This window comes from Diplotaxodon limnothrissa, linkage group LG17 (genome assembly GCF_057381915.1).
Source record: "Diplotaxodon limnothrissa isolate DT_005_m linkage group LG17, D_limnothrissa_male_GT1.1, whole genome shotgun sequence".
In the NCBI taxonomy this organism is placed as follows: Eukaryota; Metazoa; Chordata; class Actinopteri; order Cichliformes; family Cichlidae; genus Diplotaxodon; species Diplotaxodon limnothrissa.
This window is the reverse complement of record NC_140612.1, coordinates 34281069-34342016: the sequence shown is the minus strand read 5'-3', so window position 1 is coordinate 34342016 and position 60948 is coordinate 34281069. Positions and strand designations below refer to the sequence as shown.

General features: G+C 40.9%; 4 protein-coding genes across 4 annotated transcripts; 2 read left to right on the top strand and 2 right to left on the bottom strand.

Annotated features, from left to right (window-relative positions):
• Positions 1–10421: 10421 nt before the first annotated feature.
• Positions 10422–12840, bottom strand: LOC146615322 (dnaJ homolog subfamily B member 9-like). Its single transcript, XM_085375963.1, has 3 exons — positions 12775–12840; positions 12244–12485; positions 10422–11955 (listed from the first exon to the last, which is right to left on the bottom strand). Exons 2-3 carry the CDS (start codon positions 12458–12460, stop codon positions 11486–11488), a joined length of 687 nt encoding a protein of 228 aa, XP_085232089.1. The 5' UTR covers positions 12461–12485; positions 12775–12840; the 3' UTR covers positions 10422–11485.
• Positions 12841–13488: 648 nt separating this feature from the next.
• On the top strand, positions 13489–15267 carry LOC146615321 (THAP domain-containing protein 5-like). The gene is given in 4 exon segments (XM_085376488.1): positions 13489–13634; positions 13840–14026; positions 14375–15071; positions 15074–15267. Coding segments are annotated over 4 exon segments (1005 nt in total). The 5' UTR covers positions 13489–13548; the 3' UTR covers positions 15109–15267.
• A 4805-nt stretch (positions 15268–20072) lies between these two features.
• On the top strand, positions 20073–29382 carry pnpla8 (patatin-like phospholipase domain containing 8). Its single transcript, XM_085375813.1, has 10 exons — positions 20073–20162; positions 21448–22467; positions 23496–23645; positions 23743–23894; positions 24076–24170; positions 24284–24455; positions 24635–24692; positions 24863–25057; positions 28151–28346; positions 28483–29382. The coding sequence occupies exons 2-10, from the start codon at positions 21586–21588 to the stop codon at positions 28755–28757; spliced, it is 2175 nt and encodes a 724-aa protein (XP_085231939.1). The 5' UTR covers positions 20073–20162; positions 21448–21585; the 3' UTR covers positions 28758–29382.
• Positions 20521–20988, bottom strand: akap14 (A-kinase anchoring protein 14). The gene has a single exon (XM_085375551.1). It carries the CDS (start codon positions 20986–20988, stop codon positions 20521–20523), a length of 468 nt encoding a protein of 155 aa, XP_085231677.1.
• Positions 29383–60948: the final 31566 nt, after the last annotated feature.

The following is a 60948-nucleotide window of genomic DNA, read 5'->3' as shown; positions in this document are numbered from 1 at the left end:
TTCACCTACCGCCTACTGGTGTTGGCCAGAAGCGCCGATGGCACGATATGGCAGCCTCGCTTCTGTCAGTCTGCTCCAGGGCAGCTGTGGCTACAACTGTAGCTGCCTCCAGCAGTGTGTGAGAGTGAATGAATAGTGGAAGGATATATATAAATGCAATCCATTATTATCCTGATAATATGTATGTTTTTATCAGTTGCGTTAAAAATGTAGACACAATCTATGTATATATATTTTCACAATTTTTTGTTTTCAAACTGATTTTGATTATGACTTCTCTTTTACACCAAACTTCCTTCAAGGAGATAAAAGTTAGGCCCAAGGTTTTCTTTCCAAAGCACCAGATCGAAATCTACTCGATTACCTTTTGAATGTGGTGGAACAAGACAAATCGCACAGACAAATCTGCAGCAATTGTGCGATGATATCATGTCAATATGGACCAAAATTTCTGAGGAATGTTTTCAGGACATTGCTGAAATTGATGCCATAAAGAATACCAGAAAAATATGTGTGTGTCCTCAGCGGCCACACCGAAGATGTGAGCAAGTGGGTGAAAATTTTATCTGACAGACAACTCACCCAAGCAAAGCAAAAGGGTTGAACTTTGCTGTGACACCAAGACAAATCCCGCTAGTGGAACTGATCACAGTCACAGAAACAGCAATTCAAAATAACAACATTGCAGATGTGGAAGCAGAGCAACTACAGATGAAGGTTTCGGCCTGTCCCAGCAATGCAAAGGTTGCGGTGATGATACAGCAATGCAGGAGGAGGAGAAGAAAGCATTCACATCGCTTAATAATGAGAGCAGCAATACCATCCGTCCAGCAGACAAGGGTAAGTGCACAGTTTTGCTAAACCAGAAAGATTATTGTGAGAAAATTTTGTCACTGCTCAGTGACCCTTTGCATTAGTACCCACTTGAATTGACTCACCACGGACGGACGGTGAGGCAAGAATATACCTGCTGCTCAGTCTGTGGCTTTTCGTCAGACGCTGGGAGCACGGAGTTTGGTGGGGTTTTTCTCCCGTTGCCGGATTTCAAAAAAGGTGGTTTTGATTTCCATGAACAAGCCGAGTTGGCAAAACTACAGATATTCTGTGCTTATGTAGAAGTACAGATACTACTGTTAAAAACTACTCCAGTAAAAGTTGAAGTACTGAGTCAAATTCTTTACTTAAGTAAAAATAGAACTGTACAAGCTCTGAAATGCACTCAAAGTAAGAAAGTAAAAAGTAGCTCTTTGGAGGATGTTTCTATTTGTGTGCAAAGCTATATGAACCTTGTGTTATATTATTGTGTTATATTAACATAATGATAAAATAATATTAATAGATGGGAATACAAACGTTCAGTCTAACTTTTTTAAAATTCTAATTATACTCAGCTTGAATCTGAAGGGAAAAAAAGGAAAATATATCTATTTTCTGTTGCCTACATTGTAGAGGATGACTTTGCCTCAAAACAGGAAAATGTGTACAGTAAAGTGGGATTCAGCAGGTGGGGGAACCCTAAAATTGGTTGTAATCGCTGAGTGTGGAGGGGGAAAAAAATCATAACTGACAATAATTTCTATTGAGAACTTCAGGAGACTTTCAGACTAGTGTACAGGCTGTGATCAGCTGACCTGCTGCTCTTTGTGGATTTACACAACGTAATTAAACCAGATGTCAGCAGATATTTCATGAGTTGTCCTGCTGATTCCATCCTCCACTGACAGCAAGCATTGTTTCTGCTGCCTTTTTTCTAGATGGTATAAATTTGGTATGAAGGTGCAATTCAGTCAATGAATCTAAGCATCATCAGCTGAGGTTCATATGAATGTCTGCTACACTTGATGCAACCTTACTCTGACCATGAACGACAGTCACTGGGCACCAGTCACACATTGTTCTTTACTTTAGAACCATCACAGTACAGCGAATTAACCTGTTTATCCTGCACTAACCTGTTTATTTTCATGCAGCTTTTAAATAGCAGTTAGTCTACCTCGATTTGTTTTACAGCACATTTCACAATATGAAAAAAACATAATGTTGAATGTACAGACCGAATATCTGATTTAAAAACATGAGGAATTACATGTAAGCTTTACATTTACAGTTTATCAAAAATAATCTTTGAACACAGGACGCGGAGGAGAAGAGACAGCAACGTGTGTTAATTAAAAAGCTTCAGCGGAAGATTGCTGCAGGGTTTATTCAGCAAACCAAGGTTAGGAAAGCCTTTCAAAATATATGCTCCCAAGACCAAAAATCTGTCAGAACTCACTTACTATAAACTAGTGGGAAACACACACAAAAGAAAAATTTTCTTTTTCTGACTGAGTTGGGTTTACAGCAGTAGGATAGTGAAGCAGTAACTTTTTGTTGACTAAAGGCCTGTTCTGTCAAGGTGAAGACGTTGTAAATATAAGTGCGTTTATTGAGATGTTGGTGCATGTTATCTTCAGAAGGCAAAAGATAACATGTGATTCAGCACTCTGTTCTCAGAACAAAATGCTGAATCATGCAGTGAATATTACTTCAGCAACACACTGAAAACTACAGCTGCAGATTCAATGATATGTTAAACGTGACATGTCAAAATGGAAATATGTCTAAATGCAGATGTTCTCACAAAGATCACAACGTTAATGATAAAAACTTTAAAAACTTTTCTCTGCTCATTAGAGTTAATATAGATATACAGTCCTCCTCTTTGTCAGGAACAGTTTGTTCTTATGCATAAGAACAAACTGTTCCTAAACAGGGTCAAGCACCCATGGCTGAATTCCAAAAGAATAACTATGTTATGTAACCGGAAGGTCACCGGTTCGATCCCTGGGCTCTTTGTTCTGGTCGTTGTGTCCTTGGGCAAGACACTTCACCTACCGCCTACTGGTGTTGGCCAGAAGCGCCGATGGCACGATATGGCAGCCTCGCTTCTGTCAGTCTGCTCCAGGGCAGCTGTGGCTACAACTGTAGCTGCCTCCAGCAGTGTGTGAGAGTGAATGAATAGTGGAAGGATATATATAAATGCAATCCATTATTATCCTGATAATATGTATGTTTTTATCAGTTGCGTTAAAAATGTAGACACAATCTATGTATATATATTTTCACAATTTTTTGTTTTCAAACTGATTTTGATTATGACTTCTCTTTTACACCAAACTTCCTTCAAGGAGATAAAAGTTAGGCCCAAGGTTTTCTTTCCAAAGCACCAGATCGAAATCTACTCGATTACCTTTTGAATGTGGTGGAACAAGACAAATCGCACAGACAAATCTGCAGCAATTGTGCGATGATATCATGTCAATATGGACCAAAATTTCTGAGGAATGTTTTCAGGACATTGCTGAAATTGATGCCATAAAGAATACCAGAAAAATATGTGTGTGTCCTCAGCGGCCACACCGAAGATGTGAGCAAGTGGGTGAAAATTTTATCTGACAGACAACTCACCCAAGCAAAGCAAAAGGGTTGAACTTTGCTGTGACACCAAGACAAATCCCGCTAGTGGAACTGATCACAGTCACAGAAACAGCAATTCAAAATAACAACATTGCAGATGTGGAAGCAGAGCAACTACAGATGAAGGTTTCGGCCTGTCCCAGCAATGCAAAGGTTGCGGTGATGATACAGCAATGCAGGAGGAGGAGAAGAAAGCATTCACATCGCTTAATAATGAGAGCAGCAATACCATCCGTCCAGCAGACAAGGGTAAGTGCACAGTTTTGCTAAACCAGAAAGATTATTGTGAGAAAATTTTGTCACTGCTCAGTGACCCTTTGCATTAGTACCCACTTGAATTGACTCACCACGGACGGACGGTGAGGCAAGAATATACCTGCTGCTCAGTCTGTGGCTTTTCGTCAGACGCTGGGAGCACGGAGTTTGGTGGGGTTTTTCTCCCGTTGCCGGATTTCAAAAAAGGTGGTTTTGATTTCCATGAACAAGCCGAGTTGGCAAAACTACAGATATTCTGTGCTTATGTAGAAGTACAGATACTACTGTTAAAAACTACTCCAGTAAAAGTTGAAGTACTGAGTCAAATTCTTTACTTAAGTAAAAATAGAACTGTACAAGCTCTGAAATGCACTCAAAGTAAGAAAGTAAAAAGTAGCTCTTTGGAGGATGTTTCTATTTGTGTGCAAAGCTATATGAACCTTGTGTTATATTATTGTGTTATATTAACATAATGATAAAATAATATTAATAGATGGGAATACAAACGTTCAGTCTAACTTTTTTAAAATTCTAATTATACTCAGCTTGAATCTGAAGGGAAAAAAAGGAAAATATATCTATTTTCTGTTGCCTACATTGTAGAGGATGACTTTGCCTCAAAACAGGAAAATGTGTACAGTAAAGTGGGATTCAGCAGGTGGGGGAACCCTAAAATTGGTTGTAATCGCTGAGTGTGGAGGGGGAAAAAAATCATAACTGACAATAATTTCTATTGAGAACTTCAGGAGACTTTCAGACTAGTGTACAGGCTGTGATCAGCTGACCTGCTGCTCTTTGTGGATTTACACAACGTAATTAAACCAGATGTCAGCAGATATTTCATGAGTTGTCCTGCTGATTCCATCCTCCACTGACAGCAAGCATTGTTTCTGCTGCCTTTTTTCTAGATGGTATAAATTTGGTATGAAGGTGCAATTCAGTCAATGAATCTAAGCATCATCAGCTGAGGTTCATATGAATGTCTGCTACACTTGATGCAACCTTACTCTGACCATGAACGACAGTCACTGGGCACCAGTCACACATTGTTCTTTACTTTAGAACCATCACAGTACAGCGAATTAACCTGTTTATCCTGCACTAACCTGTTTATTTTCATGCAGCTTTTAAATAGCAGTTAGTCTACCTCGATTTGTTTTACAGCACATTTCACAATATGAAAAAAACATAATGTTGAATGTACAGACCGAATATCTGATTTAAAAACATGAGGAATTACATGTAAGCTTTACATTTACAGTTTATCAAAAATAATCTTTGAACACAGGACGCGGAGGAGAAGAGACAGCAACGTGTGTTAATTAAAAAGCTTCAGCGGAAGATTGCTGCAGGGTTTATTCAGCAAACCAAGGTTAGGAAAGCCTTTCAAAATATATGCTCCCAAGACCAAAAATCTGTCAGAACTCACTTACTATAAACTAGTGGGAAACACACACAAAAGAAAAATTTTCTTTTTCTGACTGAGTTGGGTTTACAGCAGTAGGATAGTGAAGCAGTAACTTTTTGTTGACTAAAGGCCTGTTCTGTCAAGGTGAAGACGTTGTAAATATAAGTGCGTTTATTGAGATGTTGGTGCATGTTATCTTCAGAAGGCAAAAGATAACATGTGATTCAGCACTCTGTTCTCAGAACAAAATGCTGAATCATGCAGTGAATATTACTTCAGCAACACACTGAAAACTACAGCTGCAGATTCAATGATATGTTAAACGTGACATGTCAAAATGGAAATATGTCTAAATGCAGATGTTCTCACAAAGATCACAACGTTAATGATAAAAACTTTAAAAACTTTTCTCTGCTCATTAGAGTTAATATAGATATACAGTCCTCCTCTTTGTCAGGAACAGTTTGTTCTTATGCATAAGAACAAACTGTTCCTAAACAGGGTCAAGCACCCATGGCTGAATTCCAAAAGAATAACTATGTTATGTAACCGGAAGGTCACCGGTTCGATCCCTGGGCTCTTTGTTCTGGTCGTTGTGTCCTTGGGCAAGACACTTCACCTACCGCCTACTGGTGTTGGCCAGAAGCGCCGATGGCACGATATGGCAGCCTCGCTTCTGTCAGTCTGCTCCAGGGCAGCTGTGGCTACAACTGTAGCTGCCTCCAGCAGTGTGTGAGAGTGAATGAATAGTGGAAGGATATATATAAATGCAATCCATTATTATCCTGATAATATGTATGTTTTTATCAGTTGCGTTAAAAATGTAGACACAATCTATGTATATATATTTTCACAATTTTTTGTTTTCAAACTGATTTTGATTATGACTTCTCTTTTACACCAAACTTCCTTCAAGGAGATAAAAGTTAGGCCCAAGGTTTTCTTTCCAAAGCACCAGATCGAAATCTACTCGATTACCTTTTGAATGTGGTGGAACAAGACAAATCGCACAGACAAATCTGCAGCAATTGTGCGATGATATCATGTCAATATGGACCAAAATTTCTGAGGAATGTTTTCAGGACATTGCTGAAATTGATGCCATAAAGAATACCAGAAAAATATGTGTGTGTCCTCAGCGGCCACACCGAAGATGTGAGCAAGTGGGTGAAAATTTTATCTGACAGACAACTCACCCAAGCAAAGCAAAAGGGTTGAACTTTGCTGTGACACCAAGACAAATCCCGCTAGTGGAACTGATCACAGTCACAGAAACAGCAATTCAAAATAACAACATTGCAGATGTGGAAGCAGAGCAACTACAGATGAAGGTTTCGGCCTGTCCCAGCAATGCAAAGGTTGCGGTGATGATACAGCAATGCAGGAGGAGGAGAAGAAAGCATTCACATCGCTTAATAATGAGAGCAGCAATACCATCCGTCCAGCAGACAAGGGTAAGTGCACAGTTTTGCTAAACCAGAAAGATTATTGTGAGAAAATTTTGTCACTGCTCAGTGACCCTTTGCATTAGTACCCACTTGAATTGACTCACCACGGACGGACGGTGAGGCAAGAATATACCTGCTGCTCAGTCTGTGGCTTTTCGTCAGACGCTGGGAGCACGGAGTTTGGTGGGGTTTTTCTCCCGTTGCCGGATTTCAAAAAAGGTGGTTTTGATTTCCATGAACAAGCCGAGTTGGCAAAACTACAGATATTCTGTGCTTATGTAGAAGTACAGATACTACTGTTAAAAACTACTCCAGTAAAAGTTGAAGTACTGAGTCAAATTCTTTACTTAAGTAAAAATAGAACTGTACAAGCTCTGAAATGCACTCAAAGTAAGAAAGTAAAAAGTAGCTCTTTGGAGGATGTTTCTATTTGTGTGCAAAGCTATATGAACCTTGTGTTATATTATTGTGTTATATTAACATAATGATAAAATAATATTAATAGATGGGAATACAAACGTTCAGTCTAACTTTTTTAAAATTCTAATTATACTCAGCTTGAATCTGAAGGGAAAAAAAGGAAAATATATCTATTTTCTGTTGCCTACATTGTAGAGGATGACTTTGCCTCAAAACAGGAAAATGTGTACAGTAAAGTGGGATTCAGCAGGTGGGGGAACCCTAAAATTGGTTGTAATCGCTGAGTGTGGAGGGGGAAAAAAATCATAACTGACAATAATTTCTATTGAGAACTTCAGGAGACTTTCAGACTAGTGTACAGGCTGTGATCAGCTGACCTGCTGCTCTTTGTGGATTTACACAACGTAATTAAACCAGATGTCAGCAGATATTTCATGAGTTGTCCTGCTGATTCCATCCTCCACTGACAGCAAGCATTGTTTCTGCTGCCTTTTTTCTAGATGGTATAAATTTGGTATGAAGGTGCAATTCAGTCAATGAATCTAAGCATCATCAGCTGAGGTTCATATGAATGTCTGCTACACTTGATGCAACCTTACTCTGACCATGAACGACAGTCACTGGGCACCAGTCACACATTGTTCTTTACTTTAGAACCATCACAGTACAGCGAATTAACCTGTTTATCCTGCACTAACCTGTTTATTTTCATGCAGCTTTTAAATAGCAGTTAGTCTACCTCGATTTGTTTTACAGCACATTTCACAATATGAAAAAAACATAATGTTGAATGTACAGACCGAATATCTGATTTAAAAACATGAGGAATTACATGTAAGCTTTACATTTACAGTTTATCAAATACCATTAAACAGTCCTTACATTTAAATCCAATCTCTCTTCTTTCTCTCATGTCTTTCTTATCTTTCTCCATCTCTGAGTAAAGTTAGCCCTCTTTCTTTTCTCTCCTGTGAAATACAGCAACTGGACCTTTAGCTAGCAACACACTGTGTGACAAACTGCCCACAAACAGTTTGTGTTTGCTGATGTTTGTTAGGCTGATAGATACCTTGCATTTGAAACTACCTGCCACTTTTTTTAAGCCACTCCCTTTATGTTTGCTCCTCTTCAGTAAGGCTAGCTAGATCCTGAAGTACCGCAACTTATAGACACCTGCAGTCATTCTGGTGTTGTGTCAAGCAAGCAAGCAAGCAAGCAAGCAAGCAAGCAAGCAAGAAAGCAAGAAAGAAAGAAAGAAAGAAAGAAAGAAAGAAAGAAAGAAAGAAGATTAATACACGAACAGGACTGCCTTTCATGTTACAGTTTAGTCTCAAATCGCTTTGATGCCTGAAAGCTGGCAATGACAAAACTTCCCTCAAATGCATTAAAGCTAAAGTAATGAGTCTGTTTTGAAAATGTAAGGAGAAGAAAGCACAGATATTTGTTAAAACATGTAGGGAGTAAAAGTGGTCGGGAAAAACAACTACCTTTACCGGAAATTTGTACCTAAGTATAGTAAGGAAGTATTTGTAGGAGTCAAGGAGGCCACTTACATCGAAAGGGAAATACCATCTCTGAAATAGATATTAAACGCTTGAGTATTTTGCATAAAAAAATAATATGTATTTAATGTGAGATGGCTTCATGCCCAACTAGCAGAGCCTGCCCTACAATTTAACCAAACCAGTTACCTCATTTGTATCACAGTGTTATATGTGTGTTGTCATAAAAGACAAGATAACAAATGCTTTATTAGAGCTTTATAAAGAAATCTGCAGTGTCATGCTAGCTCTGTGACACTGCAGATTTGCAAGACCATGGTGTGCTGGATCTCTAACCTTATTCAAATTTATGAAAAATATGATGGCCATCAGGATTACTTGTTAACCAGTGTTTATTACTTATTAGCCAACCTTATCACCACAGAGCTCTCTGCTAATACACATGCTCACTTCATTTTTTTTTTTTCAAATGGAGACGTTAAGGGGATTGCTATGCCACAGTCTTTTTTCTTCTACTTTCTCTCTTGTTGTTTTTAATATTTTATTTTATTATCTTGTGGTTGGATCTCATGAGCATTCGGTTTTAATGCTTTAACCCTCCTGCTATGTTTGTTTCTCAGGTACAGCAATTAAGTTAAGCTTTTGCTTTGTACTTGAGGAAAACCCACTAAATGACATAGAGAAATTGTAGGAAAATGGTTTGCCATTTCATGAAATGAAATAATTATGTTATTTATTGCTGTGCTGGATAAACAGTGGGTAAAAATATGTAATTAAGCCAACTTTAGATTTCAAGATTGAAAGATAAAACAGGGAGGGGATTTAAGGAGAGGAGATGCAGTTAGAGTCATAAGTATTTTGACAACAGCAGATTTTTTTGAAAATATAGTCTCTCAGTGGATTATGAGAGAAATTCAAACTTTGACTTTATTTAAAAGTGTTTAATAAAAGTATTGTATTGAGTGTATAGGTGTTACAGATACCCCTCTGTGAATCGCTGCCTTATCGTGGTGGAGGGGTTTGTGTGTCCCAGAGATCCCAGGAGCTATGCTGTCAGAGAGATTTTGCACCCTGGTAGGGTCTCCCATGGAAAATTAGAACTGGGTGAGGGAGCAGACAAAGAGTGTTTCAAAAGACCCCTATGAGTATACGATCAAAGGAACGGTTCACCCTTCTTGTAATGCATTATAGCCCGAATTTTAATAAAAAGCATTACCTAGGTTTCTAACCCACCATGTTGTTATTTTTGTCAAGGTTGCCTCTGTCACCTGATAAGCCAATGAATGTTGCAGATTGCGCTCAAAACACTTTTCCTGCTTTAAGAAAGTATGACCTCTACTGGAAGTAGGCAAGAATTGCTTATCAGGTAAAATGCTGGCAAAACTGAAAGTGGGTTACTTGTGTATTTTGGTAACTGGGTGACCCAAATAAGTAAAATTGGGGGGTGGGTTATGATCCATGCATTTGAACCCTTAAAAAGAGCGTGAAAAACTGTCTTTCAGTCAAATCAACTATTAAGTTTCACATAAGAATCATCCAATGTGCAGTTGTGTTGTGTTATGTAAATATCCTTGAGTGGATCTCTCACTTACTGTACAAAACTGATACAGTCTGTTTATCTGAGACTGTATAACACGTATGCATGTAAAACAGTGTGCAGAAGCCAGTGCAGCAACTTGCACTTTGTGGCTTCACACATCAAGCAGCTTCTCCTTTTAGTTGCATCTCATCTCATGAGACCACATGACACGGAACTTATTCTACATTTGCATTGGTGTGTGCTTCACATGCAAATATAATTCATATTTTATAATCAGAATACAATCATAAACAATAAAGCACATTAATAACAAAGACCAATTACACAAGTGCATTACTGCCTCCCTCCTTTCCCAATTCAGTTAAACACAAGCACAAACTTTCCTCTAATATATATTTTTTTATTCATTCTCCAAACATTTTGCAACCAATTGATATTCAAGACACTCACGCACGCATTCAAAGTGCAGACATTAGACAATGACATTTACACAGCACGGTCTATAAAAGATAGGCAACATGAAGAGCAAAGGTGCTAAATATTGCACGTTATGATCAGTTTAGGGAATCTTAACTTGTCAGACCACTCAGTTTGACTGGCAGATGAGCCTGGGTGGTTTTTGTGATAGCTGGTCCAAATGAAAAAACAAAACAACAAACAAACAAAAAACAAACAAACAAACAGCCAAGCAATCACGCATGCAAACACCTCCGCCGACTTTGCCTGTGGCCAAGTCTGCCAGTTTTTGTCATAGGACTGATGTTAATTTCCAACCCTGACTGAGTAAAAGGTAGATGCCACTCTGTTGGAAGAGGAAAAAAAACAACAACAACCAAAAAAAAACCTAAACGAGGTAACAGTTGATAATGGCCAAACTGTACACATTCCAGGTGAATGTAGTGCATCCACAAATGCAGTTAGAAGAATTGATTGTTAATGTATCCTTTCACCAAAATAAAGAAAAAAAAAAGGGGGTTGTCAGGAAACCAAATGTGCAAAACCTGCAAGTCTTGGTTTTGGATGAGAAAAAGGTTTCTATTGATGAGATAAAATAAAATATGGCCTATATAGCTGCAGAGTTATGGTTTCCCATTTTCACAAATGTGAATTCTAACGCATCTAATTGCTTCACTGCTCAAGAGAAAAGTACTCTTTTTAAACTAAGCATAGGCCATGCCTGAGAATCAGATTGTAAACATAACGAACCTGGAAAGCGAGGTGATAGGGAGGTATCTGACTGATCTTAAGACTTATTACTATGCTATAATAATAATAATATGAATGAGTTATTGCTTGGAAGCAGCCATTTTTCAGGCTAGCTTAGATATTTGTTCATACAGGAAATTACATGCAATTACAAAAAGCCACACAAAGCCACTCTGTTTCACCAAGTGATAAATTAGCTTTCAATTTCAAAAACCACAAAGAACCCCCCCCCACTATCCAGCCTGTCTTAAGAGCAGTCAGTGAAGGTGGTCACCATGTTCCCCCTACGCTGCGTCACTGTCCTGCAGTGTTGCTTCCCTGAGCCCTGAAATCTGTTCTCAGTCCTGGAGCTGTGCGTGTGAAAGGAAAACATCTTCTCCAAGTCCTCAAACATATCATCAAATAGTCCTCCGCCAAAGCTGCCCTGCTGAAACTGCCTCCTGTGCCCATTCATGGCCTCTCGATGAGCCTGGAAGTGGCTGTCAAAGTGTCTCTTGTGGTGGGAATTAGAGTGGGAGTGAAAGTGGTGTTGGTGGTGTTGTTGTTGTTGATGTTGACCAAAAGAGTCAAAGTCTTTGAAAATGTCATCAAAGTTGAATGACTTGAAGTGCTGGTTAAAGTCGTAGTCTCCTCCTCTCTGGCCCTCCCCTGATGAAGCACTATGTCCAAACTGGTCATACTCTTGCCTCTTCTTATCATCCGATAAGGTTTCATATGCTGGAGGACACAAATATATATATAAGATTAAATTCATTAGGAAATAAGTTACAAAAAGCACAGAATGGGGCGTGTAACCCTTTAGCCGTTACCATAGTGTGCAATTACGTCAACAAAAACAAGGAAAGGTGCGACTGCTGGGGCAGATCCTCCCCTTTAAGTCCACTCTAACATCAGAATCCTTAAAAAAAAAACTTTTAAGTAGCAACTATTTTGCTTTTAGGTCTCTAGATCAACTGTATGAGGACTCTTTCCCAACAATACAGACTGACATAATGTGTAACTTACCCTCTGCTATTTCTCTGAACTTGGCTTCAGCGTCTGGCCCCTTGTTTCGGTCAGGATGGTACTTCAGGGCCAGCTTGTGGAAGGCCTTCTTGATCTGCCGCTCGGTAGCATCTCTCGGCACCCCTAGTATGTCGTAGTAGTCCCTTTTGGCCAGAATGAACTCTGAGATGAGCAGAATATGCACTGCTAGCAGCAACGTCGACTGCGCTGTGGCCATACTGGTGGTTTAGACACCTTTCCGTCTGTGAGAACAGCATTTAGACAACTGTGTTAAAAACGTTTCACACAATTCTGAAACACTTCTGAAGCCTTAAAAGGATAAAATTGTTACCGTTTTGTCAAATGATACAAGCAGTTATTAACTTTCGAGCGAGTCTGAAGGCAGAAGGCGTCGCAAACAAGAAAAATGACAACTTTTACTGGAAAAGAGGAGTAACTAGTTTGACCTTTTAAAAGCTTGTAAATTATACCCTATAAAGAGCCACCGGCGGCAGCTAAGTTAAAGTAGCTAAGTTAAAACTGAGAGCTTACCTGTATACAAGGTAACAAACAGCCTGGGGATACTGGTGTTAATCGCCGGAGGTTCCAGCTCAGCTGATGTGAAACGAAAGCTAACAGTTGTTGTCTAGCTGCATTCCTGAGCCGTAACACCACGACTCGCAACGCCATTGGTGGGTTTCCGAACACAGTGATTCAGACCGTTGTGATTGGTGGAAAATATGCGCACGTGGAAGATTTAAGGCCAGGGCGGAACGTAGGTATAGGTAACGCAAGAAAATAATCTGCTTATCTTTTCCGCCTTTGCTTTTCTATTCAATTTTGACGTAATCGATTTAGCAGAATTAGAATACTTAAATAATCCGAGGGTTGGGGAAAACGGAAGCATTGAAAGTCAATAGTAAATTTAAATGAAAGATTTCAAAGATTAAAACGTCGATTGTACTTTATAGACAAATGCCGTAAGACCTATACAGGTTTTGCCATCGGTACATTTTTTATTTAGCGCGTGCGTTATTATTTTGTAGGTTTTTATTTAATACAAATAATGAAAATAATAATTTTATTTAAAAAAGTTATATCCTCATAGGGAATCTTAATTTCGATGCAAATATGTCTAATAAGTGATGACGTGAAAGAGCCAGTAAAAAAGAAAATAAATGCTGTACACGTCACTTCCGTTACGAGGGCCACAAACCGGATATAATCATCTACGAGCTGGTGTGTGGGTTTTTTTTTTTCCTTTTTTTCTAATTGTATCCTCGAACGGGTCTCGCCGATGTGTTTTCATGTAGTCTGTCTACAGATATGCCACGCTACTGCGCTGTGAGAGTTTGCAGAAACCGTGGGGGGACTGCATCAAGACAAGACAGCAAGAGAATCAGCTTCTACCCGTATGTTTTTGTTGTTTTAGTTAATCTGTAACGTGTTGCTTGGCTTAATTGGTGAAAGATGTCACTTGCAGGAGGTGCAAAAAGGATGTCATCTAAGTATATCATAGTGCTTGCTTGTAATGACACGAGGGTAGTGTTGGGCTGATCCAAATCACACTCCAGTGCTTAGAGTTAAAGCTCTCTATTATCGGTCTATCTCTCAAAGGTTTCCTTTGCAAGACAAGTCCAGGCTTCAGAAATGGGTGAGCAACATGAAGAGGGAGCAGTGGACCCCTAGTCGACATCAGTATCTGTGCAGTGAGCACTTTACAGCGGACTGCTTCGATATTCGATGGGGAATCCGGTACCTGAAGAATACAGCCATCCCCACCATTTTTCCTTCTAGTGAAGATGTATGTATCTAGAAAACATCAAGCTCAGAATACAATTTTAGCTTCTTAATAACTTCTTAAACTTTGAGTATAAAGCGTAGTCTTGTGGAGTTAAGCCTGTATTTATATATATATTTGTATATATTAGTACTATGTTATAACAGTGACTGCAAGGAAAAGAGGTAGTGAAGGCAGGTGAGTTTAAATACCTGGGGTCAACCAATCAAAACAAGAGACAGGGTACAAGAGTGGTGACGAAGAGAGTGCAGGCAAGGATTTAAGCAGTTTCTTACCACGCGTTTGTTGCGCCAAAACTTGTTGATTTTCTGTTAATTCCCATTAATGAAGACCTTTTATCTTTTATTCCAGGACGATGAGAAGAAAACGACAAACCTGAAAAGAAGCCTCAAGGCTAAAACCAACATTTCACTCGGTGATCCTGAGCTTGCAACATTCGACTCTCCTGCCAGTAAAAAAAGGCCACTCATTTTGAGCAAAACAGGCAGAAAGTCCCAGTCAGCAGTGATAAACAATATGTCTGGGGAACGCACAGAGATGGTATTTGAACCTGCAGTGTTGGACTCTCATTTAGAACGTTCTGAGATACAGACTGGTGCTTGTGAGAAACCACTTGATGGTGAAACGGCAGCACAGTCTCCAAGCAGGGAACTCTGTTCTGAAGAGCAGGCCGAGTCCACTGTGACTGTATTGTGCTGTGAGCCAGGTTCATTCTCTGATGCAGGGGCAAACATGGATGGAGATGCATTCCAGGCAGTGCTGGGTCAGGCTTTTAGCTTTGTCCCCATGGAACTGGTCAAGGACAAAACCACAGGCTGTTTTTTAGCAGAGAGTGGACTCACTGATGAAGAGAAGGTTTCTGTTTTTGAGCATTCGTACTGCAGACCGGATACTGACAAAGATGAGCTCTGGAGGAAGATCTTGAGTTTGCACGCAAAGATCTTAGAACTGGATCGCAGGGAGGAGAGCACGGTGGCTAAGATCCGTGCCCTGGAGAACGAGGTAGCCCTCCTGAAGAGGGATGGTGCTGTTTTTAAAGAGAAGCAGAAAGTTTAAAAGAGTGTATATCATCTGTGCTGGTCTGAATTTTTACAAGATGGAACGAGATGTTAATATATTCTTACAGTTAATTTGCTTTTGTAGAAATGTTGCAAATGCTTTCATACAAACCTTACACAAAGCACACCAGAAGACGCTGCGCTTCAGTCATATGTCTGCTGGATTCCTTAATGCTGACCTGAATTTATGCGTACACACATAATAAAGTCAGACCAGCCTCAGACCATGCATATCCTCAAAGGATGAAGCCATGGCTGTTTTAGACAATTTAAACACAATTTCTAACAAAATAATATAGCAAATACCTAAAAAAAAAGAAATGACAATAATAACAATGTAATATATATTCATGTATTCATTTACAGTTTTAAAAATGTATAAAACTATAACACAGAAATAAGTGTAATGCATTCTAATGAAGAAAACACAAAATGTGTTTTACATAACACAAAAATGGGGATACCTTATCACACCTGTGATCATATCCCAGCTTTAAGTGGTTAAAATGGGGGACAGATAACAATAATAATAATAATAATAATAGTAAATAAGCATGGCATTGATGTGCTTTCATCATTGGTCCATTTATTGCGTCTTTAACATCAAACCTTTGTACTTCTGTCTGAACAGAAGCTTATATGATGTGGGTTTTTTCTCCTCTTTTTTAACCATTACGACTGCTGTGCAAACACAGAATTCATGTTCAGTAAGCTCACAGCTTTCTCCACCATACACATCACCGTCTCTCCACGCATTCCTATATAGAGAAATGTGGGGTGGAACAATGTGGCACATGCCTGTTGGGTTATTATCAGTATAGTGATGAGGAAAACTGGCTGGTGTCCATGTTTGATTGAATGAATGAAAGAAGGCCATTGTGCCTCATTTTATCCAGCTCAGTGTTCTACAAAACGGTTCCCTGCTTCTGTTATTACACACGTGTATCAGATCATCTTTAAGGTTCCACCTGCTGGAGCTGGATTACAGCTTCTCAGTGCTTTGTTACAGTGCATAATTATTATTATTATTATTATTATTACGGGATGCAGTGCAGAAGTTTTAGGAACCTTAGATGTGGTATCTGAACGGACGCAAATTCTGCAACATGACTGCAATCCAGAGACATAAAGAACAAGAGCCCTGCAGCAGATGCGTCTGAGGTGCTGCAAAAGAGCTGGGGCAACTTCTCTGAGATGCTTGGAACGGCCTTTCTGCTGAGAAGCTTGAAAAACTGTGAAAGTTTTCCTGTTCTTGCTGTTTCAAAGTTGGCCACGCCAAAAATGCATTACTGCACTTTATATAAGTTTACTAAATAAAAACTATTATTTGCGAGAATGTTTAGTGCCTAAGACTTGTGCACAGTAATTTTCTACTCTATCTTGTGATCAGTTTTAACTTCCTAACTTATTAATGGTTATTTGACTGCTGCCCTGTGCAGCGTTGTTGCATTTCACTGTGTGGTCTGTCGGCAGCTTCCTTTGTTATACTCAGTTTGTTTGCTGCACGATGTCACTGTTATCACTTATGCATTTCATATGTTTTCTTTTAACAAGATTTAAGTGGTTTACATTTAATGTACTGGTGTGCTGCTTAAGTGCTACATGTTATACAATTAGTCATTTAATTGTGTTTTGTTTTAAGACTGAATTAATATAAATAGAACTGGACAAACTGTGATACCTTGATGTGCTGCTGGTAAATTCTCTCCATTTTAACTCTGTTGTATCAGTGCATTCATTCATATTTTTTTTTTTCTTCAAACATTTAGTCTGCAAAAAGAGTATTGAGTGAACATTGATGCAGGTGTATTGTGATGATGGCAAACTAAGCATATGATTCAGTTTTCATGCAGGGGCATTTTTTGTGCAGTGTAGATTCAAGTGACAAGGGTCAGGTGACCACAAGTCTAGATTTTCTGGGTTTGAAATTGAGCTGAAGACTACTGACAATGTGTTCATTTGTTTTTCTCCTCATGTTTTGAAAATGATGGTGATCCAGCTTAAGTATATCTCTTTGTGCTTCAGCTCCACCTGCTGGAGAAAGAAAATCATCATCACTGTCTTTACACGATGCTTTACACAATAGCTGGCACCTATTTAAGCACAAATTGCTGTTGTTGCCTTTATGCCTCTCAAACTGGAATTGAAATAATGCTGCTGTGCATTTTCAGTATTGGGATACTGCTATATATCTCAGAGATATCTCAGCTTTCTTCTTCTTTGGTGGATCACAGTAAAAAGTGTTTTAAGTCATTCTTACAGCCTGCTTTAGCCTAAACTAGTAAAAGTCTGAAGAGGTACTTCAAGCCAGGTGTTTTACTTTCATCCAGCCATCCATCAATCCATTATTTTAATACCTATCCAGATTCAGGTACCACGGGCAGCAGTCTAAGCAAAGACATTACCACCCAGGCATTCCCAGGTCAGTCTAGAGACACTGACGCATTCCCAAGTCAGTTTAGAGACATTTAGGCGTTTCCAAGTCAGTTTAGAGACACCCAGGCGTTTCCAGTCCAGTCTATAGACAGCTAGGTGTTACCAAGCCAGAAATTCCTCACCTAGGAGTCGTCCAGGAGGCATTCTAGTCAGATGCCTGAATCACCTAAGCTGTCTCCTTTCTATATGGAGGAGTGGCGGCTCTACTCTGAGCCCGTCCCAGGTGACCAAGCTCCTCATGCTGTCTTTAAGTGAGACTCCAGACACCCTTTGGAGGAAGCACATTTCCAACACTCGTGGGCTTTCTCTTTTTTTGAAAAACGAAAAACACTCAAAAAGAAACAAAGGCAGACAGAGAGAGTTGTCTATAACTCTACAAAAGCTGTGCAAAAACAACAGTTACACATCTTTTGAGATATTATATATGTTATCAATATTCTTTTTTTAAACATCAGGATTATCCACAGCATCATGACAAGTGAACTCTGTCCACGCTGTTCTTTTGAGATTAAAATGATAAAAGATTATAAAAGATATATCTAAAACTTATATCTAAGTTTATTTGAACACTGACTTTTTAAGTGTCAGCGAACCTGTGTGTGAAGTTCTTAAAACTTCTGTTTTAAGATGAAAATAATCATTTAAAAATGTCAGAGTCTCTTTAAAATGTGCAGGTCGATTGTTTTGTGTTTGACCTTGTAATATCTGCTATGACTAGGGAGATTTTAAAGGTTGTGCCCATATCCTTCGCAGACCTTGGAAACTCAGCGTACAGATAAGCGTCTCTCATAGGTCCAGACTTTTTGCATTTGTGATTTAGATGAGCAACAACTAGACAAATAGGATAAGCTATTGCTTTTTGGCTGTCCTGCTACTCAAACGGCATCTTGTAAATTTGTTGTTGCTTAAAACAACCGTTTACTGTATGCCAAAATGACCTTCAAGCTACTGAAAAAAAGTACTAAATACCACGTATCTTTGTCTTAAAAAGGTTAGGTTTTGATGCAGTGACTTGTACTAAGAGCTACTGAAGTAGTCATGCATATGGCTTGGTGGTAGTTTCCCTGGTATAATCAAAAAACAGCTGACATATAGACTGAGGATAATAGAAAAGTGAGATTGAATAAGAATAGCAGTAGATTATTGCCCCAAAATTAATGAATATAGATGCCTTATTGTCAAATAGACCCCCCAAAAAATCCTGCGAACAGAGTTTTTTTCCTGCTTATGTTTTAACAGAAGGGGTTCTTCAGTCTAAAAGTTATAAGTCTAAAAGTGTTTACTGTGAAACCATTCATATTGGAATGAGCAATAGTGCCATGTCGTGACCAGATCAGTAACATTACCTCAATTTGGAAAGATAATTTAAACCAAGCATTAATAAGAGCATGAGATAACACAACCTTAATGACTTAACAGAGATTCATCACATTGACTGAACCAAACATATTAAGTGAAAAAAAAATTAACTGTAGAAAAAGAATTAATTGTTAAAGAACACAAAAAACCGTTTATTTGAAATTTCTTGTGAGACATTTAAAGAGACATCACTTATATCTCAGTCAAAGGGCAGGGGGGCTGTCAAGAAGCCATTCTTAATGAAGGGAAACAGAGACATAAGGCTGATGTATGCCAAATTACACAAGAAGCTTCATATGGGGTTGCCACAGCAGATGGATCCATAGATTTTTATACCAGGTGTCTTTAATGATGCAGTCCACCCTGACATTGTGCTCAGTCTTGTACCAAAGTGTTATATGTCATGTGTTAAATATATTTGTTAACTACTAGGCTATTGATCCACTATCCTACACATAAAAACCCAACAAATGTGACATTTTTGGTTCAAATCTTTGTCTGTATGTACAGAAGAGATGGTGGAGGCTATGTCATAGTTTAGAGACACACGGGTGTTCCATTAGTTTTACCAAAATGAATGAAATAATGGACACAGAAAAGTAAAGATCATCAAAAGATTTTGATCCACCGTGCAATACCACCTGGAAAGTATCTGACTTTTTTCAACAAGACAATGATCCCAAACCTGTTTCCCTGTGCTCTCTTTTTCTTTCCTCTTTTCTTTCTTCTTTTCTCTTTCCCCCACTTCCCAATTGTGCATGACAGACCCTACCTGAGCCTGATTCTGTCAGGAAGACGTCTCTTCTTGTTAAAATGGAGTTCTTCCCTCCACATTCGCAAAGTGCTTGATTATTGGATTTTTTTCTCTAATACTGCAGGGCCTTTACCTTACAATATAAAGAGATGACTCTTGTTGTGTTTTGCCACCATAGCACAGTAAAGAGGGTTTTGTTGAAAAGGAACTTCCCCCTTACTCTTTGTTGTCATTTTAGAAATGAAAACCTGTGGCTCTCAAAGGATTTCAAGATTTTAACTGATGTTGTAACGCTCCTCTTATCTCCTTATTCCTAATGTGTTTTTACTGACCTCTAGTGGCACACCTAAACCACTGCAGGGGAAACGGTCCGCTGAACTATGCCCACATGCGTAACTTCCTCTCCTCTTCCTGTTTATTTTTTTCTAAGGTACCATCCTCATACTAATGAAACACTCCAGGAGCTCTGGGTTCCAGAAGGTGAGGAGACGATCTGCTCATGTTGCTATCACCAATAGTGTTAGAAAGGTAGGTGTTTTATGTTCACTAGTATTGCTGTCAGGTACCAGCGAGGTCACATGTTTACGTTTAGACGTCTGTTTAGTAAGCTAGCTTTCAGAAATCATGGGTCAGGTGCTTATTCCTTCACATAAGCGTGTTATATAAAATAAGAAGCTTTCTAGTCACTAATACGTTTGAATTGGTTCTGCTAACGCCTAGCGCCAAAACAAACTGTACAAAGCGGACCCAGAGAACAGATAATGGTCGTTATTTAGCCTTTTTTGTGTTTCGAAGTATGTGTGGTGGGGTGCTAATGAAGTTTAAAAGCACCCTCACAGTGCAGAGCTAACACCCAGGAACTTAAGGAGCGATATTTTTATCTGCTGGGTTTAAAGGTCTACCATTCGTTGGAGCAAAGTCTTGTTCTCTATAACGTCCACCAGCCACTTCTCTCTAAACCTGGTCCTCCCCGGTGTGTGCACCAGTTTGTTTGACTCCACTATGAAGCTGACTTCCACTGGTAGAGTTTGAGGTTTAACCTTCGATACATCCACGACGAAGTAGACGCTAGCTGTCCCCCGAATTGGCTTCCTCGGTGTTGGGGTGCTGAATCGGGCCCGGTAGTGGTGGAAGGTCCGGTGCTCCTCCTCGGTTGAGCAGACAAAGTCCACACTGTACAGCCAGCAAGAGGGGAGCTCCCACGTTTTAATGTAAGCCCCAATCTGCTTTTCCCCGACATTCACTGTGAAGTCCTTGCAGGCAGCCCATGGGATATCATCCATCTCAGCCTTCTCAGTGCGGTGGTGTCGGTCCAGCAGGGTTTTTACAAGCTGAGCTGACTCTGTTGTTAGGTTCATTGTTGTCCCCCTTTTTAACAGTATCTTGATGAAAGTTGCGGTCATTTGTATTGTTTGTTGGACTGTTTCTATAGTTACCGGTCAGACGGCGGCCTCTGTTGGCCAAATTTACAATGGCAAGCAAGTTAACCAATATCGCCCTGAGCTTCTGTTTGGGATGTTTTTGTTTGTTTTCTGATTTCACCTAGCTGTTCGGAATTAGTTTGAACTGATAAATAAAAGAAAAGCACTATATCTGAACTGAGAACATTTTTTTAAAGTATTTCCTCATATCCATCCTATAAGGTATATTTTAGCATAAAACAAAGTCACTGATTTACAGTGTTTAAAACACTTTATTAAGTGCAAAAAAGCCCAAATTTAAGGTTTCCATATGAGGACACTGGGTTTCCGGCTGATATACAAGTGTTCCTCTTTATATAATTTCCTTTTTATCTCTGTTTTTATCTTTACAGGTAGTGTGTTGCAAGCAGCGAACAATAAACTCATGGCAGAAAGCCTCCCAGAATGCTGCTGAATTTGCCAGAAGTTATCGCCTCATCTGTTTGCTTGAGGAAAGTATTTCTCTCCTGCCATCCCCAGTGAAACAGGAGACGTATGTCACGGATTAGGATCACACTTGACAGTGTTACCAAGGCAGTAGGTGGCACAGACTTCATCTCCAAGTTCTCCCGGCTCAAGGCGGGGGGCGGCGGTGGCACAGCTGAGAGCACCCACGCAGAAAAGTCTCGGGTAAAAGCCGAGACAGTAGCCTCAAAGGCTTCACTACCTGAAACTACAATGAAAGTAGAAGATGAAGGTGAGGAGACAGATAAGGAGCAGCAGCAGATTACAGAGAAGCCCTTTGTTTCCACAAAGAAGTCCATGTCCACTTTGGATTCAGCAGCAAGTGTTTCTGCCCCATCCTCTAATGTGGCAAAACAAACTATGCAGCTGCTCCAGCCAGCAGCTCTGTCTACCAACATGGATGAGACCTACAAAACGCTGGCCAACCACATTGACGCTTATTTCGGACCCAGCACAGAAGGAGAGAGCAGGCAGCAGCAGCACATAGAAGGGGGCGATCATGTTGCTGGACCAGTTCCTCAGTTTTCCTCTCAGAAGAAGGGGGACCACATTCCTGTTTTGTCCCCAGTAGGAAAAAGTGTTGAGGCGCCAGCTAAAATTCCTGCCTCTTCCTCTTCGCCTAGTCCTCCAGTAGAGGCTCCTTCTGCCGAAAGCAAAGCTGTGGCGACGGCCTCCCCTAGAAAAGGCTTCACTCATTATCTGTCCTACCCTCGGCCCAGTGTTCAGGCTTTTGTCGGCAGCTACATCGCACCACTGGTCCCCAAATTTAGAAGCGATTCCAAAAAAATGGCAGACACGTCTTCAGATGTTGCCGTGGATGATGCCACTCCAGAGAAGGAAGAAGTAAAGACGGAGAGTGAGGAAGAGAAAGCCGACAAAGCAAAGCAAGAGCTGCTAACTCAAAGGGAAAAGGTGAGGTGTTAAATGTGATGCTAATGACCGATCCATGCTTCAGAGCTTTGATTCGCATTCACAAGCAAAACAGAACAGGAGAGGAGAAGCAGTACAATGAAAAATTTAAATAAAAGCTAATGCCAAAAACATAGATGAAATGTATTTACACTTTCTTCAGTAAATTAAAATAAGATGGAATTATTCTGGAGAGACGAGATCCTGTCAGAACTAAATAAGTCACGTAGAAAAATTAAGTTTGGAAGTGATCCAATCAGAAGGAATCTTCTTACTTTCCTTTGTGCACATTTGATTTGTCCATCGTAATTTTTTTTTGAGAACAGGACAAAACATCAACACTTGTGAGGAAGAGAAGAGCAGGTATATGGTCACATTTCTAATTTTATGTCAAGGGAAATTAAAATGCTTTATGAACTGTGTATGAACTAAAATTAGACTAAATCTAAAAGAATCCCAATGACTAAGCTATGACCTTTTAGACTATGACTAAAAGATTATGACTAAAACTAAATCTATATTAACACTAGTTCTAAGAAATGAAGATTACACCATGTGGGAAATATGCATCGGTGTGTACTGCTCCCTTTACTGTCTAATGAAGCTGGCAGTTAAGGACACGTGAGGCAACTGTTTCTCAAACTAGAGATCTCTCATAGTCACGTGACTGGATCTTCCTCTTCTCCTCCTCCTGTTCTCCTTTCATACCGGTTACAATTAGATCACCTCGTTGTGTGAAGGGAGTAGAATGAACTCATCCTTTCCTGCATGTAACAACCTTTTATTTCAAACCCACAAAGGCTGCCCCTCCACATGTCGAACTACCCATAATTATTGCTTCAGCTCCCAGATATATAAAAATGTATGACGTAGCGCAGCGTGTCTTTGGGCATGGAAGGGATGGTTGATAATCCCCCAAAAATGTTATAAATGATGAGCTCTACTATTTGTCATTGTCATTTAACACATATCCAAACAGTTTCCACATTATTTTTGACCTTTGCTTTATTTTGTCTGCGTTTGTCACCTAGATAATAGCCAGGGTGAGCGTAGACAACAGGACCAGAGCTCTGGTGAAAGGGCTGCAGGCCGTCACCGACGTCAAACTCCTCACTGCTCGAGTGGAGGAGCTTAGCAGCCATCTCCTGGAATTCCCAGAGACTCGAGTTGTGGCCATCAAGGTTAGTGCTGTTTGTAATTTCAACTTGTTCTTGTAACATGTGGGTTACATGGTCATTAAAGTCATTCATTTTCTGTGTTTACTATTGTGACTGATAGGAGAAAGTGCTGCCCTGCCTTCTACGACTGCGCCAGGCCAGAGATCTTCCTCTTCAGGCTGCTGTGAGAGAAGCGTTGGCCCTGACTGGCTACACTGAACCAGTCAAAGGCAGAGGAATTAGAGTCCTGTCCATAGATGGAGGGGGAACAAGGTGCGGCTTTTGGAAAAAAAGACAGACACCCAGATTATATTAAACTAGTACAGAGTACAAATCTACTGCACATGAATGTAAATGAAACAAACTTTTTAAACACGGTGATCAGCAGACATCAGTCTGTCTAAAGTAAAAGTGTTGCGGACACAGACTGAAATATATTGTTAAACTGTTCCAGGGGATTGCTGGCCCTGCAGACTCTCCATAAGTTGCAGGACCTCACAGGGAAACCAGTCCACCAGCTCTTTGATTACATCTGCGGGGTCAGCACAGGTATGGTGTTGCCACCTCTCTCTTGTCGGTCTGTTATAAGCTTAATCCATCATTTATCTAATCGATTAAAGGATTTTAGGTGTCAGCTGTCCTCACTTGTTCCTTTCCATTAGGTGCCATTCTGGCTTTCATGCTGGGGATTTTCCAGGTCCCCCTGGAAGAGTGCGAGAAGATGTACCGGGAGCTGGGCTCGGATGTGTTCAAACAGAATGTGATCGTTGGAACAATGAAGATGGGCTGGAGTCATGCTTTCTATGACAGTGAAATGTGGGAGAACATCCTCAAGTTAGTCTGCAACACTCTTTCATTGCTTATTTTTAAAAAAAAAAAAAGGTCTGTTTTTTCTTTCTTTTTCTTCTTTCTTTGTACACTTTTTGCATTCTTTCTTTCCTCTCTTCAGTCCTCAGCTTCAAAGACACCAGGATAGTCTAGAGTATTTGTATGTAATTTTGTGTTTTCTTTAGAGAACGGATGGGTGATGGACGTATGATCGAGAGTGCCAGGGATCCCCACTGCCCAAAAGTAAGTGTTTGAGTGCACACCCATGGGATTTTGTTTAACATCTTAATATTTCTAATGTGCCTGTTTAGTTTCATTTTCTTTTCTCATTGTTTATACCGCAGAGGACTTAGGACTTGAAGGGTTTCATGAAACTGATTTCAAAATTAAAAAGTTCTTTTCATGCCCACTAGGTGTCAGCAGTGAGCACTATTGTGAATAGAGGTCTTCCTCTGAAGGCATATGTGTTCAGGAACTATCGACTCATGCCAGGAGTGAGATCTCACTACCTTGGAGACTGCAAACACAAGATGTGGCAGGCTATCAGGGCCTCGTCTGCCGCTCCGGGCTACTTTCAGGAATTTGTTCTGGGAAAAGACCTTCATCAGGTACAACATGAATGTGAGACAACTGGGAGATGTTTGACTGTTCAGTTTATTCAGTTTATTTATTTTTAACTTAAATTTAAGTCTGAACTGAACTCATCTGTCCATCCACTCATGCTGCTAACTGCTTATCCACTTCACTAACTAAATCGCAATATATTAATTTAGTTATTGTGTCTTGGTTTCAGTTGACCTTCACATTTTCAAAACCATAAAAATAATTATCTGTCACAAATTAAGCCTAGAATTAAGCCAGTGTTATGGAAGTAACAGGGATTGAGATCGGCATGTGAAAGTGCACGTCTCTAAGAGGTTTGCTTTCCAGGAAATCTACCAATGCGCTTCTGCCACGATGCTGCTTTTTTAAGGGACCAGTGCCAAGGACACAGGCACTGCGTGCAACAGCAGTGGCAGTTTTATTTATATAGAGCATTTTATTACACATAAACTAAGCTGCAGTGCATCGTGTGTGTTTGTGCATCAAGGATATATGTGCAGATTTGTTCCACTATTTCAAACTCACAACCTTGGAACAGCCCCATAATTGGCTCTTCCTCTTTTCTGGCTGTCAAGAGCCTGAAGGACAGAGGGGAAAGTCAACAGAATGGGGTGGCGGTACAGAGAGAGAGAGAGTCCTCAGACCTGGTCTGTGACCTTAAACATCAATGGTATCCTCCTTTTTACACCCCGAGAGGCCTTCCTCGAGGGAAATTGCAAAAGTTTCTGATTCCCTATGAAAGAGAATATTTTAAAGGAACCGTGTCTGTGTGGAGCCTATTCCAGTTGTCACAGAGCGAAAGGAAGGGTAACACCCGGGACAACCCGACAAGCATGTGGGAGGCGAACCCATACGAGCAAAGTGAGAACATGCAGACTCTACAGAGATCATCAGTCAGCCCGTAATATTGCCCAATATGTCATTTAGGTTCTAGTTTGGATTCTTGTCAGATGTATTGTTTTTTTTTCTCATTTTAAAAACTGATTGCTTTTAATGTATTAGGTGGGGCTTAGACGGTGGCCCTGAGAGTTCAAATGTGCTGCAATTTAAGAAAACACACTGGTATTTTGCTGTACTCTAATAAATCTGGAAGTTGCCCAGAAAGACTAATATTAAAGTGTTATTTTGAAGTGGTATTATTAGGGCAGGATATCTTTAGATGATCTTACAGGCAGCAATTCTCCTCAAGGCTTAGCTTCATTTTGATAACCTACTTAAGCAAAATTAGCCTTGTCCCTTCTTCTCTCCCCTGCCATTTTCTAATACAGTAGTCCTTGTAGACCCCCCCTTTTGTGTTTCCTTTTTTTTTTTTTGCCAATAACAGGTCATAATCTACACCTCTGGTCTACATAAGCCTTGATACTTGTAGACGTTATTGGTTTAGAACCAAAGGCCTGCTCATTCTTTGCCCGGAGAGCTTCTTTTGTGGCACTATCCCAGGAAAAGTGCTCTAATCTTTAGTTAACAAAAGCTAAGCTGTCTGCTGCTTTCTCTCCATTTATTAACAAGGCAAATATGACATGGCTGTAATCTCCCTTTCTATCCAACACAATTACAGTTACATTTCTGTTTGCATGTATAACGTGTGTGTGTGTGTGTGTGTGTGTGTGTGTGTGTGTGTGTGTGTGTGTGTGTGTGTGTGTGTGTGTGTGTGTGTGTGTGTTTGCACATTTCTCTCCTCACTTACACCTCTGCAAAAAGTATCTGTTTCCCATGCACTGGGCTGACAGCAGGGATGGAAAGACAGAGACTGAGAGAGTTATGTGCGTTGTTCTCCAAATTCCTCTTGGAGCCAAATAGTGTTTCATCAACATTTTGAGCTACCCTCGCCACCCACTGATCTCACTCCTACTCTAGTTTTCAGCACTTGCAGCGGTATTTCTCAGGAGAGTTCTGCCACTGCAAGGGATTAAAAAAAACACACGAACACATTCAAGTCCATTGTTTTCATCATACAGCATTACTAAGGAGTTTCTTGCAGTCACTGAGATCAGAGGGGTTCTGAATGTCATTTAGTGTCAGAGTCAAGAGGAATCTGTGTGGTTTGTCTCAGCAGTGCAGCTTATAGTATACGAATATATATGAATTGCTTACACCTTTGTCTTAACAGTCACACAATCAGGCTTAAAATGACACTTTTAATGTTTTATTGTACCATAAGAACGCCTTGAGAGCAGAGCAGACCCATTAAGATCAACATTTACTGTGGTCTAATGTAATGTGGGATAAGTGAAGAGCAGAAGAAAAGATTTTTGTTACCAGGAGCTTTCTGCTTTTGTTTGTTGTCCTGGTGCTACTGACCCGTTACAGCCTACGGTCACTGAAGAGTGAAACAGGGAACTCTCATCAGATGACACTTTGAGTCTGATATAAATGTGCATCCTAAAATGATTTCTAAGTCTTTTATGCTGGTTCTGTATCCTTACAAACTAAACTACTGCATTAGTTTCATTGCTTTTCTGTTGCCCCACCACCTGTAGAAGAGTGGAAATAACCTTTTCCCACTTCTCTGTGGGGCAAGATGGAGTGCCACACTCTCACACTATTTAATCTCAGCCAAAAGAACTTCAGTGCTTGGATTAAATTCAGAACTGAACTTGGTGAAAGGCTGACAAAGAGCAGAAGCAGCAAAACGGTTCAGACAGCCATTGAGCTGGATTATTCTTTTTTCTTTTCTTTTTTTTTTCTCTGTTCATGATTCTGTCAAGAATCTGTTAACACTATTTAGTAAAAATGCACACCAAATGGGTAGTGCAAAAGCAATGGGATAATACAAGAAAGTTGTAAGATTAAAATCCTGAAACGCACTGTGATTTACCAGTGAAGCTACATTTGTACTGTAGGTAGTTTCTGTCCAAATGATCCAAATGCAACTTATTTTTGAGGGCAGATAAAACCACTGTTTTCCGGGCTTGTTTACTTCGTTTTCCAGCACAGCACATCTCTCGCCCAAAGCTGTGTAGCTCCAGGACAGCCTGTCCACTTCACCTCATTTGTCCTCAACATGCTGTCACAACAGATATATTTAAGCTAAAGGACACATACCAAAAAATCTTTCTCTGCACAATAAAAACATGGCAGCCTTTCTTCCTCTCTAGGATGGAGGACTCCTAATCAACAACCCCACAGCTCTGGCCATTCATGAGTGTAAGTGTCTGTGGCCAAACACACCCCTGCAGTGCGTGCTGTCTCTGGGCACCGGGCGATACGAGACAGCGGGCAAGAATAGCACAACCTACACAAGCCTCAAGACCAAACTGGCTCACGTCATCAGCAGTGCCACAGATACAGAGGGTAGGACCACACAAAATGTTGTTTATCAGTGTTTGACATCCCACAAGCAGTTATTTCTAAACGAAAGGTTAGAGGTGGTGTGATGAAAACCAGTATTGGACAAAACAAAAAACATGTCCCTCCATCCTTATTTCAGAAGTACACACCATGCTGGATGCTCTCCTGCCCCCGGACACCTACTTCCGTTTCAACGCCTACATGAGCGAGGACATCCAGTTGAATGAGAACCGTGTAGAGAAGCTGAACTTCCTCAAGAGCGAGGGCGAGCGCTACCTCGAGCGCAACGAGGCCAAGCTGAGGAAGGCGGCTAGCATCCTGGGCCAGGAGAAGAGCGCCATGCAGCGACTGGCCGAGTGGGCCAAGCTCAAGGCCGACATGTACGAAGGTTTCCCCTTCGTCTCCAAGCTCTAGCCTGGTAGCAGTGTGACCCTAGGGGTTTGTTTTTTAAGGTACAAAGACACAGAGAGGGAGGCAAATAGACCCCCAATGGAATCAATGTTGTGGAAAAGATGCATACTAGGAGACAGTTTGAAGTTAAATTACAAATGTTTACACTGTTTTACCGCAGCTACCTAACACTAAAAGAAAAGATCCTTTGGTCATATTGATGTTTAATAATTAACAAGTGTAATACAATTTGCTGTTGGTGGGGAAGGATGTGTCTATAGTGGAGACGGAATGTTCTATTAGAACTGAGCAGGTTTTGACATTACAGCGGAAACCTTTACATGACTGAGGGAGGAGGAAAATGTAAGAAAATGCTGGTTTACTGGTTTTTGGGACGCACAAAGATGGGCATGTGATACCTGTTATACACAACAGTTTACCTATGGTTATTGGGTAAAGGAAGTGAGCTTTGTTTTCTTTTTCAGTAACTTGAATACATAAAGATGTAATTAATACATGATTGCACCGTGAGAACATGAGCGTGACTACCTATCTGTAACACTGTACACAAGTTAACACCTCACGCACTTTTTAAAGGGTAATTCTTAGCCTCTCTGTTGAGAATGATGTAAATACATTTTGTGGTAATTATGACATAAGTAATTATGAAGTGTTAGAATTTAACAATTTAAAAAAGTGTGCACATACCGCTACTTTGAAGACTGATACTAAAGTAAAAGAAAATGTTGTAATCTGGTAAAAAGCATGTCTATCCCGCTTTAAGCAGCTAGTTGTGGCCCCATGGTTAATATAAAGCTTTTACCTTGAACCTCAATCAAGCCTGATTTCTGTTTCTGCACAATTTATAAACTAAATAGACTTGACATTGTGAGAATCCTTCCTGCCCCGACCCCTTCCTTCATTACTTAGTGGAATGCCAAAAATGAACAAAATGTAATGATATAATAAAATTATACTGTCAAACCACTCTTCCTTCTTCCTTCTTGCACAAAGTGTTCTTCACTCACTCAGTCTTTGTGTGTTTACACACTACTTTGAATTTAATCCTTAGTTATTATTAAACCTGACCCTGGTTCTGCCAGAAGTTTCTTGTTGTTTAGAGGGGAGTTTTTCCTTCCCACTGTTGCCACTGTGGGCTCATCTGATAGTTTTGATTTTCTGTATTATTTTAGCATCTTTACCTGTCACTCATTTATAACATTTGGGGTGTTAGGAAACAAACCAACAGACAAAGGAACACCCAGTGTATTGAGGATTGCGTTGAAATCCTATACCATCCAAGAATGGAAAATCATTTTGTTTTCAAAACTGCAGAAATGTCTCTCCTTAGTTCCTAAACACCTAAAGAGCAAATAGAAGTGATTTTGTTTCTCTTTGTGTTTGTGTGTGCGTGTGTGATGTATATCTGCTTTCAGTTTCTGCTGCCTCAGTGTCATTTAAAATAAGGACACACACAAATCACAACGCGCCACACAAAAGACATGTCAATGAAGAATGCCAAGTGTCGTCTTATGATGAATTGCTTTTCTTTTTCCAGTTGCGCGCATTAGGTTTTTGCTTTGTTGTTTTGATCTCATTGATTGTCACTTGAAATTCCACGGGATCATTCCTCCCAGTCATGCTGCCGTTACCCCATCAACATAAACGGCATGCCACTAAAAGCTGCACCTGCAAACACTCAAAAGCTACAGATATCAGAGTAGTGCAAGTATTTCCCTGCATTGATGTCTCACTCCTGCATTCAGTGTGTGTCAACATCACAGTTTGACATGCGGATTGATGGACCTTTTATTTTTTTTCTCTCTTCAGTACCAGCTTGAGATTGACCGTGGCCTCAGCCAAACGTCAGATCCTGATTTACGATCGTGCTGCCTACTCTCGTCCTTGCTCTAGAGTGATTTTTTTCATTAAGTGAACACTGATAACGGGGTGAGAGATCCTGCAGGGGTGTGTACAGCTACCAGTGTGGCTGAAAGTGTCTGTGATAAACATGGCTCAAAATACTCTTCGAGTCAGGAATTCCCTGACTGTTTCAAAGTAAAAGTTCCACCCTTTTCGATATATTAACATGATTGATAGAGCGCTGACTTTTTGTTTTTATGTTATTTGTCCAAAATTTGATAGATGGCAGAGAATTCACTCTTCACTACTGTGGAATACACTCACAGCCCACTTTGTTTGGCATACCGGTTCAACAGCTTGCTAACACAAATAACTAACAGCCAATCACATGGCAGGATCTCAGTACAGTTAGGTTGCATGCTAAAATGTTTGAACTGAGCATTTACCCCTTAGTACCAACTGGCATTATTTAAACACCACAGCCTACCTGTGTATTTTCTAACCGTGTCCACCCCTTAATGACTACAGTGTAATCAATCTTCTGATGGCTGCTTCCAGGAGGATAACACACCTTGTGACAAATCTCAAATCATCTCAAACCGGTTTCTTCAACAGGAAAATGAGTTTACTGTACTCAAATGAACTCCACAGTCACCTGGTCTGAATCCAGTAGAGCACCTTTGTACAGCAGCACTGTGTGCAGGAAATCTGCAGCAACTGTGTGATGCTGTCATGTCAATATGCACCACAATCTCAGAGGAATATTTCCAGCCCCAGTTTGTATAATTAAGGCGCTTTTGAAGGCAAATAAGGGTCCAATGAGTTCCTGGTAAACTGGCCAGTGAGTTTGTATAAGAAGTAAAACTTTCATGCTGAAGGTGCTGCAATTTATATCTCAAGGTTTAAGACAGAGAGTGGGTCAGGGTTGGCTGCATTTCTACGTTTTCTGTTTATGTAGCAAATTAAAAATGTTGAAATAATTGCTGTTGCTCTTTGCTGTTCTTACATATGTTTATTTACAGATAGATAGATGGGGAGATAGAGATGGAGATATAGAGACTTGGGTGTCTTTGACAAGGGTGGTCAAGAGAGACAAATGAGGTGAATGTGACATTAACACTCACACGCAATTTTCATTCTGTTCTCTTCGGTGTTAAAGGCCAAAATGCCAGGGTAGAGTGAAGTCCGCCAAGCACTGTTTACATGAAGCGTCTATATAAATAGTTCATACCACCGCACTATAGCAAGAGCTGTCTGTCTCTACGCCTCCTGTTCCTGGTGTTCCCTAGCAACTGCTTTGGTTCCCATTGACAATCTTCTCAACGTATGTGTGCCCACGTTTGCTTAAAATTGCCTCAGATTTTGGCAAAAATGTGTTAGTTCAAGTTCAAGTTCAAGTTCAACTTTATTGTCACTTCAACCATATACAGTTTAAAAATACACAGTGAGGCGAAACAACATTCCTCCAGGAACCAAGGTGCTACAAGACAAGTTAGTGCAAAAAAAATAATAATATATAATATATCTAGTAATAATATTGTGCAAAAGAGCATTTACAGGTTGGTGTGTGCGATGGTTTGGTGGTGTAGGTCAGTGTGTTTGCGCTTGTGTTGGTTAGTCAGTCCAGTCTCAATGTTTTGAGGTATTTGAGTTAAGCTGAGTGATAATGTTAGTGTATGTGTGTGTGTGCGTGTTTATCAGTCAGTCCCTTTTTGCTGAGGAGACGGATGGCTTGTGGAAAAAAGCTGTTGCACAGTCTGGATGTGCGTGCCCGAATGCTTCGGTACCTTTTTCCAGATGGCAGGAGTGTAAAGAGTGTGTGAGAGGGGTGTGTCCGATCAGCCACAATGCTGGTGGCTTTGCGAATGCAGCGTGTGGTGTAGATGTCCTCAATAGAGGGTAGAGAGACCCCGATGATCTTCTCTGCTGTTCCCACTATCCGCTGTAGGGTCTTGCGGTCTGATATGGCACAGCTCCCAAACCAGACAGTGATGCAGCCGCTCAGGATGCTCTCAATAGTTCCTCTATAGAAGGTGGTCAGGATCGGTGGTGGAAGCCGGGCCTTTCTCAGTCTTCTCAGAAAGAAGAGACGCTGTTGGGCTTTCTTGTGCAGGGAGTTGGTGTTGAGGGACCAGCCGAGGTCCTTCTCCAGGTGTACGCCCAGGAATTTGGTGCTGTCAACGATCTCCACAGAGGAGCCGTTGATGCTCAGCGGTGAGTGGTCGCCTCGTGTCCTCCTAAAGTCAACAACCATCTCTTTTGTCTTGTCAACATTCAGAGACAGGTTGTTGTCCTTACACCAGTCCGTTAGTCTCTGCACTTCCTCTCTGTACGCTGACTCGTCGTTCTTGCTAATGAGACCCACCACGGTCGTGTCATCAGCGAATTTAATGATGTGATTTGAACTGTGTGTTGCTACACAGTTACACAGCAGACCTGCTTTATTTCACTGCTATAGAAAGTCATTTGGAACTTAATAAATGTGTCTCTTTGTTTTTTGCTCAGTGTTTGAAGCATGTGCCAAGTTTCTCCTCTTGTTTTCAAGTTCACGCTCTTGGCTTATGTGATTATCAGATCAACGTCTGCCAGGATCTGCCATCTTCTTATACAAACAAAAGTGTAGCATGTGACCAGATGTTGTTACAAGGTGACTGACTTCTCTTTTATCGTGGCTCTACTCTGTATTGAGATTCACAGCCGCCACCCCCTAAATGCGAGATTGCAATCTCTCAGTCTAAAGTAGTTCCAATTGTGTGAGTGCACCCACGGGAAAAGGGGTTACAGGTTTCGAATTCCCTCATATGAATATGAATAAGGAAGAAAGGAGAAAAAAAATGGCCCAGCACTCACTCAGTTTTTTTAAGTGTATTTCCTTCTCACGATTCCCTGGGTTGACGCAGTCCGAGTACTCTGAACAAGTTCATATTCATGCTATCCCAAATTACATATGAACTGAACTGAAAAATCCAATATGAAATATTATTTAAATCTTTGTCAGTATATATGGGAGAGGTAAGGAAAGAAGTACAATAGTGAGTATATGCAGCTATTTGTAAAGCACTGTGGAGGCTCTATCATGGTTTGGGGCTGCATTTCAGCCAGTAGTGCTTGGGATCTTGCTAATACAGGCCCAGTATTGCAGATACCAATACCAGCACTGATATGTTTAACTTATGCAGGGCTGAGCAGTCTGAAAAATACTTATGAGATGAATAATCACCAATTTTCACATTCTGAACACATTTTAATGGCCACTATATCACTGTGATATTTTTTTTACTTTCCACTATAATGAGTTAACACAACAAAACAAACAAACATGTATTTCAAAACTGGGTTTTTCAGAGTATCATATAAATGTGCCTGGAATGTAAAGAAGCCTGTCTCCAAACCACTTTAGATCAATTTCTGTTATTAAAGGTATATTTTTTCATTTCCAAAGAAATAATTTATGCAACACAATTCAGTGGGCTACATACTGAACCTAAAGGAAAGAAACAAAGTATCGATCCAATACCAATACCAGCATTAGTATCGATACTATCAATATTTGCCCACCTCTAGCTCATACTGATGAGTGAGAAGAAGACTCTAGCTGCTTCTCTTCAGTGTAAACATTAACAGTGTGGAAATATATATCTGGTGAATGTTAAACATACACTGTCTTGCCATAATATATCCTGTCCTGTATAAACTGTTTTTAAATCATACAGTGGCACAGAGAAGCTCTGGTGTAGACCCCACTCCAAGTCCGACATATTTTGGCCTTAAAAGATGCTTGGTGATAGGAATACGATGGCTTTCCAGGACACAGAGAAAGCCTCTGATGCATGAAAATATGTTAAAGTACTGCTGCAGGAGTGTTTTTCCACTTAGTGGTGTGTCTGCCAGTAATGTCGCACTCTTAAAAAAATTAAATAAATAAATAATCTTGTCTCGCCATGTCTTTCACTGAGCGAAAACTGAGTTTGCACAGTGCCATTGCTCTCTGCAGGTCTCTGTCAGCCAGTTAATATGGAGACACACCTGCGCACACACACACACAAACATCCTACTTGCCCTGTGGAAATGTCAGACATCAGTGCCTGTGCCCACCGTTTCAACGTCTGCACGTCTTTAAAAGGATAATATCAGTCACACCCATGAGCTGGTGCACAACATTCTCTCTGAGGTTTGAACGTACATGTACAGACACAGCAGCATATTTTTCATCTCACATTAAGTTGTGTTTGATTTGGTGGTGGCCTTCCCTCAGGCCTTGTCACCATTACTGCACGTTACAGCACTCTGCACAGTGGTGAAGGCTAATGTCCCTCGGCCCAGATGAGTGTTACTTCATGCACATATCGTGGACAAACTGTACGTATATCCTTTTTCCCCCTAAACAGTGTTGATGATCTGAGCCTGCCCTGTGGGAAGCTACATATGATTAAGCCACAGCTGCAAACTCCAAGCTCACTGTTTTTCTTTTTGCTGACATATAATGGTGAAAATACACTTCTCAGAATAATTAAAGGAACACTCTAAAAACATCAGATCTTTATGGGAGAAAAACCTCATGCTGGATATTATACTGATATGGACTGGATAATGTGTTGGGAACAAAAAGGATGCTACAACATTTGATAGAAATTAAAATGATCAACGTATAGAGGGCTTAATTAAAAGAGACTCCAACCATCAAATTGCAAAGTTGCATTGCAGCAACTCAAAATGGTATTCAGTAGTTTGTTTGGCAATAGATGGTGTCCCAAGGAATCCCCGATCCCAGATATGAACCAGGGCATCACTGAGTTTCTGGTCAGATTGAGGTGCATACTATTGCCACGGCTTCTCCAGACTCTTTCATGTCTGGACATGCTAATTCTGGTATTCTATGGCAAAACACACGGTGCTGGGTAGTGAGCACAGCGTCCTAGAGTAGCGGTCCCCGAGTTGAGGCTCAGGTGTGAAATGTATAGTTTTCAGGGTTTTTATCTTTTTTAAAAAAAAATAGTTTTTATTGTTAAATGGGTTTCCCTGGGTCTTTTCCCATTTGTTATGAATAAATCTTCTTTTTTGGTACTGGTACAGCTTTTATTTTGTTGTATTTATCCGCGACACCTTAAAGGCCTTGAAAATATCGTTGGACATAAACCGGTCTGTGGCGCAAAAAGGTTGGGGGCTGCTGTCCTAGAGGACGTCGGGCCCCCAAGCCACCCTCAGGAAGTCTGTTTTTGATTCTGACACTGACTCTAGACCAGGGGTGGACAACTCCAGGCCTCAAGGGCCGGTGTCCTGCAGGTTTTAGATCTCACCCTGGGTCAACCCACCTGAATCAAATGATTAGTTCATTACCAGGCCTCTGGAGAACTTCAAGATATGCTGAGGAGGTAATTTAGCCATTTAAATCAGCTGTGTTTGATCAAGGATATATCTAAAACCTGCAGGACACCGGCCCTTGAGGCCTGGAGTTGCCCACCCCTACTCTAGACAAATGCAAAGCTGGTGAAAAAAATAAAAGTGGCATCCACCTGTAGCCTAAAGCTATTTCTGTTATAGGAGTTGTGTCATTGTTGCTCCTTTTTCAGTAACAGCAAAGCAACTGAAACTGATTAGCACCCCCCTGCTACTTAACTGTTCACTTCATTATACCATAAGTTTAACTGCTTACTCTGATTGAAAAGTGTTCCTTTTTTTTAGTAGTGTATGTAGTGATGGTGAGTGAGAGAGAGATAGTGAGTCTGTAGATTACTGGTGTTGATGGCTGCAGTCTATAGAAGACATACTTCCTGTGTCCCTGACATGACACGACCTGAGTTATGTGGGATAGGTGAGGAGTGTTCACGCATACAGCTGTCATGTGAGAAGAAGGATCTGCAGTTTAAAATATGTAGTGGGATGGCGGGCCAGTAATGAAAATGTAATGTGCAGTGGAGTGTTTGACACCAGCAAGGCCTTGTTCATATCTGTATAGGCCATCTGTCCAGTCCAGGCACGTGACATTGGGAAACATCTATTAGCAGCACACTGTGTTAATTTTATACTGAATGGAGACTTTTGAAGGTGCCAGTGAAAAACACTGGCAGCAAAGCCAACGTAAGTGCCAATGACTAAACTGCTCAATGTCTCAACATCTAAATCTTGCAAATGTAAGGTCTTTAAAAACAAGAGCCAAAACTATAAAGCAAACAAAGCTTAATGATGATTTACTAAAGTAATGGTTTCAACGTTTTAGAAATAAAGCCTTTACATCCCGGCAGGACTGTTTGTTTCACGCACCTTCGCCCGCAGGCCCCTCTGCTGCGCTCATTAAAGAGGGGTCGCTGTAGTTGGGTGTTTTTTTGTTGTTGTTGTTTTTGTTGTTGTTTTTGTTTTTTTTAATCTGCGTCACATTGGTAACGACTGAAAACATTAAAGCAAAGGAGTCTCACTCTGGTTTAAAAGAAAATAGTCTTCTTTTTGTGAGGTTTTAGATTACTACTAGTTTATATTAGACTAAAATCAATAGATTAATAATATTAATTAAGTACCTGACAGAGTATTTACCTGCCTTAGAAATATAATCATATAGGGAGTCTGTGTTATCTTATTTGACAGAAATCTTAGCTTTTACTGTTGTTTCTCCATTACGATGAAAACATGCTGATGAGCTTCTTTTCCTGCTGGGGTAAATGGCATAAAAGTTTTCATGGCATGTAGGCCTTGTTTATACAATGTTTAAAGCACAAAGTCAAATGTTGGGCTAAAGCTTGGTCCCTTTTTTGTGAGAGGAGTGCGTCATCCTCTCTGAGCGTAGACGATCTCTGTCGCTGCTGGTTTTGACAGCGGTAGGGGAGCTGCTGGGGAGAGCGGAGGACCCGTGTGGACCACAGCTTGCTGTAGCAGCGGCTGAGAGGGGGGGGGGGCGGACACGCACCAGCCGGACACAGACTCTGAAACACACACACCTACCCACAGCACACACGCGCGCCTCTCTCAGCCTTTTCAGCAGCATCAACACACATTTCACTGACGGGGTGGAGGAAACAACAGTCGGGTTGTAGAAAACGGTGAGTGTTTCTCATCTCTTTTGGTTCTTTAAAGATGGAGTGGGGGTGTGTGAAGGAGGGGGGTGTCTTTATTCTTTCATCCCCCCCACGACATAAGGGTTAGGGTAATGGTGCAGCGAGTGTGTCAAGTCTTGTCATCTGCCGCGATGTCCCTGTGATGCTGGCTGGTCCAGGATGCCCAGGTTTGCGGTAACACAGCAATATGGACGCCCGGTATTATTTTGGATGCCGCCGAGTATGAGGCAGACGTTGCAGTGCGTGCACTAGCCGCACTGCATCTTGAGGAGCAGTAGCATCAAAGCCACAGGAGGGGAGGGAAAGCGGTTTGTCGGTGGGCCCTGGCGTTGAATGAAGCTGCTGGTGCAGCAGGGTCGGTGCTGCCGGCCGGTGCGGGCAGGCCCGTGAAAGCGCTGAGCGGATTACTTGATGTCTGCTGGTGATGCTGCCAGCTGTAGCTCAGCTCCCCCCTCCATCCTCCCGGTGTCATTTCAAGTGTTTTGACTTAAAGGGAAGCTTAAGCCGCCCTTGATTTCATATCAGAGATTTTGAGATGTAGGGTAAGAGCTCGACTGATTATAGTCGATAAAACGAAACCATTATACATGAGTTTGGAGGACAAAGGCACAGAGACGAGGACAGCCTTTAATATTTTTCAAGATTTGCTTGAAATATACATCAGCAGTCATATTAAACCCAATCTTATTATTATTACTACATCAGCTAAAAAAACGTTGTTCACCTTGCCATATAATTGTAATAGTAGCATTTAGCAGTCCTTTGTCATTAATGATTAGTGAATATTACTGAGCAAATGTTGGCCATGTTCTAATGAACTTGTGAGTTGGAAGTTTGTTAAAGTGTAGACAGTTTAAGACAAAATGCTGTAAAATGTAGAAATCTATGATTCTCAGTGAGTGCACCTGAATACTGCAAAATGTGCATTTAGAAATAAAGAATACTGCAGTCACCGAAGGATTAGACAGCACTCCAACATCAGTAGGAATGTGAGCGTTTCTGCCATTCATCTAGACGTATTACAATGGTTATGTGAGTGCTTTGTGTGTTTGCACTTTGTTAGAATGGTGTGATGCAGTGTTAAGGGTTAATTAGCGATGGGCCATGATGGTGTAGATGCTGTAGTGATCATCTGCATGGAAGGAAATGTGCAATACAGCAGGGAGTTGTGACAAAGCTGATGTCCTGCCGCAGTCCAAGAAAGACAAGAAACTGAGTTTAGGGCACACTGGGGACGACGTGTGATTTTACTGTGGGGATTATGGTGGGCATACTAAAAAAATAGTATAATGCATCCAAACAGCTGTCAGTATTATACATTAAAGCGTAGAATCAATACAGAACATTTCTGCTGTTGTATAGATGTAGGCAGGATGAAAAGTAAATAATTGTTTAAATTCTACTAGTTCTGACTGTAATTTAACAGACAAGTTGCTTACAGTGTGGGATTGCAGATGTGAATGTGCTGGAAACTGTTCTGAAGCTACAGTGTGGTCTGTGTCTGTGGATGAGATGAAGGTGGAGCTGAATAAACAGAACGTATTTGCTATAACAGCACAAGTGTGGGAGAAAAGTTGATATAGCATAGTATCGCAGTATTTTGCATGACGGTGTATCGATACAGGAACACCAAATAGCAGTATTTTTTAAAATAAATTTGATTTCTCTGTGAATATTATGAACAAGAGGGCTCATCTCATGCACCGCTATCCTGGGATAATGTTAGTTGAGCAAATTTACTTTAAATCTGCTCAGCCGAAAAACCGTCCCACTGCTGCCTCCTAATTCAGAGCAAGCTAATAGTTCAGTCACAAGTACCAGTTTTGGTTGTAATTGCACAGGTTGCTTGATAGGAGGCAACATTTCTGCAAACAGATGCAGTTTGACATAATTGTAACAGTTAAATGTGAATATCTGTCTATGTAGATATGATAGACAGAAATGTAGATAAGAAATATATGTAGATAGAAAATATGGGATTTTTTGACAATTTATCACAGTTAATTGTTGTATTATCAGGAAGAAATTGCATGAAATTGCTAACGTGATCCCATTCGATTGCAGACTGATATCTGATTGATATCAGATATCACCAAATGTTGATATTTTATTAAATAAAATATCATATCATATCATGAATGAACTATTGTGATAGTGTTCTGTTGTGGGATTTCCACCGCTACATAATATAGACTCAAATGTAAATGCAATGTAATGTAAATGACTGCAACCCTGATTTGCTTATTCATTGTGATTTCAAGGAACTGAGCCCAGTGTCCCCGTTATGCAGTGAAAAACAAACAAACAAGCACTGCTCTTTGCGTAGTGTTTAATTAAATGCATACATGCTTGTTCTATATGCTGCAGAAAGTCACCAGTGACTTCCACGCCTGGCTGCAAAACAGTCCATGAGTGGGTAGAATCTTTTTGGAGGCAATAAGAATGGCACTGTGTGTCACTGCAGAATTTAAAGTGTGAGTTTTGTGGGGGTTTTTCCTTGGGGTACTAACATTTACAGCGTGATTCAATATGACTTGATGCCGTGCGCCCACTCTGACCCAGGGGCACCACCAAGGGGGGGCCAAGGGGGGCACTGGCCACACCCAAAATTTGCTAGCGCCCCCTGGCATGACTATCCAAAGATGGTAATAATTTTAGTAAACATGAGCACAAGCGAGAGGAAGACAGCCTACAATGAGTTGAAACATTAACTTGTTATTTATTACTACATATGCAGTTTTTGTCATTCGTATTGTGTCACTTTGTACATCCCTCACGATCTTCTGTTTTTGGTGTGCCACCCCAATATTTTTGTAGCCTCCATATGGTCACCCCTATGAAAAAATTCTGAAAAAATTGACTCTGCATAGGAAAGTACTTTAGAGCACAGAAAATATTTGCAGGTTTAATAATTGTTGCAGTGAACAGGAAGCCTATAATTGTGCTGTGCGAGGCGGCACCAGAATGCTAATATCAACCTGCTAACCTACATTTCGAAAGCTCCAGTCAGCATTTAACTCTCTGTTCTTTTATAATCTCCAGGAAAACACAGCGAGAGCTAAGACTGCAAGAAAACATATCTAACTTTAACTGCCTTTAAGGTTTTAATTTCTTCTAAAACGTACGTGACGAAGCTCTCTGCAGTTATACGATCTCCTGCCAAAGCCAGCCCATGTTAGGCCACTGAAAAAAATACACAGGTGAGAATTAATAGAGAAAAAAAAAAAGATTGTACACAGTTGTAACTGACAGGTACCGAATTATATTAAAGCTTTTCACTGAAAACATTTTGACAAGTCACAGCAAGGAAAAGCACAGGTTTGAAAAATGAAATGAAAAGTCTGAACTACATCAAGACACTTGAATATAACAGTACCGCTATTACATATCACCTCAGCTTTTATATGACGAGTCAACAATTCCTTCAGGTCCTTTTCTCTTTATTTAAAAATGTTACCTAAAATAATCTTCTCTTTTAAAAGTAGCGAACACCGGGTTTGTTTAAATGTTCTTGCAGCTGTAAATAGTGTTATAATAGTACCGGTAGTACTATAATTGTTATCCCATGGCATGGCAGGTGTTGCATGTTGGCACTGTGGGCATGACTGCTGTTGGTGAGCTTTTCCCCCATGAGACATCAGACGACATACCTCCAGTCTCCTGTGAAAACTCCCCGGCCTGTCAGAGCAGTGCCAGCACTGAGCCATTACTCATGGCAGATGCACTGTCACCATCACTCTCCTGCTCTCCCATTTATCCACAGCCCATTAGACGAGAAGTCAGGCGATGGAGCTCGAAGTTTTGGTTTCGGTGTATTCTCATTCTAACCGCTGTCGACTTAAATGATCGAACGATCTATAAACCAGAGACAGGTATGATGTTGTTTTCAGACTGATTGGGGATCAGGGTTCAGGTCAGCTTCCTTATATAACACCAAGGATTTAAATTAGTTTCATTCTCTGAAAAGGTTTTCTTTTCCATAGTATAGCTGTGATTAGAGCTTGAGGTTATTACAGTGGAAAATAACCTCAAGGAAGAATTACAAGCATAATTAGGTCAACTTTTAAAACCAGAAAAATTAATGAAGAAAGAATATATGCGCATGAAGCGAATGGCCACTTTGTTAGATACACCTGTTCAACTGCTCATTAACTAAATTATCCAAACAGGAAATCACACAGCGGCAGCTTAGTATATTTAGGTATGTAGACATGATAAATGTGACCTGTTGAAGTTCAAATTGGGATTCAGAATGGGGAAGAAAGGTCACTTAATTGACTTTGACAGTAGCATAGGTGTTGGTGGCAGACTGGCTGTTCTGAGTATTGCAGAAACTGCTTATTTACTGCGATTTCCCCCACACAGTCAACTCTATGGTTTACAAAGAATGGTCAGAAAAAGAGAAAAAAATGCATGAATGCACCTCATGTTAAACCTTGAAGCAGGTGGGCTATAGCAGCAGAAGACCACAACTAGTACCACTCAAGTCAGCTAAGAAGCTGAATCTGAGGCCATGGTTTGCACAGCCTCACACACACAGCCTACCCGAGTGTTGTTGCTGACCATGTTCATTCTATCTGAAGCCTTCAACCATCTTCTGATGGCGACTTCCAGCAGGATAGCACACCATGTCACAAAGCTCAAATCATCGCAAAATGGTGCCCTGAAAATGAAATCAACTCACTGCACTCAAATGGCCTCGACACTCACCAGATATGAATCCAATAGAGCACCTTTGGAGAGATGGAGGAGATGCATACTGTGGATGTGCAGCCAACAAATCTGCTGCGCCTGTGGGATGTTGTCATGTCAGTATGGACCAAAATGTGCGAGGAATGTTTCTAGCACCTTGTTGAATTTGTGCAATTAAGAATTAATATTGAAGGCAAACGAGAGCCAACCTGTAAAGCAAAGTGCAACTAATAGTAATGATGAATTAATATAGTACATTTAATTTAATTTTTTTTTTACTTTGCCATTTTTTAGGTTAATGTGATTTAATTAGTGACAAAATAATATGTTAGCATTATTAATACATTTGCAATTTTTTTCATAAACTTAATAGAATCCCATTGAAAACAATTACATTTACCGTGTCCTAATTTCAAATGTCTTTGAATTCCTGTTCTTGTTCTAACAGATCAAATTATTCCATGTAAAAATAAAGAAACACATTGTAAAAATTACATTTTATAATCATAAACTTTGAAAAATAAACTTCTCTGTTGATTAGTTGTTAAATTCAACTGGAAAAACATACAAGTATCCTACTTTAACTATTATGAGGCTCCCATAGGAGAGCTTGTACATTATTACCTCCAGTATATATTTGATATGTCATTTTTCTTTCAGAATTGGTGTTTAATATATTGAAATTGGAAACAACAAGGAAACATTGCTTCTTTTGTTAAATTCGTCTACAGAGATTGTTTTTTTTCTTGCCAGTACTATATAAGAACAATAAAGTATTCAGGTGCACATACTAATGAAGTCACAACAGGAGCATCTTGGGGTTTTGTCTTCATACCAGATTTACTCATTCGTGCTGTGGAAGCTGCAGCCGAATGAACACAATTAGCATCATAGTACATTATAGATCCTTCGGTACTCTGTGGGTTAATAGCACCCTGCGGCGATGGTGGGGTGGGGGAACATAAACATCACCCCTCATCTTTGCTGTACCGCTTGGCTCATGGCTGAATGTGTCTGGGTGGCTGTTTTCATTAACGAATTGGAACACATGAAAATTAGCATCAGTGGTTGAAGATTGATGAATTAGAGAATGGGGACAAGTTAAAGCCAGGGCGGGAGGGTGACACGTAGCTTCTGCTGGAAGGTCTCTGATAGAGCAGATGCTAGTGTTCTCCTCTCCTTTTTTTATACAAGATAGATGGTTTTGTAATTGAGTGTGTGTGTGTGTGTGTGTGTTTTCCATTTTTGGAATATGATGTTGTTTCGGGAAGATGGAAGAGACCCAGTTTTGCTCAGTGAGGGGCTTTGAGGACTACAGCAAATAAGCTGTATTGTGTCAAGCAGATCTGATTTTCTGCAAGACTAAATTCAAGTATTTGATGTCTTTGCTAACATAAACACCAAGCTAGAGCTTAAATTAAAAACTGAATCTCCAGCTAAGGCAGGGCGATATCTCGATTCGCCTTGATATCTTCGATTGTGTCTTGTTTTGTGATCAACTCAATAAGTTGCATTGTTCCAACTGTCGTAGGGTAGACAGTGAGCTAGAACCAGATTTTCATTTAAAGAAGTCAGTCCTTCAAGCTAGACATATGAAAATGGTGTCTATTTGCAGCTACCAGTAGGCACCCCCCTCCTAAACCTACTTGACCCCTTTGAAAATGAGATGTTATATCTCAAGAGGCTTAATGCATTTTTAACTGCTCAGCAGACTGCATTCAGTGATAAACATTCAGGTTATGAAGGAGACATCTCATGGTTTTCTTAAAGAACTTCTAAATCTCCAGTGTTGAATGCCATGGATAAGCTGCTCATGCAGGTTTGAAGCATGTTATTTATGTTGTACAAAAATTGTATTTTAAACCAAACTGTGATATTTTTCCAACTTTAATCAAGTGGTTTTAATTCAGAAAAAAACGACGATCTAACAGCGAGTTAGATCAAAATACAAAATACTAAAGTCCAAAAGACAAGTCTTGAACTTATGTGCAGCTTTGAGAGTTGGTTAATTTACTCCTTTTCCACATATGCAGTCTAATTTTATGAACTTTGTTGCCATAGAAAAACAATGGCTAACTTTTGATTACCTGAGAGAATGAAACCAGGTCTTATTATGCAGAGACAGCCACCTACTGGCACTATGAGACTGATAATACTAGATAACGTCTATTCACTGGGCTGACAACATCCAAACCAAGTGGCAGGGACTGTGTACTGAGTTACACACAGAAAACAATATTGTCCTAACTGATTTATGGGCAGGCTGATATTATTGGCTAATATTAAATATTTGCCAATTTGTTGGTGTTTTTTAATGTAAATAATTTAATGTAAAGAAGAGCAAGGAGAAACACCATTCAACCATGTTATAAGGGTGGATGTTGCATACTTTGTCCACAAGACAATACATGTTTGGAATGTCACAAAGACAACAACCAGTAAATCCAAGCAGAGTCAGGCAAAGCATATATCTCTATCTCTATATATATCAGATTTTTTACATCACCAATTATCAGTATTGGTATCGTTCATAAAAAACCTAAATTGATATCGCTCTGCAAAAAAAACCACAGCTACAGTGCAGAGAGCTTAGAAATCCTTTTGTGGAATTTGAAAAAAAAAAGTTAAAAATATTTATTAATTGAATTATGAAAGGAAATGAAAGGTAAGGAAAGAGAAATGGGAAGGCACAATGCTGGAGAATAGAGTGAAGGAACACAACAAGACTAAGATTAATAAAAGGATGCATGGCATAGCAATCTTGAACTCCTGGCTCACATGTATACACACATATTGAATCCTGCATGTGTCCACTAATATAGTAACACAACAATCAAGGCTAAATGATAATCAATAATGACTGTAACTATCTGCCCCTCAATATTATTCCAGGCCCTTTTGAATAGAAAGCAATCAGTAAGTGTGACCCTGCTTGTAGACTGCAGGTGAGTTGCTTGTGGGGATCAGGTGGGCAACAGATGGTAGAGTGGGTGAGAGCAGATGAGTTGCCAGACTGGTGGTAGATGTCACTTGCTGAGTGTAAAAAAAAAAAAAAAAGTCCAACATGTTTTTCTGAAGGGCTGATTTGATTTCATATACTGAGACATATGCACAGTTTGTTTAGATATGATTATCTTCACAACATAGCAGATGTCTCCAGATCTCTTAAAACCACATAGATTTCCACTTCTGACAAACTGCAAATTCTTCCAGTTCCTCTTATCCCTGAAGTTTTTAAAATATACTGTTAAGGAAACAAAGGAAGCATGCTCAAATCCCGGTGGTGTGATCTTAATTCATTGTATAGGCAGCTTAAAAATAAAATTACCCCCAGGCAGCCGAATCTTTGTCACAGCTCTAAAATGATTAGTAAGGATTTAAGTCAAAGAAGCCATTAAAGAACCTCTTTTATCGCACCAGACATCCAATTGGTTCAAGGCACCAGCATCACATGACAATTGTGAACCAACCAGCCTAAACAATGACTATTAAGGCTGTATTTATAGGGTATAATTGAATCTGGCAGCTTTTCACTACATATGCAGCTGCAAATAACTGCATCATCACTTTATATACAGTGGGGCAAAAAGTATTTAGTCAGCCACCGATTGTGCAAGTTCCCCCACTTAAAATGATGACAGAGGTCAGTAATTTGCACCAGAGGTACACTTCAACTGTGAGAGACAGAATTTGAAAAAAAAATCCATGAATCCACATGGTAGGATTTGTAAAGAATTTATTCGTAAATCAGGGTGGAAAATAAGTATTTGGTCACCTCAAACAAGGAAAATCTCTGGCTCTCACAGACCTGTAACGTCTTCTGTAAGAAGCTTTTCTGTCCCCCACTCGTTACCTGTATGAATGGCACCTGTTTGAACTCATCATCTGTATAAAAGACACCTGTCCACAGCCTCAAACAGTCAGACTCCAAACTCCGCCATGGCCAAGACCAAAGAGCTTTCGAAGGACACCAGGAAAAGTATTGTAGACCTGCACCAGACTGGGAAGAGTGAATCTACAATAGGCAAGCAGCTTGGTGTGAAAAAATCAACTGTGGGAGCAATCATCAGAAAATGGAAGACATACAAGACCACTGATAATCTTCCTCGATCTGGGGCTCCACGCAAGATCTCATCCCGTGGGGTCAAAATGATCATGAGAACGGTGAGCAAAGATCCCAGAACCACACGGGGGGACCTGGTGAATGACCTGCAGAGAGCTGGGACCAAAGTAACAAAGGTCACCATCAGTAACACACTACAACGGCAGGGAATCAAATCCCGCAGTGCCAGACGTGTTCCGCTGCTGAAGCCAGTGCATGTCCAGGCCCGTCTGAAGTTTGCCAGAGAGCACATGGATGATACAGCAGAGGATTGGGAGAATGTCATGTGGTCAGATGAAACCAAAGTAGAACTTTTTGGTATAAACTCAACTCGTCGTGTTTGGAGGAAGAAGAATACTGAGTTGCATCCCAAGAACACCATACCTACTGTGAAGCATGGGGGTGGAAACATCATGCTATGGGGCTGTTTTTCTGCCAAGGGGACAGGACGACTGATCCGTGTTAAGGACAGAATGAATGGGGCCGTGTATCGTGAGATTTTAAGCCAAAACCTCCTTCCATCAGTGAGAACTTTGAAGATGAAATGAGGCTGGGTCTTCCAACATGACAATGATCCAAAACACACCGCCCGGGCAACAAAGGAGTGGCTCCGTAAGAAGCATTTGAAAGTCCTGGAGTGGCCTAGCCAGTCTCCAGACCTCAACCCCATAGAAAATCTGTGGCGGGAGTTGAAAGTCCGTGTTGCTCGGCGACAGCCCCAAAACATCACTGCTCTCGAGAAGATCTGCATGGAGGAATGGGCCAAAATACCAGCTACTGTGTGTGCAAACCTGGTAAAGACCTATAGTAAATGTTTGACCTCTGTTATTGCCAACAAAGGTTATGTTACAAAGTATTGAGTTGTATTTTTGTTATTGACCAAATACTTATTTTCCACCCTGATTTACGAATAAATCCTTTACAAATCCTACCATGTGGATTCATGGATTTTTTTTTTCACATTCTGTCTCTCACAGTTGAAGTGTACCTCTGGTGCAAATTACTGACCTCTGTCATCATTTTAGGTGGGGGAACTTGCACAATCGGTGGCTGACTAAATACTTTTTTGCCCCACTGTAGGAGTGGAGGAATTTTATCCTAAAGTTTTCATACTTGATTTGCAGAGTGTGTAATTATGCATTGCTTTTTAAGCCCGTTCACTGACCTGAATCAGACAGTGCTCTTACCACACCTACACCAGCCCGAGTAGCCTACACCTGCATGGAAGACTGGAGTCGTTTCCTCAGGAGAAAGTGAGCCCGGTCCCAGTTGCTCGTGGGGGTTACTCTGAAATGAGCGTCTGCTAATCGTCAGTATAGGAGTGGTAGAAGTGCTTCGGTTCAATGGAGCCCGCATATGTCCTCAACCTTGCTTGTCTGACCTCGGAGAAAGTCTCTTCTGAGCACTCCCTCAGTAAGAGTCCTCGGCTTGCACTCAAAGAATGGCTTTGTGGAGAAAAATAAACTGTGCAGTGAGCAGATGAGCAGGATCGAGAAGACAAGCGGTTCTCAGGGTGGAAAAGCTATCCATCAGCAGACTGATAAACCTATTAAAGACCCTCAAGTTTGTCGGCCTTGATGATAAGAGATAAAAAGAAAGGCATCTGTCATGTTAATATATATATATATATATATATATATATATATATATATATATATATATATATATATATATATATATATATATATATATCTTTTAATACTTGTTTATTCAAACTTTAATTTTGTTTGAACCGGATGAGTTATATGCTCAGATGCTTAAATTGCACTATGGAGAGACTGGAAATCCCCATGCTGTTTGAACCAACACAGATCTTCCATTGTCACCACAATAACACATATAAGGTACCAAGTTGCATTTAATCTGCTAATGCAAAATTACATACTCTATTACAATTGCTAGAAAAATTACAACAAATATACAATTTTACCTAAAAATATGCTTTTATGATAATGCTTTTTTGTGCACCAATCCATTTAAATGTACTTCCAGCATATTTTTTTTGTTAGCTGACTTGATGAAAACCAGGCTGCAGAGTCTGACTTGCCGGAAAAGAAGAAGTCTTGTCCCTTTTTTCTTACTCAGCATTATTTTTATGCATTTGTGTGACTGCATTTATACGTCAGTAGCATTTCCCATCAGCGAGAAGGCTGCAGACTGTGACTCTAGCTGCTCTGACCTCTCTGTCTCCTTCACCTTCATAGCTGCTGAGCTGGTGTGTTTTGGGACTGCCAGTTACTCTGTACTGTCCTTTCAGTGCCAGGTTGTGTTACTCACCTTGGCTGACAAATGCATCATTGGCTATTGTCATAGCACTTTATCTTATTGGAGCTTCACAGACAGAAGAGAAGAACACTTTAATAGAATATGTCTCTAATGTATTGATTTTATATTTTGCTTTATTCTGCCTTAGTTGCTTCTGATAATGCTCATCTGTTCAGCAAGAAGCAATTTTGTGAATCTCAGTGGCTGATACTGATCAAAGGATTAAACAGATTACAATCAGGCAGTTTCCTACTAAGTGAGCTACTAGATCTTCTGCAGTCTTTTGATCTTTTGTATCTCTCTTCTGTGGGAAAGAGATAACCATGAGGCCTCTGCTGCAGATATAGTCTGCAGATACTCACAGGAAGATTGAGATCAGACAAGCTACCTCCACGTAAGCAAACTGTATGATATGCTAACTATATATACTATAGTATATATCTATAAGCAAACTTCCTGTCCTATAACAAAATAATAGTGTTGGTGGTACTGGAAAGAGCTACAAAAATTAAATGAAAATGAGCTGCTGTACATCCACCTTTACCTGACATATTATACCAAATAAAAGAAGGTGCAACAGATTTATATCAATATAAATTAAATTTGTATATTAAACATGTTAGTGACTTGCACCATATTCCAGTATAATTTTTACTTCATCAGATAACAGGACATCAATCCTTTACTCTTTTCCAATCACTCCCATAATTTTCCTTGAAACTGCTTTGATCGTTTGCTAATACCGAGGCTGCTGGCTTGTGGCTGGCTGTGAACCCTGGGTAGCTTTAGCCTTAGCCACTTTGTGTCTCTTAACTTCTTTAAAATTTTGCTTTTCAGCTGGGTGAAGGTGATTAGGTTTGCTGTTACAAACTCTGTGTCTTCTCTCACAGTGAGGAGCTTCCATGGTAACGACATTTCTCTGTGACTGTGCACTCTGCTAGTTGTATCATTGTACAAGCCTTACGACATCATCACCAGTCTGGGCTAAGAACACTGGAAATCATCCGATTGCGTTCTCTGCTCGGTCTGTCAGTGCATCTCTATGTACCAGAATTTTTTAAGTTGAAAAAATAATAATTTTAATTTAAGTTATGTAAAGCTTTTTTCCTACAGCTGATATACGTCATATATTGTTACATATCTTCCTTTGGTAATTCTCTCAACAGAAGAAAAGTAACGTTATGAATTATGGGATTTGAATGCATCCACATTATTTAAACTATAACTACTTCCATGACTAGAGGGACTGCATACATCTCTGCACTTCTCAGTTTGCCGAGCATTCTTTTCCCCCTTGTGTCCTTCCAAGCGTTTTCCCACCGTATGCACACTGCTGGTATTGACCCACAACCCACTCCATCTCTCCTCCACTTTCAGCTGTGATCTGTGACTCACAAAGCCTATTTAACCTTTATTCACTGGCTGCAGGCTGTTTTTTTTTTTTTACTTGTTTGTTTCTTTGCTTCTAGTTTTTATGGAAATGTTGTAGAATGTGGCTTTTGGCAAAGTCCAAGTGTGTGTGCTGTATATCATGTGGGGCATTTAACCATAAAGACCTTCTTCCCCTTTAAGCTATTAAATGACAGCATAAAAGACCCCAGGTTGTGATAAATGCAAAGGCACAGGAAACCACTGTTGCTTTGTTATATATTATTTCAAGCCAGGCATCCGTTACAGCTATGTGATATACCAGCTGCAAGATAGTCAATCCACAAAAGGACCCTCAATAAGTGGAAGACCAGCTACATTTCTAAAGCCGGTATCATGTACTTTTCCCATGGTAAGCTCGTCTGGGTTCACATTCATATAGGCAGGTAACACAAGCTATCAGGTGACAAGGGAGTGTCCTGTCAGGGTTGGATCACATTAACCGTCACTTTTTCGGTCAACAATGATAGCAGCCACTAGTGCCATATCAGTGGTGTTATTATGGCCTTAATACCATACTCATGGATTTTGTTATATTCCCTTATCCATTTGCCAGTGTTTATAATTTCTTTCAAAGCTGGTTATTTGAAAGAAGGCATGACTAAAAGAGTGTGTACCTTACATTAAGATGTAGCTCATTATGATTAAAAGACAGGATACAACACTCTTTGTGACATCACGCTCCTACCATTGTGGATCCTGTGTTTCATAAATATTGCAGCATTGCCTGTGCTCCTCCATCTTTACCTTTGTCTTTGCCTCTGGGCATAAAAAGTGAGAGAAATGTCTTTTACATAGTGTATCTTCTCTAAGATGGCGCTGGAGTGACGGCAGCCTTTCCAAGTAGCTCTGCAACACCGCACCTTTTTTGTTAACTTTAACTTTTTTAGACTAGGCTTTTCAAACTTTTTTTCACCTTCCTCTACTTATACCTCTTAGATATAGCGATACAAGATGGATAATGCACTTTTTAAAACTTCTGGAACCAGTTCCTTCATCTATTCGAGAGCGGAGCTGCTGGCACTAAAAACAAAGGGACAGACCGGCATGCGACACAACATCCCGGCCGAGCTAAAGAGGAGCTACAGAGGCTGCAAAGCTGGAGCGAGGAGAGCGGATCACCGGAGGCGATTCAAACCATCAATCCCGACAGTGATCATGGGCAACGTGAACTCGTTACAGAATAAGATTGATGAACTGTGCGCTCTGAACAACCACAGACTATACCGTGAGTGCAGCTTGTTTATCTTCACGGAGACGTGGCTAACCGAGCTAACGCCGCAGGCTAACGTAGACCTATGCGGTTTCACATCCGTGAGAGCCGATAGGGACACGCAGGCCAGCGGAAAAAGCAGAGGTGGGGGACTCATTGTCTACGTTAACAACAGATACTGTAACCCTGGACACGTCTCCGTTAAAGTTTCGGTATGCCGTCCGGACCTGGAGCTGCTAGCTGTTAGCTTGCGGCCATATTATCTACCTCGGGAGTTCAGTCATGTGATCTGTGTGTGTGTTTACATCCCTCCGAGGGCCGACACAACAGCTGCCTGTGAGAAAATACACACAGTCACAGCAAGACTTCAGACACAAAACCCCGAGGCTTTCATTATTATATCTGGAGACTTTAACCATGCCACACTGGACTCTACTCTGGCTGCTTTTCACCAGTTTGTGAATTGTCCCACAAGGAGCAACAGGACAATTGACCTACTGTATGCTAATGTGAGAGATGCATACAGAGCCACCCCCCTCCCCCCACTAGGGAAGTCAGACCACAACCTGGTTTACCTACAGCCACAATACACACCCCTCGTCCAAAGGCAGCCGGTCACAACGCGCTCCATCCGGAGATGGACCCCAGAAAAGGAGGATGCTCTGAGGGACTGTTATGACAACACAGACTGGGATGTGCTCCTGAGCCCACATGGTGAGGACATAGAGGGGGCGACACACTGTCTTACAGACTACCTCAACTTTTGTGTGGACACGGTCGCCCCTGCTAAGACGGTACGGTGTTATCCTAATAACAAACCGTGGGTAACACAGGAAGTCAAAGCTGTCCTCAACATGAAGAAGAAGGCTTTCAGGAGCAAAGTGAAGGAGGAGATGAAGGCAGCACAGCGGGAGGTGAAACGCTGCCTGAGGGAAGCAAAGGACACCTACAGGAGGAAGGTGGAGCAGAAGTTGGAGAGGAACAACATGAGGGAGGTCTGGAATGGTGTGAAAACCATCACAGGCCACAACACCAAGAAAAGCACAGTGGGGGGGACTGTGGAGAAGGCAAACGAACTTAACAACTTCTTCAACAGGTTTGACCAGCCCACAACCCCCCCCACCCTCACCTTCACTACAGAGTCCAATCCCCACTCTCCTACCTCCCTCGCTTCCCCCCCTTCCTGACACCATGACACCCCCCTCCTCCAATCCCTCTCTCAGCAGCAAGACATCTCCCCCCCTCCCCTCCTCCCAAACATCTCCCAGTGTCACAGTGGATCAGGTCAGGAGACAACTGAGGAAGCTTCGCCCCAGAAAGGCAGCAGGCCCAGACAAGGTGTGTCCTAGGATGCTAAAGGCGTGTGCTGCTGAACTTGGGGAGCCGCTACAACGAGTCTTCAACCTCAGTCTGCGACTGGGGAGAGTGCCCGCCCTATGGAAGACATCCTGCATCGTCCCAGTCCCCAAAAAGAACCGGCCCAATGAGCTGAATGACTTCCGACCGGTGGCACTGACGTCACATCTTATGAAGACTCTAGAGCGGCTCTTCCTCAACCTCCTCCGACCACAGGTACAACATGCCCAGGACCCACTACAGTTTGCATACAAGGCGGGTGTCGGAGTGGAGGATGCCATCCTGTACCTCCTACACAGAGCCCACTCACACCTGGATGGGGGAAAAGGCACGGTCAGGATCCTGTTTCTTGACTTTTCCAGTGCCTTTAATACCATCCGGCCCTGTATGCTTCAAGAAAAACTGAACAGGATGGAGGTGGACCCCTGCCTGGTGGCTTGGATCTCCGACTACCTCACCAACAGACCACAGTACGTCAGGCTGAAGGACATCACGTCTGACACAGTGGTCAGCAGCACAGGAGCACCACAGGGAACTGTGCTGTCCCCTCTTCTCTTCACCCTGTACACCTCTGACTTCTGCTACAACTCTGAATTATGCCACATTCAGAAGTTTGCAGACGACACAGCCATCATGGGGTGTATCTGGGATGATCAGGAAGAGGAGTACAGAAGTCTGGTGAGGAACTTTGTCGCATGGAGTCACACAAACCACCTGCAACTCAACACCTCAAAGACTAAGGAACTGGTTGTGGACTTCGGGAGGTCTAGAGCAGGTCCACTGCCGGTTCAGATAGAGGGGGAGGAGGTGGAGGTGGTCAACAAGTACAAGTACCTCGGGCTGTGGGTGGACAATAAACTGGACTGGTCATGCAACACAGAGCACCTGTATAAAAAAGCCCAAAGCCGACTGTACTTCCTCAGGAGGCTGAGGTCTTTTAACATCTGCAGGAAGCTCCTGAGGATGTTTTACCAGTCGGTGGTTGCTGGAGTACTTTTCTATGCTGTGGTGTGCTGGGGGAGCAGCACAGCAAAGAAGGACTCATCCAGGCTGGAGAAACTGATCAGGAGGGCTAGCTCTGTGGTCGGCATGAAGCTGGACACTCTGGTGACAGTGGCAGAGAAAAGGACATTAAAGAAACTGATGGACATTATGGACAATGCCAGACATCCTCTGCACACGGCCATAAACAACCAGAAGAGTCTGTTCAGTGACAGGTTGCTTCTCCCAAAGACAAGAACTAACAGACTTAAAAACTCCTTTGTCCCACACGCCATCAGACTGTTTAACTCCTCCCTGGAGGGGAGAGGGAGGGGAAACAGGAGGACAAAGGAGGGGGGAACAACTAAGCTGTAGTGCCTCTTCACCTCACTGTGCAATACCTTTTGTGCAATACTTTTGTAAATAGTCAACGGTGCAATAGACTCAATACTTGAAATGTGCAATTCACTTGTATTTTTATTTTTATTCCTATTTATTCTATTTATCCCCTTCGTATATTTTATTTATATTGTCTCTGTATTTATATATATATATGTGTGTGTGTGTATTATATATATATATATATATATATATATATATATATATATATATATATATATATATATATATATATATATATATATATATATATATATATATATATATATATATATATAAATAATTATAATATTCTGTAACTCTGTAACTTCTGTCGGTGCTGTGCTTTTTTGGAAATCGAATTTCCCAGAGGAACCCACCCGAGGGATTAATAAAGTTCTATCTAATCTAATCTAATCTATATAAAAAAATACACTACACCATATATATATATATATATATATATATATATATATATATATAGATATATATATATATATATATATATATATATATATATATAGATAGCCATTAAAATAACCCATACTGATTTCATACTGAGTCTTTATGGAACTCCTCAGTTCATCTGTCTGAAACAAGCCCCCCTTTCCCGCTTCCTTTCAGCCAACTTTCTTTTCATTGGCTGCCTTTCACAAACCAAAGATTTGAACGGCAGGTGGATGGGGCTTCAAATAGGTAGGCCCCTTATCTATGATATCATACAGGGGATAGGTTGGAAAAAATTCTGAAACAGAGCACTTAGAGATGGACAGGATCCCACCTGCGATTGCAAGACCACCAGGCACTCCGTGGGTTATTGTTGGGACCTGCAATTGATATACATGGCGCGGGGGAGAGGGACCAAAAGCAGGGATGCAGAGCTGGCTATCGCGTCCAGCTGTGAAGATAACAACAGAAACCACCATCATGGCTCCATCCAAACATCCCCAATGGCTCAGTGGAGTTGCTGGACCCTACACAGCCAGGGCTGCATCAAAGACTCGCGTAAGGGAAGAGGTTGTTGGCTCTGTGCTTATGTGCTTCAGGACTGGTGCCATGACAGTAGAATTATAGACAGTCACTGCTCACCAGACCTAAAGGCCTGGTCATTCAATGCAGGCCCTTCTATCTACCTCGCAAGCTGACAGTAGCCATAGTTATCATTATTTACATTCCCCCCATGGAGGTCATCAGGACGAGGATAGAGGCTTCTTCACAGACAACAACCCCTGTGAGGAGAGCCAACCAGGCCCTCATCTACTACAAATCAACTACAAATGCCAGAGCCCCCCCAACCCCTGACAGCAGCCTCAAACGCAGAGCAGTTAAACACCCTCTTTACTCAACCTGAGTAAAGAGGGTTCTTCTAGAAACATGAGGTCAGGAGGATGGTGAGAGGCTGGGGCTGTGGTTAAAGCCTGCGCAGACCAACTGGCAGGGATCCTCACCAGGCTATTCCACCGTTTCCACCTATATGAATGCCTCCACTATCATTCCCATCACCAAAACGACAGCCTTGATGAGACCTATAGCCCTCATGTCTGTAGTCATGAAGTGTTTTGAGTGGATAGTGTCTCAGCACATCAGAGACGGTCTACTTCCTCTGTGTCCTGAGGAAGAATAACCTGGATCAGAAGCTGTTGCTGGCCTTCTACCGCTCCTCAGTGGAGAGCATGCTCAGGGGTGGTTGGTACTCAGGGCCCACTACTGAGAACAGGAAGGCTGCGCAGAGGGTAATTAACACAGCCCAAAAAAACCATTGGCTGCCCTCTGCCATCCCTGGAGGCTGTCACCAGATCCTCCTGTGCACATTTGACATGAATTTTCATAAGTGCAATTTCCAGTTATATCTAAATAAAAATTATTTTGTGCCTCAGAGAGCAGCTTCTGAGGAGAAGAGGCAGTAGCTCATGCCATGCGTTTTTAGTAGGCTCAGGTTTATGATGATGTAGCCTGTAATGTTCCTGACTTCAACATAGGGGTTTATGCTGCAGACAGCCTAGGAGCTATGACTGTAGCATCCAGGAAATGCAAAAACATGCAAATATGTATCTTATCTCCTTGCTTAGGAGCATTGCTTCTTGGTGAATCAAAGCCAGGCTAAAAGACACTGAACTGAATAATGAATTATTGAGTGCTTTTCCCCTCTTGTCACTTGCACTTGCAATCGTCCATGTTATAGAGGCACATTTTGAAGTGGTGGCGATATACTGTTGTTTGCCTCTCTGTGAAATGGTAGCTGGATACAGGCTCACATTAGGGTAGTGGTTCTGCTATTCTCTGTCTGAGAATATGTTTGTTTTGTTTTTAGTTTTTAATACTTCAAAATATAATCACATACTAGTATGTAGACATTTTCATTAACACCCTTCTGTTTGATGATGTGGACCTGGCATCACAAATCCATAAGTATCAGGACATCTAGTTGCGGATGCATTCAAATCACATCTAGACATGAAGAGTATTGATTCTGGGATTAGGGTTAGGGACCAGGAGTGCATCAGTGCAGCTGAACACTTTGCCCCATGTTTCCTTCACAACCTCATTAACACTGCATTGAGTAGAGTGGGTTAACTCAGTGTGTCTTTGATTGCCCAAATCTTTCCTGCTGTTATTATCATTGTCAACCATATTGCAATGAGCAAGAGAAAGCAGGACTTTCCTGCACAACACACTGTTTTAGTTATTTCTCTTTTGAACAAAGTATTATATCAGGATTACAAACAACTAGTAAATAGAAGGCATTCTGTTGTGGACTGTCCCAATGTAAACCCTGAGCTGCAATGCTGCGAGCTACACTCATTAGTTCTGACAGCATCTGTTTTTAGTAGTACTAAACTGCTGACTAGGGTCATTCTATAGAGATAGCTACAGCCTCTCTTTTACAGCTGGGTCCATGCTGTCTCGCCTACCATGGGCTCAGCTCCACTCTCCAACAAGGCAGTGAAGCCCCGTGGGCAGAACTGAATAATCTCTGCTTCTTTGTGTGTGTGTTATGTGAGATGTGCTGACAGCATGCTGCTGGGGTCTGCTACTTTGCTAAGTCCAGTAGTCCTAGTTTTCCCTGGTGTTATTGATCTCGGCCAAACAAGTGACTAAGCCCATAAACTCATCAGGAAAGTGTTTTCACAGGACAACACAGACTTCTATAGCTCCTTTTCTTCCGACAAGGAAGCTAGGTCCATGTTTTATTCTGTCTATTGGCAAAGTATGATATTTAAAAGATGTTCAGTTGGTACTAACAGGCCCAAACTGTTACAATAAAATTATAGTATTCTGCATACCTTGGTTGTAATGAGGGGTTATTTGAATTACTGCAGTGTGGCAGTATTATTTAAGTAATTGTGCTCAAATAGTACTAATACTTTTTAAAGTTTTCATCAACTGTTTCACACAAATTTTCCAATGTAAATCCAAAGCAGTGTGCTCAAAGATGCTAAAATGCTTAACAGACTAAGTGCACTTTGCTTGCGTGGATTCATCACTATGTAAAAACTGGCATCTTTACATAAATGTCAGTAAACCATTTGCTACTTTATTGATATAACTACTTTTTTGTGGCATAGTATCCAGTCTGAAGTTACTTAATTTAACAGCCCTAAAATGTCACCCTAACCAGTCAGCCGTGATGTGTGGCCATGGTGAAATACAAAAACAAACTACACTATAGAATACTGAGAATGCAAGTCATGAATATTATTAAACCATGCCTAGCTCGACACAGTTCAACAATGGTGTTAATCGTGCTTGTGACTTGTCATTACTCCTGCTATGACTCTGCGGTGGTTGGATGCATCAGCAGGGATGATGAGACAGAGTACCGGGCTGTGGTCGACTCCTTTGTCACGTGGTGTGAGCAGAATCATCTGCAGCTCAACGTGGCAAAGACCAAGGAACTGATCGTGGACTTCAGGAAGACCAGGAAACACTTGACCCCTGTTTCAATCCAGGGGGTCAGTGTTGACATTGTGGAGGACTATAAATACCTTGGAGTACACATTGACAATAAACTGGACTGGGCTAAAAACACCACAGCACTTTACAGGAAGGGCCAGAGTCGTCTCTATTTTTTGAGGCGACTGAGGTCCTTCAACATCTGCCAGAAAATGCTGAGGATTTTCTATGAGTCTGTGGTGGCCAGTGCGATCCTCTATGCTGTTGCATGCTGGGGGAGCAGGCTGAGGGTCGCAGATGCCAACAGACTTAATAAACTGATCCGTAAGGCCAGCAATGTTGTGGGGATGGAGCTGGACTCCCTCAAGGTGGTGTCGGAGAGGCGGATGCTGTCCAAGATAAAGACAATGTTGGATAACACCTCCCACCCACTCCATGACATGTTGGTCAGTCACAGGAGCTCGTTCAGTGAGAGACTGAGATTACCGAAAAGCACCACTGAACGACACAGGAAATCATTCCTGCCTGTGGCCATCTCCCTGTACAACGCATCCACTTAACACACTGTTTGCTGCTACAGCTACACATGTTTCTTTTCCAAATATTTATTTATAAGTGACTTATGTATGTATGTATATATATGTATATATTGTACTATTCTTAGTTAGCGTATTGTCTGTCTTGTCTTAATGTTGGTTTAAAATGGAGCACTGTAACAAAAAATAATTTCCCCCAGGGATCAATAAAGTATTCTGATTCTGATTCTGATTCTGATTCTATGCCCATGTTTCCATTTTACTGGACCATTTGCTTTTTTTTAGCAGCACAGCTGCCTTTTATAGTCACAGTGCTGATGATTTGCTGGAATGGACAGATTTGTAGACCTGGCCCAAAACGAGGTTTTTGCTAGTCTTATGAGGAATGATAAGAGGTTTGGAGAAGTGAAAGAAACAACACATGAAATCTTTAAATCTCCTCCATAAGCCATGGAAAGGTGTTAAAAGATAGATATAGCAAGTCCCCAATAGTACTGAGATTGGTGTCAAAGAATGAGGCTACTGGGACACAGACACAGTCTATTATCTACAGTGTCACAAATGTATCAAAATACCTTAACAGCTTTATCCAAATGATGGCAGAAGTGTGATATTAGCCTGTTTCAAACCTGCCAATCTTTGATAGGTTTGTAGGTCTCAGACTAATGTTTGCTGTCTGGTTTATTTTGTGTGCTAGAATTTGACTTTAGATCAATGTTGTTTGATTAAGAATTTGTTTAATCAAAATCAAGGCAAAGGTAGGAACCAAATAAAGGAGGTTTGCGGTGTGTGTGAGCCAAGTGTATGCACTGTATGGAATCATCTGTGTCCAGTTCATGCAACAGTGGTCCTGCACACTGCAGCAAGGAAACAACAGCATCACTGTATCACTGAACCATGAAAGCATCCAAATAAGTTATACCAAGCGTCATAATTTTCTGCACAGGTGAGGGCATGACTCATGGCTGTCAGATAATAGGAAGGCGTCAGGCAAATTTGCACATTAGCCTTCCTTTGTTATCCCAGACAACGTTGTCACATTAACAAAGCCGAGAGCCACAGAACTGAAAGCCTTGCGAGCGGCAACTGAGATTTATTTGACCCCATGGCCAATAAACAAATATAGCACTTCGAAATGCAGAAGAAAAACAGACAAACATGTTAATGCATTTATGGTAAAGCTCTGCTGCTGCTTAGATATCCCCCTGCTTTGTTCTTGTTCAGTGAGAGTGATATGGAGCTCAAGTACACATTTTAGAGCTTTCCCCGGAAAGAGGGGTTCACAGAAAGACAAACCTAAATCTGATTGGTAGCCAGTGTAGCGACTTTAAAACAGGGGTCATGTGAGCTCCCTTGTTCAAACGGGTCAGTAGCCTCACTGCAGACTTTTGAACAACCTTTAGATGAGCTAGCCCTTTCTTGTTTAGACAAGTGAACAGACTGTTACAGTAGTCGAGTCTTGTAGAGATAAAAGCATGGATTATCATCTCAAGTTCACTTGTTGACACGATGGATCTAAGTTTTGAAATGTTCCTCAATTGAGAAAAACAGGTTCTTAATATCTGATTTAAATGTTCCTCCAAAGAAAAAGCTTCATCAAAAATAACACCTAGATTTCTAAGGTTATGCTTCTGTGAGGAACCTAAATCACCCAGTCACTGTTTAATATCAGGTATTGCGCTGTCTGGTGCAATAATCAAAGTTTCTGTTTTGTCTGGGTTTAGCTGTAAGCAATTGTTGTTCAACCATTGTTTAATGTTGGTTAAACAGTCAATCAGAGCGGAGAGCTTATTAACTTCAGAAGGCTTAAATGAATGGTTTAGCTGAATGTTGTCAGCAAAAAGATGATAAGATAAATCTTTTTACATCAGGAAACTGCTGTATTATCTTAAAGGAAAAATATATATTAAAAACAGAATAGGTTCCAGCACGGAGCCCTGAGGAACTCCACATATGAGTTGATTACCTTTACAAAAATATTGAAGGTTCATTTAAAATAAAATGCCTGTCACATACTTTTTAAATGTACCTAACATAAAATATGTTCTATATTGCATTAAAAAATGTAAAAATTGTAAACAAACATGCAAAAAAAATTTTAGTGTTTTCAAATCTTATTTAGTCACTGTTCAGATCCCTGAAGTGGCCTTTTAAAGCACTTAGCCACGGGTATTTAGTCCCTGAACATAATCCTTTTTAACATTGCCTCATTACACTGACTATGTAACATAAATGGAAAAGAATAGGTTAAAAAATAGGTGCTTAATATTTTTATTTTTAACTAGAAAAATCATTCATAACATAATGCTAGGGCACATGTATGAATACCACACCTGCTGTGCTTTCAGTAAGCACATCCTAATAAACACACTAATAAACAGGAGCTAGAGTCTCCTGTGCAGGATGGCTGTTCCTCCAAGGTGTTCGTTTGTCTGGAGTAAGACTGACAGGAGAGGGAGAA

What these genes read in the sequence shown, in the direction of transcription:
- akap14 (XM_085375551.1), bottom strand. Translation starts at nt 20,988, where the DNA reads ATGAACCTAACAACAGAGTCAGCTCAGCTTGTAAAAACCCTGCTGGAC.
- pnpla8 (XM_085375813.1), top strand. Translation starts at nt 21,586, where the DNA reads ATGTCACGGATTAGGATCACACTTGACAGTGTTACCAAGGCAGTAGGT. An exon ending in ATAGATGGAGGGGGAACAAG is followed by an intron (nt 23,895 to 24,075) that starts GTGCGGCTTTTG and finishes AAACTGTTCCAG; the next exon opens with GGGATTGCTGGCCCTGCAGA. An exon ending in ATGTGGGAGAACATCCTCAA is followed by an intron (nt 24,456 to 24,634) that starts GTTAGTCTGCAA and finishes TGTTTTCTTTAG; the next exon opens with AGAACGGATGGGTGATGGAC.
- LOC146615322 (XM_085375963.1), bottom strand. Translation starts at nt 12,460, where the DNA reads ATGGCCACAGCGCAGTCGACGTTGCTGCTAGCAGTGCATATTCTGCTC. An exon ending in GTTCAGAGAAATAGCAGAGG is followed by an intron (nt 11,956 to 12,243) that starts GTAAGTTACACA and finishes TGTGTCCTCCAG; the next exon opens with CATATGAAACCTTATCGGAT.